At 39.5% G+C, this 53,145-nt stretch overlaps 4 protein-coding genes across 6 annotated transcripts; 2 read left to right on the forward strand and 2 right to left on the reverse strand.

Moving 5' to 3' along the window:
* The first annotated feature begins 11,024 nt into the window (after positions 1–11,024).
* LOC110734377 (transcription factor EMB1444-like) lies at positions 11,025–17,891 on the forward strand. The gene is made up of 11 exons (XM_021914512.1): positions 11,025–12,352; positions 13,273–13,443; positions 13,536–13,620; positions 13,717–13,758; positions 13,921–13,980; positions 15,305–15,421; positions 15,501–16,601; positions 16,691–16,792; positions 16,990–17,127; positions 17,216–17,341; positions 17,533–17,891. The coding sequence occupies exons 1-11, from the start codon at positions 12,258–12,260 to the stop codon at positions 17,611–17,613; spliced, it is 2,118 nt and encodes a 705-aa protein (XP_021770204.1). The 5' UTR covers positions 11,025–12,257; the 3' UTR covers positions 17,614–17,891.
* A 72-nt stretch (positions 17,892–17,963) lies between these two features.
* On the reverse strand, positions 17,964–19,916 carry LOC110734378 (1-aminocyclopropane-1-carboxylate oxidase homolog 1-like). 2 transcript variants are annotated; one of them, XM_021914514.1, is made up of 3 exons: positions 19,172–19,912; positions 18,595–18,916; positions 17,964–18,308 (listed from the first exon to the last, which is right to left on the reverse strand). In XM_021914514.1, the coding sequence occupies exons 1-3, from the start codon at positions 19,690–19,692 to the stop codon at positions 18,054–18,056; spliced, it is 1,098 nt and encodes a 365-aa protein (XP_021770206.1). In that variant the 5' UTR covers positions 19,693–19,912; the 3' UTR covers positions 17,964–18,053. The 2 variants fall into 2 exon arrangements, with proteins under 2 accessions (XP_021770206.1, XP_021770205.1); XM_021914513.1 differs by having other exon boundaries at positions 18,008–18,308; positions 18,583–18,916; positions 19,172–19,916.
* A 2,507-nt stretch (positions 19,917–22,423) lies between these two features.
* On the reverse strand, positions 22,424–24,371 carry LOC110734126 (1-aminocyclopropane-1-carboxylate oxidase homolog 9-like). Of its 2 annotated transcripts, XM_021914181.1 has the most exons (4): positions 23,569–24,371; positions 23,341–23,467; positions 23,146–23,211; positions 22,424–22,986 (listed from the first exon to the last, which is right to left on the reverse strand). In XM_021914181.1, exons 1-4 carry the CDS (start codon positions 24,105–24,107, stop codon positions 22,735–22,737), a joined length of 984 nt encoding a protein of 327 aa, XP_021769873.1. In that variant the 5' UTR covers positions 24,108–24,371; the 3' UTR covers positions 22,424–22,734. The 2 variants fall into 2 exon arrangements, with proteins under 2 accessions (XP_021769873.1, XP_021769872.1); XM_021914180.1 differs by having other exon boundaries at positions 23,146–23,467; positions 23,569–24,370.
* Positions 24,372–42,174: 17,803 nt separating this feature from the next.
* Positions 42,175–49,330, forward strand: LOC110734379. Its single transcript, XM_021914515.1, has 8 exons — positions 42,175–42,640; positions 44,116–44,388; positions 45,218–45,417; positions 45,567–45,917; positions 46,047–46,247; positions 46,379–46,449; positions 47,281–47,420; positions 48,899–49,330. Exons 1-8 carry the CDS (start codon positions 42,601–42,603, stop codon positions 49,246–49,248), a joined length of 1,626 nt encoding a protein of 541 aa, XP_021770207.1. The 5' UTR covers positions 42,175–42,600; the 3' UTR covers positions 49,249–49,330.
* Positions 49,331–53,145: the final 3,815 nt, after the last annotated feature.

A 53,145-nucleotide genomic window follows, 5' to 3' on the forward strand; every position in this document is an offset into this window, starting at 1 on the left:
GGGTTCCCGGAAGTTCCTCTACCCACTTGGACTTTTGATCCTCTACTCTTTTTCTGAGAGCGTTAAGGATCTGTTTATTTGCGGCTTCGGCTTGGCCATTACTCTGAGGGTGGCAAACCGCGGAGTAAGCCAATTTTATCCCGAATTGATCAGTGTATCGGCGCAAGGGCAGGTTGTCAAACTGTCTGCCGTGGTCGAACACAAAAACTTTTGGGATGCCGAACCGAGTTATTATGTTCTGCCAGATGAACTGTCTGACAGTTTGCTCAGATATGCTTGAAGCAGCTTCCGCTTCGATCCATTTGCTGAAATAGTCGATTCCGACTATCAGCCACTTTCTTTTGTATGGGGCCTCGGGAAAGGGTCCCAGAATATCCAACCCCCATTGTGCAAATGGAAGAGGATTAAGAATTGGCTGGAGATCTAGGCATGGCCGATGGATTACCGGTGCAAATTTTTGGCATTTCTCGCATTTTCTGACCATGTTCTTTGCATCCGAGATCATTGTAGGCCAAAAATACCCTGCCCTGAGAGCTTTGTGGGCTAAGGTTCTCCCTCCTATGTGGTTTCCGCAGATGCCGAGGTGAATCTCTCGGAGAATATAGTCGGCATCCGTTGGACCCACGCATTTCAACAATGGAGCGGAGAAGGATTTTCTGAGGAGTTGGCCGCCGAAGACGAGGAATCGTGAACTGATCCGCTTTATCTTGGAGGCCGAATTCCTATCCTCGGGGAGCTCGTCCCTGAGTTTATAAGCCAGGATGTCATCCATCCAGCTCGGCTCGAGTGCAGCGCAGCAGATTGATATTGCTTCGGCTACACTCTTTTCTCGGCGCACCTCCACATAGACAGAACGGCTTAACTCAGTCAGAGTTGAGCTTGCAAGTTTGGAGAGTGCGTCCGCTTGAGCATTTTGACCCCTTGGGATCAGCTCTACTTCGAAAGATCTCAGCTTCGCAATTGTCGATTTGATCCTTGTGAGGTAAGCTGCCATTGAAGGCTCTTTAGCCTCATACTCCCCCCGGATCTGATTGGCGACCAGCTGAGAATCTGTCTTGAGGTAGACATGCTCGGCTTCCAACGATACGCACAGGTCTAAGCCAGCAATGGCTGCTTCATATTCGGCCTCGCTGTTAGAGGCTTTGAATGAAAATTTTAGTGCATACTCGAAGGTTTTGCCTTCGGGAGAGGTGATGACGACCCCTGCCCCCGAACCGTTCACGGTGGAGGACCCATCCGTGAAGACGGTCCAGATTTTCCTCCTTGCATCCAGAGTCTCCTGATAGGAGCACTCGGCCAAGAAGTCTGCCAAGGCTTGCGCCTTGATGGCTGTTCTCGGCTGATAACCGATACTGAACTCGGTGAGCTCGAAAGCCCACTTTGCTAGTCTACCGGATTTTTCAACCTTGCCGAGGACTTTCTCTAACGGCTGATCAGTTAGAACCGCTATTTGATGAGAATCAAAATAGGGTCGCAACTTCCGAGCAGCCACCACCACTGCATAAGCCACTTTTTCTAACAATGGGTAGCGCGTCTCGGCATCCGTCAGGGTGTGGCTGACGAAATAGATCGGCTGTTGAACTTTTTCTTCTTCCCTTAGCAGCACCGCGCTTACCGTGGCTGGACTGACCGCCACGTATAAGTATAGGATGTCTCCTACGACTGGCCTTGCCAGTGTTGGGAGTTGAGCCAGGTGTTCACGGAGCTGCTGAAAGGCTGACTTTTGTTCGTCTCCCCATTCAATGCCTTTTGAATTTTGGAGCTTCAGCGCCTTGAAGAAAGGGAGCCCTTTGTCTGAGGCTCGTGAGATGAACCTGGACAAGGCAGCCATTCTCCCGGCTAGACGCTGAATATCCCTTTTGGTCTTCGGCTCGGGGAGGTCTAAAGCAGCTTGTACTTTGGCGGGGTTTGCATCAATCCCCCTCTTGCTGACCATGAAGCCGAGGAACTTGCCTGACTTCACGCCGAAGACACATTTCTTCGGATTCAGCTTCATTTTGTATTTTCTGAGGGTGGCGAAGGTTTCGGCTAGGTCCGTGACATGATCTTTTTCTTTTATGCTTTTGACGATTGAGTCGTCAACATAAACCTCCATGTTTCGGCCTTTTTGCTCGGCGAAAACCTGATCAACCAACCTCTGATATGTTGCCCCCGCATTTTTCAATCCGAAGGGCATCATTCTGTAATTGTACAACCCGGAACTTGTTATGAACGCTGTTTTAGCTCGGTCCTCGGGGTGCATGAAGATCTGATGGTATCCCGAGAATGCGTCCATGAAACTGAGCAGAGCATGCCCGCTTGTCGAGTCGACCAGTTGGTCGATCCTCGGCAGCGGATAGGAGTCCTTGGGACATGCCCTATTCAGGTCCGTGAAGTCAACGCACATCCTCCAGTTACCATTTGCCTTCTGAACCATTACAACATTGGCCAGCCACTCCGGATACTGACAGGGTTCAATGAACCCAGCATCTAGGAGCTTATCGACCTCAGCTGCGATGTTCTGGTTCTTTTCGGCGGAGTAGTTCCGCTTTTTCTGCTTAATGGGTCGACTGGAGGGGTCGACATTAAGCCTATGGGAGACGAAGTCCGGATCAATCCCGGGCATTTCTGCGGCTGAGAAGGCGAACACGTCTCCACTGGCCCGTAGGAGTTGGACGAGTGCCGCACGGGTGTTTGGCTCCAGTGACGACCCGATGCTAACACATCTGTTCGGATCTCCTACGGTCAGTTCTATTGACTCGGTCAGGTCATCCGTCTCCATGCTCTTAGAGTTGGATTCCTCGAATTCCGGCCTGCTATCAATATTAGCAGACTTTCCTGACCGCGGCTGGCCATCAGAGTCGTTCGGCTCTGAGGCGGAGTCAGCCTTTTGGCCCCCATCAGATTTCTCGTTGTCTGGGGCTTCATTAGCCGAAACGTCTGAGCCTCTCGGCTTTTTGGCGTTTCGGTCCCGGTGCTTTTCCTCCCCATCGCCACGGTCGCCTCGGCGAGACGTGGATGGCTTGAGGTGATTGCATCGGCGGGCTTCTTTTTGACTGCCCTTTATTTTCTCGGAGCGTCCCTCGTCTGAAACGTATATCATGATTTGATGATACGTGGAGACGACTCCTTGAATGCCGTGAATGAGGGGTCTCCCCATGATCACGTTGTATGCAGATGGAGCATCTACGACCAAAAATTCGGCCATGATATTCCTAGCTGCTCGGCCTTCGCCGATGGTGACAGGAAGTGTAATCTTCCCGTCAGGATACGATGAAGAGCCGTTGAATCCAGACACCGGGTAGGGTGCGGGGGCCAGATGCTCGGCTCCCATCCTCAGCTGGTCGAACGCTCCTCGGAAGAGGATGTTCGCCCCGCTACCGCCGTCGACGAGGGTCCGCCAGACGTTGCGGTTGGCGATGCCCAGAATGATTACTAGTGGGTCATCGTGGGGGTATACCACCCCCTCACAGTCTTCGGCTGTGAACAGGATGTTCGGCGCCGGTGACTGGGACTGCCGAAGCTCAGCCTGATGAATCTGATGGGTTAGACCCCTCAGTTGGCGTTTGGCTGTGCCTCGCGAGATTCCCCCGGAAATAACTAGGATGTCGAGGGACTCCTTGCCCTGAGGTCCCTTATCCTTCTTCCGAGCGAAGTTGAGGTCCTGCCGAGAATCTTTTTCAGCTTTTTTCTCCTCGCGCCTGTCCGCGAGGTATTGGCTCAGGTACCCCTTGCGGACCAGATCCTCAATCTGGTCCTTCAGCTGGACGCAGTCCTCGGTGCGATGTCCGGGTGAGTCATGGAACTCGCACCACTGGTCCTTTCCCCTCGTCTGATGCCAGGGAGGCAACGGACGAGGTTTTTTGAATCTCCCCTCGTCCTTCGTCGTGCTGAAAATCTTAGCACGGGGAAGGGAGAGTGGAGTGTATGAATCGTACCTTCCCGTGTAGGGAAAGTGTCTTTCCTTCTTCGGCTCGGCAGCAGAGGACGGTTCTGAGGCCTTAGCCTTCCCTTTCCTCTGCGCCGAGACTTCGGGCTGCTGCCCTTTCGGCTTCTCAATTCTCGGACGAGACTGAGACCTGGATCTGTTCCACTCCTCGGCTCGGATGAACCTATCCGATGCTTCCAAGGCTTCCTCCAGGGTCTGCGGGGGATGCATGACCATGAAGTCCAGGAACTTTCCAGCTTGGAGGCCGTTCCGTAGCGCGAACACGGCCAGGCCTTGATCCAGGCTTGTGATTCCGGATGACTCGTTGCTGAAGCGAGTCAGATAGTCGCGGAGGCTCTCGTCCTCCGCCTGCTGCAGACTCATTAGCTCTGCAGTGGTCTTCTCTCGGCGGTTGGCCGTAGAGAATTTGCTCTTGAACTTGTTGGAGAGGTCGTTCCAACCGGTTATGGAGCCTTCCTTGAGCCCTTTGGTGATCCAGGATTGGGCAACACCTTTGAGGGTCGTAGGAAAGTATTTACACCAGGTAGCCTCAGACCTCGGGTTCAGATACATGTGCCCCTCGTAAGAGGCAATGTGATCCTTAGGATCTGAGGTACCATCGTAAGTAATATGTGCCGGGATTTTGACCGTTGGCACATGCTCTTCCAGAATCCACTTCTGGAAGGGCGAGTTCGATGGAACCATGACCGCCTTCCCCTTGTACCCGGCCTCAGGGACCTCGCTCCCTCCTCTCTCAGAGGTGGAAGTGGTTTTCGTCCCCGGCTGAGACAAGGTTGGGTGGGGTCCGGTATCCTCTGGGAAGGTGAGGCGGCTATGCACACTCACCTCCCTCGAACCCAAGCGTTCGTGAACGCTTTGGCGGGCGAATTCCGGGTCCTTGGAGGGCCCCATGGAATTCTGAGCTTCAGAGTGGTCAGAGGGTTGAGGGTTCCTCCTCCTCTCCTTACTGGAGTTTCGGGTGTCCCCTCGCCACCTCTGGCCGAGCTGTCTATGTGGTGGAACTTGTCCACCATCATCCTGACCGATCCTCCTTTTCAGGTTTCTCGGCTGGTGATCATCAGGCATCTGGATTGGAGCCCCTTGAGCTTTAAGGAACTCCATGCAGATGGCCACTGCTCTGGCCACTTCCTCGGTGGAGGGTCCGGAGGGAGGAGTCTCCCGCGGATGTGACCTGGATTGCACGCTATGGCGCGGCGGGGAGTTCCTCGCACCTGAGCCACTCGGTCTCGGGGATGGCCCCGGCTGCCGAGTGTGGTGCGAGGTGTTCTCCTCCTGGAGGCTAGGACCTCTTGAGGCCTCCCTTTCCGGAGAAATGGGGGCCTCCGATTCGGAAGAGGCTTGCTCCGGGGAGGGATAAACCGGCTGGCGTTCCCTCACCGTAATCCGGCCTCCTCCCTTCTTAGCCTTCTTGGAACTCTTTCCACTCTTAGTCATGGCGACTGCCGGAGTGTTTGATGACTGACGCGAAATTTAGTAGCGTTCCCCACAGACGGCGCCAAATTGTTTCGGATGAAAACAATCGAATCTCGGAAGATCCTTTTATCTTGAGGGAACTTGGTCTCGGTCCGAACGACGCAGGAGCCGAGGGTTTCCTGCACAACAAATACACGTAAACTAGCCTCGGGGGGGACGCCGAGGAAGGCCCCTCCGATGCTTAAGTCAGTATATTAGAGAGAGAAAGCTGTGCAAGAGTTTAGTTGCTTGAGGCTTTATTGTCTTACCAAGAATTGACCAAATTGTTGGCTTTTATACCTTGGCTAATGAAGGAGGCGGATTGGGCCCGGAAGTCAGTTGGGCTGGGCCAAGCTGATTGGGCCGTTGACTGACCTTGACATGGCTTTGAGGATGTTGATTTTTGACTTTAGCACATTTGGAGAGTTGAACCTTAACCTTGGGCTTTTAATTGGATCATTCAGTGACCAGGCCCAATTGGACTAAATTGGACCCAAACAATGTATATTTTTACATTTGCTCGTCTCTCTTAAAATAAGAATACACCTAAAAACGAAAGTAGTATACATTGGGTCTTACTCGGCGGATCAAATTTGAGTGCCCTCCCAGAAACCCCAACCCTCCAACCAACTGGACCCAGTGCACCCACTTGTCCATCCCCTAACTTCACAAGCCACACACATTGATTTTGAAGTCATCTAGGAGCTACAGCATGACTTTCCAACAAATTTAATCAACTAACTTGGCTTATAAAACTAAATATCATGCTAAAAAGTGTGTTTTAGCACTTCATGAATCCTATAATCCAACTTTAAATTACCTTTTGACCTTAAGTAATAAGCTAGATAGGTATGAAGTTCATATAGTTGACTAATCATAATACACACATACATATATATTAAAAGAAAAGCATATATTATAATGTACATTATATTATACTCCTAACTTTAATTATCGCATTACCTAATTACTATTCAAAGTATACCTTCGAAAATGCGATCTTAAATAGTATATTTCTAATTTGGCAATCCATTTTCTCGCCTGATTATGTTGACTATTTTGGCAACAGAATAAAAATGGAAATTTAAGAGAGAAAAAGTATTTATATATATATTTTTTTATGTTTTATTTTTTTTGGGTGGGTTTGTGGAAGAAGTACTTATTGGTAGAAAGACTTAGAAGTCATCTCTATAGATTGCAATGTTAGTATAAAGCTAAGCTGCAAAATCTGTTAAACTTGATTTTGGTTCCCTATTCCTTTTATAAATAATAAGTAGGGAGGCCAAAAGAAATATAAAAGGAAACCTTAGTTTTTTCCAATTTCCATGAATGGTGGCCTTGGATTTTAATTTATATACAAGTATATAAGCTTGAAAATGTTATTAATTACATTTATGCATGTGTAACTTTGGGAGAAAGTGTTCCATTTTTAATTAGAAGTTTGCTTTCCTAGTTTGATAACTTACATTTCGACTCATTTTGAATACTTAGAGCTAGATTTTTAAGGTCCGTTTGGTATAGTATCACTGTCAGTTTAATTAGTTTTAAAATCATACGATATAAGTGAGATATATGTGTAATAAGTTTAGAATTCAACATGTGCGTCAGTGAGTACGTGATTGACAGTTTGACACCTATATATACATGGCCCGATGATTTTGCAAGCCAATGACATAAAACAGAAAACTATTTTTGTGGTTTCAATTCCTTATATGCATGAAGCATAGCTTTTGAATTATTTTCAGTAGTTAATTTAATTCATTAGGTTGCATGTATGACAATTAATTAATTTACTACGATGTATCTCTTAATTAACTTCTAAATTAGGCCTCAACAATCAACATGATTATCCGACCCTTAAATCGGATATAGTTAGGACGTCTAATTAATAAAAGCAAAAAAATATGCATGCTCCGTGCAAGTAGCATACAGTTTCATATCTACATGTATTATCAAATGTCCGAGCAAAGTCAAGTAATTTGCTTTATCAACTATATATGAAACAGAGATAGTATATCAAATGTCTGAGCAAGGTTAAGAAATTTGTGACCCTATAGTGCTTTACATAATACTTGCCTCATAATCTCGTATATAAGTATGAATAGGACTTGAAACAGTGGACCAAGCCAACTAGAATTTGAACACCTTATAGGATCAAAGTACTTCATTCGTATAGGGTTGACAAAATAAGAAAGGAATGGTGTATCATTATAATTTGTCACTTTGTACTCATGATCATCATATTTAATTACTTTTCTAATGTATTTATATATTTTTTTTCTCTGGTTGGAAAAAGATGTATCATGATTATTTTGATCACTCAACCAGCTGAATTTTCTTAGATAATTTACTAGCTACTCGAAATAGCCATTAGAAAGACTTGAGTAGGGATCTCTTTAATTATTGCCCCGGCGAGAGCGAATAATATATATATTTTATCTATTCGAAATTAATTGAATTATTATTAATATGACACACCTTTTTTAAAAAAAAAATTAAAAAAATACTCATCAATAATATATTACGTAATTAATGTATTGTTTCCATTCAAATTGCATGATTCAAGCAAAATATAATAATTAGATCAGAAAATTCTTTTTTATACTTACCTTTAATTACTACTCCCTTCATCCATGCATGAAATTCTTCTCATTTCAGTCTCTAAAACATTAAGTTTATTTTTATTCGTATAGTACTAAAGATATATATTAGTAGGAAAAAATGTGCATTATTTTCGGATTATGGTAAATCGGAATTTGAATTAGCTTGGTTACAAACTTACAACAATAAGTCTTATATATAAGGCGAGCTTAAATTACGTTAATTTTATTGTAAGATAGTTAATTTAAGGGTAACTTTAACAATTTTTATGATAATTCTAATCCATGTAAGGATAACTTTTAATTTGTAATGAGTTCGATTGTATTTGATGTGCAATTTTTAATGGATACATACTATGAAGGCTAATATATAATTAATCTAATACATTATAATTATTTTTTAAAGGTAAAGTTTATGTTATAAGAATGGTAACTTTTGTAGTATATAAGGGCAACCTTAAACACTATTAGGCTAGAGTAACTTAACCCGTCTTACAATAAGTTAATGAAAGTCCGCCTAAATCAAGAATTTGTGAACTTACAATAATATGCAAAATCTTGCTTTTGTCTTTTATATTATAAAGTTAAAAAGATCTTACTATATCATAATCAAAAACTCCCTACTTGATAAAGGTTAATTTAATTTCTTTGTGAAGTGTGCTTGAGAAAGTTATAGTTGACCTAGTTATGTAAGGGAAACAAGTTCACGATCCAAATATGATGCATGTTGTTTGAGAGCCATTATTATGGTCGTTAATTCCTTCATATAACTCATATCTCATGCTTAATAAAATTGAAACAGTTTTGAATAAATGGAATGATTTAAGTGATGATTTTTGCCTACATATAAAAAATATATAGTCAATATAGGTGTATGGCATTTCGATCTATCCGACAAAGTGAATCTTCTTGATTAAAGCAACATTTTTATGTGATAATTTACCATGATTGATTTTTCTTGTTATGATTTCACTTTTTTTTTTCATCACTATTTTTGTTTCTACTTCTACATGACTACCAATTGAAATTGGCCTGGTTAGCTCAATACAAATTAAATATGGAAAAAATAATAATAATTAGTTTTATTAACATAAGATTTTATAAAGGTGAGAGTATGAAAAATGATTAGATATGATCAATGGTAATAATCACTATATATAGACCATTGTTGTAGAAATCATTATACTTGAAGGATAATGTTGAGTTGGTGTGGTGCAAGAACATAAAACTCTCAATATACCGACCATGTCATGAATATGGATTAGAGGAAATAATTCAAATTAAAATTTTATTTTAAAGGCAAAGATAAAATAATAAATTTACAAAAGTAGTACTTTGTAAATTTTTTTACGATGTATTACCTCAATACCTGAAAGTTCGACTCACTTTCTATTCAAGTGGTCAAAATAAAATAACTTATTAAGTTCGACCACGTTTTATGATTTATACAATCAAAATAAATTAACAAGTTTGATTTTATTAGATTCCTCTTAAGATAAAATTTTCAATCATCAACTTTCTAAAATTTTTATTTATACATAGACGAAGTTATTAATGGTCAAAGATGTTCATTAGAGACCGTGCAAATGCAAAGTGAGTCGAATTTTCAGGAACGGAGGAAGTATATCGTACTGTGATGTAAGAATTGTTATATTATGGTATTACATTATTACAATCTGTATTATTTATTTTTATTTTTTTGATCAGAGGAAATAATCTTCATGTAAATTTCTTACAAAATTTTTAAAATGAGAAGAACTATCTAAATAAATGAAAATAAATATAACAAAAATTGGTCATTAAATAAATTTATTAGTCGGATCGAAACACTTAGTTTGTAGTAATACCATATGCTTTGTAAATCTTAAGTTATTGTTGCAATTAAACAGCAATGTTATAACAAAATTTCATTGCGATAGTTCATTTATTTTACATGCAATGCAATCGAAAAGCTGTACGTAGAATCTTAAAATACTAAGGATTAATTATGTTTTGCATGCATGCAAATTGCAATGGAGCTTGAGTGTTTGACGATTGACATGTAATAAACACTCCAAATAATAATAAGTAAGCACGATAGATATGAAATGACTAGATATTAACTTGAAATATAAGTAATTTTTTTTTTTTTAATTTTGACATAAGATTTTACTAATGTCACTACAGCTTACTCATGTATGTGAGCGTGTGGTAATGAGGCTAATGACCAAGGAAAATAGGTGTTTGTATCTTTGATGACTTTCTTTTCATGGCTACAAATCCAATATCATCGATCGATCACTTTATTTGCTTTACAAATTCCTAGGTTTTAAGAGATATATATTGGCAAAAATATATCTAGCTACTCCGTATTTGGTAATAATACTCCTTTTATTTCATATTGTCTTTTAAGAATATTATTATAGACAATATAGTACAATATATATAGTACATACGTACATGGAATGGAGTACGAAAAAATCGGTGAAGTGGACATATAATACATACAGAATGGGGATAGTAATAATAAGTTATAGGATAATTTGACTATACTTTGTATAATGCATGTTTACTAGCTTTGACATATTCACTAGAATAGATAGAGCATAGAAAGGAAATCAATTCAACTATTTGAGAATAGTAAGTTGATAGGGAATACAATACATATGGTGCAAACATTATTTTCCAAAAAGATAAGACTTCCTATAAATCATCATGTTAATGAGATTTTCTACATGGATTAAACCTCACAAATAATCCAAATTAATTTAAAGGAAAAATAATACATATAAAACCATAGATTATAAAGATAAGGACAAATGAATTTAAGGTGGGTGGGTGTCACAACTTTTAGCAGTAAAATCATGGTGCAAAAAAAGCCCTTTTTTGTGAGAAAATTTGTGGTTAAAAAGTTTGATTTTTTTGGGTGTGTAAGAAGAGTGATGGGAGGATAAGAAGCAATTCCTCACCATAACATCATGTTGTTGGCCATTGATTCACTTCTTTTATGACCTACTACTCAATTACAAATTGGATTTCATTTTTATAAAAAACCCAACAATTTTTCCACTAACCCTTCAAAAACAAAAATTTTAATTCCCCAAAAAAAAAATTCATGCTTTCTCTCTATGATTTGTGGGTTTGTTGCTAAAAGAAGAAGGGTACTTGTAAATTCACTATTTGAGCATAGTAAAGAAACTAGTGGTAATGTTATTGGCTAAGTTGTGCATGGTGCGTAGGATAAGGAGGGTAAAGGGTGCGTAGGATAAGGGCTGCGTAGGTTAGAGATTGGCACTTTACATTGCACACTCAAAAGCAAGAAATTTTTTTCAAAAAGCTACTCTAGTTTTTAATTATAAACACCCACATTAAAAAAAGGAGGCTAAAGATCAAAACTTGGCTCCAATTTGCTGATTTTTTAACTACAAATTTAAAGGAAAATTAAATTAAATTAAATTAAAAGGGTCACTTTCGTTTTCCACTTTTTGGGAATTCTTCTCTCTCATAAAGGGGTGGGGAGGTGATGGAATTGATTGATTTTCAGAGGATTGAGCTGCTTCTTCTTGTTGCTGAGGAACTTGCTGCAAGAGAAAGACTCAAACTTTGAGCAAAGTAAAAAAAAAGTTCATTACTTTCATTCACTTTTTACAGCTTCTTCAGATTCTTGGTTTGCAACTGAAATCACTCTCTTTTGTTGATTAATTATAGCTTCAAATTTCAGTTTTTATTGAGAGCTGCAGTTGTGTTTTCATCAATTCTGCATCAATTGATTCATACTTTTTTGACTAACAATGTCTTCTGATATTAGTTAAATTAAAAGAATTCTTGAGTTTTGAAGTAAAGTTTGGATCTTTTTGGTGAATTAGGTAATACCCATTTAGTGAATTTGTGTTGATGATGGAATATTGTTTGAGGAAAGGTGTTTATAGAGTAAATTATGTTGTGGGTATGGTTAATTTAGTGAAATTCTTGTGAAATTAAGTAGTTTTAAGGGTATTTTGATTGGAGACTGCTACTAGGGTCTGTGTTTAGGGTCTTTCGTTACTCCAATGGGGAGAGATTGCCTGCTGCTACCAAATGTTGGACCGCCAATAAAGCGGCGAGCAGGGTTGAGGAGGAAACAGGCTGGTAGAGGTTCATATAGGGGAAGTTAGATTAGATAATTGAGAAAATTTAGGTTGGTGATTTTGTGTGACAGATTGACATTTTTAACTAACAAGCCCGAGCTCGGCGGGGTGCAATTGTTCTTAGTTGGGGAGGGGGGGTTTTAGAGTTTAGATTTGCTGGTGAGTGCCAAGATGGCAACTCACTTGCAGCAGTTGCTTCGGAGCCTATGTTGGAATACTGAGTGGAATTACGCGGTATTTTGGAAGCTCAAACATCGTGCTCGAATGTAAGTATCTTCTCTCCAGCTTGAGTTGATATTGCCCTTTACACTTTCATTGATGTTTGTGTATTGTTTGATTACTTGGATGCTACAGATTTAAGATTATAGGATGCATTAATGGAAATCTATATAGTGGCATTTGAGATGATCACACACTATTACTAATTAGTAAATTACCTTCTAACTAAATGCGATTGGTTAAGTTAGGATATAAACTGTGTACTAGCATGGATTAATGTCACTTCAATTTTACTTTTCCAAATTTAATGGTAAAGGTTACCAAAATGCTGAAGTCTTGTGTATGTGTTGTCATTTTATTTGGATCTCTGTTGCCTGTTTGATTTATTTACATCTATAGAACATTTGACAAACTAATTGACATCTGCAATATCATGCCTAAGATGCTCATTTTGACATTTTCACACATCTTTATCTTGTGGTGTTATGAAGTTTTTGCTTTTTAAAAAAAAAAATTGTTGGTAAACCCTAATTCGACAAAAAAGTCATTTTCTTACTAGGTTCAACCCTTAGTCTTTTGATGTGTAAGTCATGTAAAAGTATTGTTTAAGATGTTACTTTGGCTACATGTCTGTTTCTAGTTTGATTCTTATAGCATGTGTTTTTGGACCATTTGACAAAAGTATATTATGACATAGAATTTTGAAAGTTATGTGCAAGACATTCATTTTCACACATCTTTGGTGTTTTGAAGTGTTACAATTTCAGTCTTGATTGGTACTCCGTATTACAGTGAAGTTTACGTTCTGACTATGTTGGAGCAGAAAGGCCTCGTTTCCATATCCTTCCCCTATACCTCTCCCCAAATGTGCTATATATACAACCATTACCAGACCACAATCACTCTAGATTTGTAGACATGTTAACACGTTTGTGAATTGAAATATATTCTGTTAAATTTATTCCAGGGTATTGACTTGGGAAGATGCTTTCTACAATAATCACTCTAAATTTGATTCTTCGGAGAATAAAAGCTTTGGTGAAGTATTTGAAAGCTTGCATGATGGGCATGTTGCTCATGATCCTGTTGGCCTGGCCGTGGCAAAGATGTCTTACCATGTTTATTCTCTTGGGGAAGGGTAAGTTTTGCCAGATATAAGGAGTCCTTATAATGATTTGTTCTTCGGAATTTTCTTGTGTGTAAATTCGTTTAACATAATTTCTTGAACAGAATTGTTGGCCAGGTGGCTGTTACAGGGAAGCATCGTTGGATTTTTGCTGGTGAACAGGCAACGAGTTCCTGCACACCACCAGAGGTGTGTTGCCACTCATGAATGGTAATTTGTCTTTATCAGATTGTTTTATATTAATCCCCACTTATTCCCTTTTGTATATGTTGTTTCTGTACCCAGCTCTGTGATGGATGGCAAGCTCAGTTTGCAGCTGGGATTAAGGTATGCCTGATCTGAGGTTATTTAAATAGTTTTTCCTGTTTCTGTATTATGTTGGGTACGGACTTTCTTTTTAGATCAATGACCAGTGATATTTTAAAGTGCAAATAACATATATTTACTGGATTGAACAGTTTGCTTAATTTAAACTTCATTCTTCTGCAGACCATTGTCGTCGCACCTGTTGGTCCACTGGGAGTTGTACAACTTGGCTCCCTGAACAAGGTGAGATATTTATTTTTGAATTTGTTAATTTTGTTTTATCAAAATAGTTGCAATCATTCAATTTTAAATGTCCTTAGACTCCTTACCTTTTTTTTTTTTGATAAATAGACTCCTTACCATAAATATAAACATGCACTGTAGTTCAGGAAATTAGAAAGTTTAACCCTCTAGAATTAATGAAATGACTAATCTTGCTTGCATAATAATCCAGTATGCTGAATAATTTTTTCTAAATGAGCTTGTTGCCCTAGACAGGTCCATATGAACCAAAAAGGGTTAAACTTGTTGCTTTGTTAGAAGTGGTATTTCCCTTTAAATCTCATAGACTCATGAAAGTAGTACTTCTAATCAATGTGGGAATGCGCTTGGGATATTATAAACAAACATGGTCAGGATGAGTTTGTTTCACTAATTTTTCTGTATACTCCAAGGACTCGTATGCTTGGCCGTAATAATAGTGAGTTTATATGTAATTTTGCAAGGAAGACCCCATCACAATGTACAATTTTTTTTTTCTTCCAAAATTTTCATTACCACCGATAATCAGTGGTAATGGAGGTTTTTAAAACAATAAGACTTGGAGATACTTGGGGATTAAGTTGGCATTCTATGGCCACTTGCATGGAACTTTCCTTGAGATAATGGGTGCAAAATCATTACCAATACTACTAATTATTACTGCCTAAAAATAAACGAAATTGTATCAATCACTGTTTACATGTTTCAGACCAACACTTTAGATGCTATCATGTTTATGTTAAAAGAGCTATAAATGTGAGGATGATGCTATTAGCAAATGACGACATCTCTGTTTTTATTTGCTAATAGCTTCGTAGCTCACAGTCTAGTATACCCGCAGCATCTTCCTTGATAGAACTTAGCCTATACTTCTACGTTACAAACTTCTTCATTTGTTGCAAGGTAGCTAATGTTTTAGGGTGCATCTAAGATGATATTGAAAACTTGGCTCTTCCTCCCATTAGAGTTTCAATGGAAGCTATAACTATTCCAACGTCCCACCTCTTCAGAAATCAGCAGTTAAAGACATAAATTACTAAGAAATGGAGTAGTATCATCATAACTTATCAAATACATTTTGGATATTTACAAGTCACTCATGGACAGAGATTAACGGAAGTTTAGATATATATCTTGGATATATGTGATTGCATATTCTTTAAGGGTTTTGGTCCGCCGGGTAGGGGAAAAGAGAGGGAAGGGGGATTGCTAGCTTGTGTAAATGTGAAGATTGTCAAGATGATAATTTCAGCTTCTTGAATGACAATTTATGTCTTCTAAACTTTGGTATCTTTTATGGGTGTAGGTCAATAAAAAGATGCAGTTGTTGACGCATATTAGATACGTATTTTCTTCTCTTCAAGAGTCAGCATGCCATATCCAGACTCCAATACAAAGCAGTCTGCAGAATGTGTTGCAGATGGTATGAGGCTCTCTTCCCCCTTCCGCATCTATAATATTTTACTTTTTACACATCTTGAACTTAGCTATCTTCTTTACAGTCGGATATACCTGTGAGAACTTTTGGTTCAGATGTCCTTCAAGAGTGTGTACTTGATCTTGATAAAACTGCACATAATGACAACACTTCTTCCCATTCTCTTGGTATTCAATCTCCCAAGAGACGCCTTGTTGATTCTTTTGGGGGATCTTTGTCTGTTGTGCATCTTAGCGAGGCAGTGGAATTGATGAGGAAAAATAGACTTATTCAATCAATATCTGAAAATCAGCAATCTACTGATCTGCTTAATGACATTAGCTGCGAAAGTAACGGTTATAAGATCCAAAATGGAGTTACTAGTACTGCACGACAAATTTGTGCATCCTCTCAAAGTTGCCTTACAGAAAATAGCTCTTTATACGATGCTAAAGTTTCAGCTGAAAAGTCCAGAGTTCGCTTAGACGGCAGAGACCATCCTTCTGAGGAAATAGTTCAAAAACAGGTAGCTTCTGACCCCTTGGAAAAACTTAAGGTGGAGGATATTTTGGAGAATCAACCAGAATTTAGTTGCCGGGATGCTCTAGGCAACTTCAAGTCACCCGTCACGTTCTCTGCTGGAACTGAGCTCCATGAAGCTTTAGGACCTGCTTTTCTAAAACAGTGCTACCCTTGGTCTTGGGAATCTGAAAATCCAGAAGGGCTAGCTTCTCAAATGCCAGAGACTATGGAAAGCAGCTTAATTACATCAGATTCTGGGACAGATCATCTTTTAGAAGCGGTTGTAGCTAATTTTTGCCGTAAGGATGCTGCTTTTAAGAGCGCAAAGTCACTTTCTACATCCGAATCTATGTTAACAACTGAAAAAATGCCAGAGCCATCTATTAATAATAGCCATACGATTGGTTCATCATCGTATTACTCAATTGGCTGCTCATCGCTTCTAGAGGAAAGTACACAGAACTGCTTGAACTCTTCAGAATCCTGTAGCATTAGGTCTTCAACTAGTTCATACAGAGAGCCAATGGCGAGGCCAGCTGACCAGGGTAAGGCTAACAAGAAGAGAGCAAGACCTGGTGAAAGTTCTAGGCCTCGGCCAAGAGATAGGCAGCTTATTCAAGATCGGATTAAAGAGCTTCGAGAGCTTGTGCCCAATGGAGCAAAGGTATGTCTCCTTTGGCGCAATTGTGCAAAGTGGTGCTTGTAGATGGAAAACTTCTACATATATTGATATGTTCGCTTTTAATTGTGCAGTGCAGCATTGATTCACTGCTGGAGCGGACGATCAAGCATATGGTGTTCATGCAGAGTGTCACAAAGCATTCTGACAAGCTCAGTAATTGTGTTAAATCTAGGGTAAGAACAAACTACCATAGCCTCTTGTGTGTATATTTTCCTCACATTTAATCATGTCACTGTTCAGTAAAATCTGAAGATGCTGTGTTCTATACATGATCAAACTAAATGCTCAAATAAAGCGGAAATTGTGTGGTGTCAACCTGACTATATATTCCAAGAGTTTTGAACATTATACCATCTATTTGAATGTGTAGGGTTGCAGTAATGAAATGGGAGCTCTAGGATCTAATCAAGAGCAAGGTTCAAGCTGGGTCGTGGAGGTCGGAGGCCATATGAAAATATGCCCAATTGTGGTTGAAAACCTCAACATGAATGGGCAAATGCTAATAGAGGTTTGTGTGTCATCGCTGTGCTGATTTCATTATTTCCAAATCTGTAATATCCTCTTGTGCCTTATAGTTTACTTTTTTGTACCTACAGATGTTGTGTGAGGATTGTGATCATTTTCTGGAGATAGCAGAAGCTATTAGAAGCTTGGGTCTGACTATTCTGAAAGGCATGACTGACAATCACGGAGACAAAACATGGATGCGTTTTGTGGTTGAGGTAAATTCTGAATGCAGATCCATTATCTGCCTTGAAACTTCTTCCCTGATTTTATAATCCTTGTATTCGGCTTGTCTTTTTCTGAGCTCTCTATATCAAACTTTACATATCCTTGAATTGTTTCCAAGTGAAGCAAATTTGTATATTTTTGTCGCATTTTCTAATTAATTTTTAAATGTATTACATTGCAGAGTCAGAGCAATAGGAACTTGCATAGGATGGATGTCTTGTGGTCACTTGTTCAGCTACTTCAATCAAAAAATACTGTCTAATGACTGTTGCCAGCAACTTCAATTTCAGCGCTTTCTTTGAGGTTCTGTGAGTTGTTTTGTGATGTTTTATGATGACCACCTTGTTTAAATTTAGTGTTTTATGGTTGAGTGATTTGGGTTTGCTTGCTCCCTTTAATTATATATAGTGTGCCAGAGAAAAGAAACCCTGAAATTCTACAGAAATGGGTCTTTTCCACTTTTATGTTGTGTTTTTCACCCCAAGTTGTAAGTTTTCTTGAGCTTGAAACACTTTTTAATGAATCATAAGTGTGCATTTATATTCTGCAATGCTCTACTCTTTCTATCCTTGCGTCTTTAAGCTTTACATAAGAAATCTTGAAATGTCTTTTATTTGGAATCTACCATTATTTGATGTGTAACCATAACAAGAGAAACAAAGGAACTAGGACATTACTGGGACTGCTGTAAGATTTGTGAGTTCATCTCAGTTCAAAATGAGGAAGAGCTGGCTGCCCATCAAGCCCGTTGGTCCTATAATAGGCTAGATATTCGGTGGAACTTGTTCCCCTGTACAAGGGTGGGTTGATGTCTGAGAGAAACTCCTCTATTGGTCGGTATATCTCATTTTTCTTCTTGGTGCTTGGATAGAAGAAACACGCAGCTGATGCCCTTGGACAGTTTTTCCTTAGACGTACTCTGTGTTCAACACTTCTGAACTTGGCATTTGTGATCAGCTGCATTAGTCAAAAAACATATGAACTTAGACTGTACTCCAGTTATGATAGTTTATATTGGGAGAGAATCAGAGAGGAGCTAAATACAAACTGGTATAACAGAACCTCAATGGCTCTCTATGTCAATGCCGGGTTGTCAACCTAAATTTGAAAGTATCAAGATGAAAATCACTTGATCTTTTGAAATTCTGTACTTCAGGCTTAAGAACGATTATATATCATTATTCACCATACCAGCCTAGCTACTTGGCCAACAATAGAGAGTACATAGTACCTGCATTAGTACCTGCATTAAGTCTCCAAGATGGACTATTAAAGCTCCTGGCCTAGGTTGAATGTCAATCCATTGCTCTCGATGGAGGACTTGGAGGCCACCAGTGTTGTCTTGCAGGAGAATTGTCATGAAAGATGGATCGCAATGCTTTGTTGCACCTAAGGTTAGGTGTGGTTCTGGGCATGCAGGATAGTAGTGGCATACCAAGTTTGCAGTTTCCATACATTCAATCTTGGCCAAGTAGTCCTTTTGAAGTCCTAAAGCCGCTGAAAGTATTTCAGAGAGCTTTTTCTTGAGTCTTAATATGTTTTCCATGTACTTGGTTATTGCTTCCCTGCAAAATACTCGAAGCAGTTTTAGTTACTGTTAGTTTAGCAGATATGGACATTGTTTATGGTTAAAAACAATTACTCCTCTCGTAAGGAGTTAATAGTTGCGTTGATCATATATTTCTGTAATTTAGAATGTTCTTCTGACAACTAGTTCTAGATCGAGGTGATAAAATAGTGAAACAGAGAATTTTAGTCTTGTGTTATGTTTTCCTATTAGTAGGATAAATGACAGAGAAAGAGGAGCTGAGCAGTATAACCTGCAAACAAGAGGCACTTCTTCAGGGTTCAGATCACCATTCTGGTAGTCACAGCTTATTGAATCCCTCCAATTAGCAACTCTTGATTCCAAAAGATTTCCATTGCTGTAGTACTTCACCTTGTGCTTGACATCGCGCCCGTAGAACCTTGTTTTCTCGCATGTGGGCTGTTCATGGAACCTCCGAATGCCTTTCAACAATTCCGCCATGACTTCTGATGAGATCCCATGGTTAATGAGCTGGAAAAAGCCCCATGTTTGAGCAGCCTCGCGTATTTCTTCCAATATCTCTGAATTCTCCCTGTATCCATCATCACCAAAGTCTATCACCGGAAACTCAACCAAATGGGATACATCAGAATTTGATGAAATGTTTTCTGGTGGGTGAATGAAGATTCGTGGTATGGTCAATAGACCAGAGTCTGTGAGCCCTTTAACTCCGGCCTTTGTTTCATCGAATTCTTCGACCTCTTTTGCTCGGTCGTAGAGGTGTTCATGGATGGGTTTGGCTGCTTTTGCCATGGAAATGAGTTTTGTAGAAGAAAACAAAGTTCTTGGGTGTTTCTATTAAGTTATGCAAGAGAAAAAGATGAAGACAAAGGCTACCTCTTTACCTTGGATTGTGAAATTTATCAACACATTTAAAGTAACAAGTTTTTGGACAAAAGACCAAAACATGAGCTGAGGTACTCAACTTGGCATTTTCTCACTAAGGACTCAACTATTAATCCCATTAAGAAATACTATATATTCTGCCACATTACTTATATGTTTGTTTATTCCAATAATTTAAGCACTAATGATATGGACACATAACCAAAAACATGATATGAGAAAATGTAACCTATAGTAAAAAACTATTCCATAAAAAAAAGGCCATGGTTATGTTTATCAACACAACACTAACTTTTAAATCATTTTTATTAGTGTTTAATAATATATAGATGGTCAAACTCATATTGACATTTGTGTCAAATTTAACCGTGTCAATTATTATGAAACTAATAGTGTATAAAGTTATTAGATAAGACTCGATGAAACCAATAAATTAAAAGGGTGATATTTTACATTATTGTTACTCTGTTAGAGCCAAGGTCAATCACTTATTATACATTGTGAGATTTGAGTTTTATTTTGTTACATAACAAAAGAAAGATTTGTTTTGTGTCTTATCTATAGTACGTACATGATAATGTTTCGCTCAAAATTAGTAGATTAAACAATAAATGTGTAAATGTTGAATAGGGTTTGAGTCGGGATTTGACGGGTTGTTGCAGTTTAATGTAGCTAGTTAAAAGAGAAAAAGAAAGAATAGTGATTAGAAGAATATTGTAACTGTTTGAGTATATTTTTTTTATATATATATACTAATTTGCATGTGACTTGCCTAAGATATTGAAGTCTTTCAATAAGATATAAACTTTGGTTACGTTCACTTTCATTCAAGTGGTTAGACACTTGTGTAGCAAATATCAAGAACTATATAATGCTTGGAAAATGATTTGTTGAATTATTTTAACTAAATTAGGTTGCAAAAAACAATATAGGTTGCATGTACATTAGAAGATAATACAACATATGGGAATGTAACAAAGCCAAAAGCCCAAAACAAATAAAATCAAAGACTTGTTCTTTTATTTGTCTTGTTCATCTAAATACTATTTTTAACATGAGATAGGTCTCATTTGGTGTGACATTGATATAATGATATTAATGCAAAGGAATGGGAGCCAAAACTAGTGCTTTTGCTTCTTTTGTTTTGTAGTAGTAAAAAAAAACATATTTCCAAGTAAGATTTAAAAAAATAAATAAAAAAAATAAAAAAAAATAAAAAAATAAAATAAAATTGAACTGTAAAGGTTCGTTCAATAATTTCTATAAAAAGGCAACTTGATAGGTTTATATTTCATCTAATTTAATCTTAGTTCAACAAAAAGCTATAATAGTTTTTAAAAGTGAGATAAAAAATTATGTGCTCTTATTAATTACACGTATCCAATTAGTTTGTTTCAAAAAAAAAAAAAAAAAAAATTATCCAATTAGTTAAACAGAAAGCAATATAAATTACAAAAGTACTCGTAAGAATTACTCTTTGAATATTTGACTCGATTTTTTTTTTTTTTTTTTCTTACCTTCTTGAATAATTTGTGTCAATAAAAAAAGTCATGATTTTGTTTTCTAACATTTTATATTCCAAAAGCTTGAAGGCAATGGCCCATTTTTTAAAGCAAAAAAAGTTTATCTTGCAACAATAGCTAGTTTTCAGTTGTATGGCCATTCCAATAAAAAAAAAGGGTGGATAATTAATTAGTGAATTTCTCGAATATATGCAAAGGTAAATTTATTTAATATATCCTCTTTGATACCAAAAATTCAAAATATTTAAATAATTTTGCTCTTTTTTTTTAATCAAATTTTATTTAAAAGCTTTATTTGGAATGAAATTCTGTATACAAGTGTCATTTGACTGCATAAAGAACCAAATCATATCGGTTCAAAATCTTTAAAGCACACATGTTAACTTGGCTTGCTAAGATTATGTATTTTTCGAGCAAGCTAACATAGTTTATTGTAAGATAGATCACAGATGATTTTCTTATAAAATGTAGCGTGACTTTTGAAGTTAACCAAAGAATATAGAATGACTTTCATTGAGAAAATTCTGAGTGACATTTTGTAAGATGCTATACGTGTGCGCACGTGTGTGTGTGTGTGCTCGTACATACAGGTAGGTTTATAGTGACACCAGGAATGTGTTCTTTTATGCAACAGTTGAAGCTTTGCCCACATGATTATTATCAAATGGCTAGTTTGTCTTTGATATATAGAGCTTGAGAATCGATTAGCTTGTCTGTACGACAGTACGAGTCATCTGCTGTAAGTAACAACTAACAGCAGCTGTAACCAAATTTTGATTGATTTCTCTTCAAGGCTTCCACAGATAGAGGAGATTTGTATATGGAGAACAAATTCCTGCATCATTTTCTGGTAAAAGAATTATCACAGTAGTTTTGAGTTTTATCTTATTTAATGACTTTTGGTTCAATGAAAGTCGCATGAACAATGGAGACTTTTGATGAAATGAAGAGTCCGGGTAACATAGGTTATAAATGACAGCCAAGTAAAGAAGCGTGTACTTAAAGCATACATAGATGTTGTGCTACTAGTGGCCTCCTGCATTCAGAAGAGCAGAAGTGCAGAACACAGTATACTGATTATAAGAACCAGGTTATATAATAGCTTGCAAAATGGGTGAAGAGAAACATATTACATTGATACAGAAAACAAACCGAGCCCACAGTGAAGTACAGAAGAGTCTATACCCAGAAATGCCTGAATTATAGAACAGGACTACGCTAACTGATTCGTCCCTGCAGGCTGGGACTGTACATTTAAGGGCAGAAACAATACAGTAATACTGTAATAGCACACTTGATTTTTAACTGAACTGGTGAGTCATAGAGTCAAATTATGGGGGCTTAATGAGCAATTTTACTCTCATAATGAGGGAAAAGATCTTTGTTAAAATTGCATGATTATACATATGTTTAGTACTGAATTAGATTAAAGCTTGATATGAGGAAGAGCTTTGGAGCCGCAACTTCCATGTACACCATGATGCTTGAGATATTCAGCATGAGTGATTTCTTTGTATAGAGCAGGATTCTTATCAGACAGAAGTTCCTCTATTGGTCCATAATTCCGGTCTTTATTTCTGCCATTCGGATAGAAAAAACATGCTGCTGACAATCTGGGACCTTTCCAATTTGCTAGTACTCTATGTTCAGCACTCCTTAACAAATCATTGCTTATCAGCTACACAAAAAACAAAAAGGCACAATTAAGTGTGTAAGATTGCAAACTACGGAGTATCTTTTATTATGTACGATCAATTTCAAGGCTTCGTACTTTAACTCTGAACATGCATATAGGCCATCTGAAATTAATTGTAAGGTGAAAAGAATAAAGGCTTACCTGCAGCATATCACCTATTATAACAATAAGTGCTCCCTCCATTGGTGGCACATGAATCCACTGATCCTGATGCAAGACTTGAAGTCCATCAATGTCGCCTTGTAATAAAATTGTAAGAAAAAAAGGATCTGTATGTTCCGCTGTGCCTAGAGTCAAATGTGGCTCAGGGCAAGCTGGGTAATAGTGACCCACTACCTTTCGAGGTTCCATGCATTCCATTAGTTCAAGGAGGTCACCCTCGAGCCCTACAGCCTCAGAGAGCAACTTGCATAACCTCCCTTTTAGTTCAACAATGTGTTTGACATAATCAAACATAGGTTCCCTGCAGGAAAAGGGAATTCAACACAGTGATTATATACCTAAAATTAAAGGACAATCTGAAGGATTAAACTATAACATTGGAGAGGAACTGAAAACTGAAACCTGCAAATGAGAGGTAAGGCTTCAAAATCTTCTGTCATGTTCTCAAACTGACAGGCAATTGTGTCTTTCCAAACTGCAGTTTTATGAGCTGGTTGGATAGTCGCGTAATACCACACCTTCCTTGTGGAATCATGAGAATAGTAATCCTTTTTTAACTCATTTGATTGCTCGTGAAATCCACACACACTTTCCAGCATGCTCTTCATGACAGCAGAGGGGACTCCATGGTTGAAAACCTGAAACATGCCCCATGTCCTTGACGCTTGTAAGACTTCATTCACAATAGTCCTACGCCTTTTACCTCCATAGCCCTCGAGGTTTATAACTGGAACTTGATTCACGATACCATTAGAGCTCGTTTGCTCCAAATAGTTTACGCCTGCAGGTGACAGAAAGAATCTAGGGACCTTAACAATACCGGAATCTACAAGTCCTTTAACTCCAGCTTTCGTAGAAATAAATTCACTAAATTCGATCTCCAAATCATAATTCAACACATCTAATCCTACAGACTCTTTGCCGTTAGCATTACACTCCATTTAAGCAGTGAGTGCTTCAAAATGTTCAGAGTTTGTGTTGAACTATACAAGAAAATTACAGAATGCTCAAGTATCCTTTTTACTCAAACTTGAGCATATTCTCTATCAATATATTATTAATATAGTCGATAAAATGTTAATTACAGATGCTTCAAAGCATAAAGCAAATATGTTTTCGCGATTTTTTAGGAAGACGAGACAAATACATTATGTATGAAGATTTAGATTTTCCTGCACCAGATACTGTGTTTGTCCTTAGTAGGAGAAAATGCTAATTTAATCTTCCCCATGGTAGCAGTTACAACTTACAACAGATATAATTGTTTACTAATTAACTTTTGTATTTTCTAACAAAGCGTGCTGTCAACAAGTTTAATAATTGGTAAGAGTTTTACACTTCAAAACAAAAGCAAGAAAATGACTTACGGATTAAAAATTGAGCTGTTAGGCCTCGCTTACAGAGTTACTGATACATAGAATTAGATTTATGACCTCGACTAGAACATAATGTCACATTGATCTTGGCTCATACGTATCAAGAATTGTAACCTCGTAACGTTGTAAGTACGAGAAAACTGTAAAAACAATATAAGAAAACATAGATCTTCATGTATATTCTCTGTAGTCTGTATTGCCAAAATTGACCAGAAATAGAATCCGATATGTGAAATGAACTTTTTTTATAGTGAAGATTGTGACTATAACAGGCAAGTGTCACACTGTGACTATTTTATCAGGTCATTCGTCGTAGCTCATGCTGTTTGAGCAGCACATATCATATTTACTATACGGAGTACAATATGTGAACATAAAGACAGACAAAATAAAAAATTGGTGTTCCATGTTTAAGCTGGTTTGAAACAATATATACTCCTAGCGGAACCAGCCATATGTGTACGTAGTGAACTACTGATACCTGCTTAGTGCTTAGGAAGTATGAGAAATAATAGGTCCTCTCCCAACTCCTGGATCAGTGATCATCCCTTCAGAATTCTGCTTTCTGTAATACTAACCTGGTTAGCTGAAAAATGAAATGGCAGAAATGCAAGAACATCTTATTAGATAAACAACTGTCAGATAAAAATTATGCCCCTGAATAAAAAAATCGTAAAATGATTTTAGTTTTGCCTCAGATTATGCCCTGAAGCATAACAGTAAGCAAGCAAACTAACTGAGAGCTGAGGAGTGAGGACTGCCACCAACTCACCAAGTACAGCAAAAACAGAATTCACAGAAAGTAAGCAAACTGAACATAAGAACGTCCCTGAAACAATAGTAATGCTTCTGAGCTCATCAAAGCTAAGATCATCGACTACATGAAACCAGACTACAGCTTGTCTGAAATCCTTTTAAGCATAATGTATATCAGTATGATACTAAGGGCAACTTTAGCCATATATTCATACTTCATGTTTATAGCACTGAAAGGCTTGTAGCAGTCAATACTGGATGAAAGCAAACCATGTGTCCGGGAAACAGAAAAGATCAGCGGGTTATTCTTTTCTAAAGCTCAGTATAGCTTGTGCAGTAGTGCCAAATTCCACCACATATATCTGGGGGCCAGGAGCATCGGAAATCATGCGCCATTGCTCCCACAGCCACGACTGCTTGTGCATAGAAATGATGAAAGAGCAACAACAGAATTCAGAACTGTCAGACGCATTGGAGATTCATAAAGTTCGTTTGAGATTAGAGAAGCGAAAGATATCAAAAAATTAACTGTCAAATTCTTCGTCTGTTAAAGAATGGTCATAACTCATAACTCAAAACTCAAACGCATCTCATTTAGGATATCTACTCACTTCTTTCTATCATAGATGTCAAATTTGTTGCATTGATCTTGAATGATATACTTGCACTGCATGACCGGACAGAATTTTAATGTTCTAATCCAAACCAAAATTATAACTTCAACCCTTTCAACCAAGATTAACTTGAATCCCAACCCTTAAATAAGCCTAAGTTCGTTCTTCATTCTCGATTATCGTTTGTCGATTGTCCAGTAGTTATCTAATGAATCTGTTAGATAACATTAATTTCCTGGTAGTTAAGTCAACATTGTTACACAGTTCATGAACGGAGTAGCACAAACAGAACAGATGAAACCGCGAAATCCGTTCCAAAATCAACAATTCGGCGAATCAAAAATCATAATTGTTTAAAATGATTGAAACATTGTAAATTAATGTATAATGAGCAATAAATTAACTCGTGTACCCGAAAACAAATATCCGTCATTGCTTTTACCAGCTAATAAAAATTTAGCTGGAAAAAAATTACAATGACAAATTACAAAAATTCAATGTCGCACAAATATTGAGCTCAAACAGGAATTGAATTTCTATGTCAAGCCTTCGATATGTGCTTAATTTATTACAATTACACATAAATTTAATTCACAATTTGAAAAAGAAAAATTAAAATTAAAAATTAAAGAACGATCAGACAGTACGAATACGTGAATACACCATCATTCCGGCGAATCAAACCAATAGGGAAATAATCGCTCATCACCTCATTCTTCATTTTCCATTAATTTTAATTTTCTATATTTTACAAAATTATAAAAAAAATTATATCAAGAAAAATTAGTATAGTCGCCATTAAAAAGGGATTATCAAGCTATGAAATAAATAAATAAATAAATAAATAAGCGAGAAAATCCCAAAAAATGGCGACCTTTAAAAATTTAGCATATCCTATGAGCTCTACAAGGTATTGTAAATCAACCAGTAAAGCACTCGAGTATGCATTAATCTACCAAACATTAAATCCAAACAAAGTGTAAATGAAAATTGTAAATAAAATTTTAAAATTTTATTTAATTTTTAAAAAATGAAATTTGAAGGAGAGAAGTTAGGATCAGATAGAGCTAATACAAAGTATCGCCATCATATAAGCGTATCATTCCAATAGGGAAAATTGCTCATCATTTCGTACTCTCAATCGTAATGAAATTAGAAAAAACTCAGATGAAATAAAGAAGAAATTTGATGAAAACATAGATTGTTGAGAAAGATGAACCAACGAATTGTTGATTTATAAGCTGAATTTTGATTTGGCGGCGTCGTTAGTTCGAGTAGAACAATTGGGTTGAGGAACCCTAATTTCCGATAAACCCTAAATCTGGAGAATGTATTTGAGGTTGTAGAATTTATAGGAGGAAGTTTAAGGAAAATTTGTGGGTTTTGGTGAATGGGATAGCCGATATGCAATCAGCAAGAAGTGGCCCGCGGAGCTGTAGTCCAAGCTAATATTGGGCTTAGATTGAATACATTCATATTTGTTGATAGTTTAGGTTAAATCTCCAATATTGATTGATGATGCAAATTTTAAGCTCAACATAATTGTTTTTATAAAAAGAAAATAAAAATCATTTTTGTTTCAGGGTTTTCTGATGTCCTGCGGGAGAGTTACAATTCCGAGACTGGAACCGGACGCCTGTACTTGCAAAACAACGGAGACTCCTGGTGGTAGGAGCTCCGCCTCCGACGGTCAAGTTAGTACTTGATTAAGGAGTAATTAATGCGGAAATTAAAGTGATTGGGTCTCTCTAGGTGAGAGTGTTTAATGTGTGTAATCTGCGTTTTTAGCATGCTTCCTCCTTTAATGAGGATTAAGGGAGGTATTTATAACCTTGGGAAACGTGTCAATCCTAGGTTTAGGTTAACCTAGAGCTGATTGGGCTTCCCTCGGAAGTTGGGCCTGGGTGGCCGGTTTCTCCATTAGGCATGGAGTATGCCACGTGTCATGACATAATAGGTCCAAGGTGGACGAATAAGCGTGTGCCACGTGGCAAGCCCTGACAGTTCCAACTGGGAGACACTTGGCAGGACCTGATTGGCCCACGTGGCGCATTCCAATTGGTGGGAGCAAAATCCCCTAATCATTTGCCCCTCACAGGTGGCACGTGACTGGTCACGTGTTACCTGTGACAGGTGTCGCACTGTAACAGGCGACGGCCTGCTACAGGTGTCACTCGGCGAAAGGCCGAGAGATTCTCCCGCCCAAATTATGAATTCTGGAAGTGACCCTTTGCCTTCCCACTTCGCCTATATAAGGGAGTGTTGACTTCAGTCATTTTCACACTTGAGAACTTTGTGAGAGAACATTCGGACCCCTGAACTTGCTCTGACATTTTGGACCCTTTCTGCCTACCGCCTGCTCTGACAAGCCGACTCCAAAGGATTTTCAGAACTTCATCAATCTTCACTCGTTCAGGTAACCGTCGGTTCTCTTACTCTTAATTTTCTCTTTATTCTTTTTTAAAATGGCACCACGGAAGCACACGACACGACCTAGGTTAGTGATCAGCCGGTCATCGGGGACGGCTGAATCTAGGACTAGGAGTGTCGCCTGCCCTTTTCTGGACCCATCTTTGCCCTTTATACAAAGTCCGACTGTATCTGTGTCTATGCAGAGCATGATGGCCAGAACAAAAAAGACTGCCAGGATCTCAAACTCAGACGGCTCCTCCCACAGGGTGCCGATTAGTGAAACATCTGACCAGGCGCCAGATGTGGAAGCGAAACAAAGCGGCTTGAAAGCCGGCAGTTCTGGGGGAGGAGTCAAAGTGACCCCCTCCCATTTTACAGTTGACGATTCTACATTCTCTCATGCTCCTTTTAAAGGAGAGGAGGCGGGCCCCTCCGGGAGAGGGGAGGAGTCGTCCTCTTCGGACTCGTCAGAGGACGATTCCGAGTCTAGCTCTTCTGGCCATGCTTCTTTGGACACAGAAGAGAAAAACAGTCGCCTGCAAGAGGCGAGGCTTTCTCACGCAGTTGAGAAGGGGGACGATTGGGCGGAGCCATCCGCCTCTCACCGAGAGCAAAATACCCCCTACTACTGCACGGTACCTCGGGGCCGGATCACAACCATGCAAGAGAAAGTGGAGAGCTTTATCGCAAACCACACAATGGGCCCCGGCTTTTTAGTGTTTGTGCCGGATCCAGAAGACACAGTCGTCTGGCCGGCTGGTACCAGTTATGATAGCGCCTGCTTTGGCTGCTACGAGGCGGCCATCAAGGCTGGGTTGCGCTTCCCACTACATCCGGTTGTTCAGCGGATCTTGGATGGGTATGAGTTGAGTTATGGCAGTTATCCCCGAACTCCTGGGTCAACGTACTCGGCTATGTGGCCGGGTGCGAACTGCACGGGGTGGAGCCGAGCTTCGAGGCTTTCGCCCACATGAACTACCTCAGCCGAACCCCTAAGGCAGGCGGTACCGGCTGGTATCAATTGACGAGCCACAGGGGCTACCTCATGACGAGAGGTAAAGCAAACAAATGGAAGGATTGGCGGAGCACCTTCCTTATCATTGAGAGTTCAGACACAGAGCCGAACAAGCGCTTCAACAGGTGGAACAGGAATCCGCCCCTTCTTGCAGGCGGCCGCAGCATGCCGCCTGTTCCCCCCAAGGCTAAGAAAGAGATCCTATATAAAGGACTCTTCAAAGTAAAGTCGAAGGTGAACTCTACTTCAGGGGTACGAGAGCAAGTACCCCTGCATTGCGTCCCGAGCTTCAAATGGCTCTACGACGAGTACTTTTTGGCCGCCTGTGGCCTCAGTAGTCGGTGCTCAAGAGGTAGCCGGCCTGTCGAATACTCTGTTGTTCCATGCATTTGTTATGACTTTTATTAACTTTGCTATTTGTTTTTGCAGCGGACGCCATGAGCAAAATTACCGCCTCCAAGACTACGGCGGCCATGTTGCGGGCCTCCATCATGCAACAGTCTTCAACCGACTCCCCCAACAAGGGGGCACCCTTGGTGGGCTTCGAACCTTTCACCCTCTTTTTGGAGTTGTGTATGCATATACTGACTTTTTTCTTCTTTTTTAGACGGGCGCTCCAAGAGCTTCTTCTTCCCAACAGCCGGACCCCAAGGCCCGGAGGACGACTGTTGCAAGCTCTCCTGGTTCTGCCAGGAAACATGCGGCGGCTGAGAAACAGCCGGCCACTTCTTCTAAAACTCCAGCTGGGCCACCTAGAAGTATGAAATTGTCCTTGTAAATTTTAGACTTGCTCCCTTCTTTACTAGGTCTAATCCGTTTGTTTATGCTTGATGCAGTCGGCCCTCAGGAGCCTGACTTGGTCGAGGTGGCCAAGTCTATGATCAAGGTCGTTCCTCCAGCTGAAAGGGAGGCGGTCAGGGGTGTCGGCACCCTTGACCTAGACGGGATTGCAGGGGTCCTTGCTGAGGTATACTTAGCATATTTTTGAGTATTTGAATTCCAGGACGCCTGTTTTCTTTTTTGTTTGGAAACTGACGCTTGTTCCCCTTTTTACTTAGGCCCTGCTCCGAGTGAACGGCCTTCGCAAGCCGCTTGACCGGAAGAACAAAGAGGTAAAGGCTGCAAAAGCTATGGCCGCCTCTGACTGTGATAAGGCAATGTTTCAAATTGCCCAAAATGAAGTTCTGACCATTGATATTCTTTATTATCAGGCGCAGGCTACCGCCGCTATCCGGGCTCAGTTAGAGGCGGCCCAGAAGAGGAATAGCGAGCTGGAGGCGACCATCAACAACCTCAAGGCCGAGCTGAAACCTCTTCGCCAAAAGATGTCCTCATACGAAACCTTGGAGAAATCCTTGGCGAGCGTAAAGGTACGCCTGGTGACCCAGGAGAAGAGTCTTACTCAGGAGCTCTCGGAAAAGGCCGAGCAAGAAAAGAAAGAGCTGGTCCGGGAGATGATGGAAGACTCTGCTCAAATCCAGCGCATGACTTGGGGCCGCCTCTTCCCCAATGCCGACTTTGCCTCATGGGAAAAAACGTACCGCCAGTGTTCTGATAGATATAATCAAGAGATCCTGGCGGCTACTGAGGAAGAGGCGTTGGAGGAGGCGTTGGAGGAGGAGCAGCCGGTAGTGGCGCTTGTGCCGCTTGGGGGTAATGCATCAAAGAAGGATGCAGCTGAAGCCGAGTTCAGCAAGAAGAGTGCTGACCAGGCGACAGCTGCTAATATTGAAGATCTGCCCCCTTCTTAAGCTTTATGTCTTCTTTCCACGGCCTGCGTGCCGTTTGTTTTGTATTTACCCGGACAGGGGGCCGGGGCTCTGAATATTTTGCCGGTCTTTAATGACCGGCTTCTTTTTAATGAATTTTTTTTGTTTTGCTTGCTTCAAATTTGTTTAAGTATTAAATATTCTGATATCCAATTGTACACTATACCGACTGTTTTACATGGCCGATAGACAGGTACGGATGGTTAGTCACGTCGCCTATGCCCCTAGACGACTGGTTGTCTGTTTCCAGGCTAGACGATCAGTCGGCCATTTATCCAATCGGTATTCGAACCATTTTAGACTGGATCCCCTTTAGGCAGGCGGTTCTGTCATATAAAATTAACCAAGTAGGAAAGTGGTTTCCTACTCGTCATGTTTTTAGGCTAGAGACTTTAGGCCGTCTAGGCCGACTGTTCCCCGCCATATTTATTCCAGTGTGAAAGTTGTATGAACAACATTTAGTTTCATACTAAATTTTTAAGGAGTGACCAAGTAAACAGGATTGTTACCTAGTCGCCAAGTAACTGAGTAGTAGAGGTATCAAGCGGTGGGTACCGGTTGTTCCCCTTTATTCGCCAATGTTTGTTGGCTTTTAACTCATAGGTTGTTAACCTAGCAGGAGTAGTGGTTGAGAGCCCCTGTTTGCTAAAAACAGGCGTATGACTCATACCTTTTAGGCTCCATACTAAGTTTGAGAGAGTGACTATGAGTTAACTTTGGTGTTACTCAGTCGCCGTCACTCCTGCTTGAGTAGTAAAGGTACCAGGCGGCGGAGGCCGGCTGAGCCTTTTGATTCGCCAATGTTTGTTGGCTATTAACTCAAGAGGTACCCCCTGCATTTATCCCAAGTAATACAGGCGATCATCTGACTCAGATGTCAACTGCTACCACTGGTTTGATTAGTGATAGAGTTATCCTTGTCTCAAAAACGGCTACGTGGTTGCCTTTGGGGACAGTCGTATAGGTGCCGTGTAATTAGTTTATAGAGCAATGTTCCACCCAAAAGGGAGCTGCTCTCTGCGACGAATTTCATCCGGAGGGATGCCGCCGGACGCCTGCTATGATGTTGGGACAGGTCGTATTAGTTTTGAAGATTGGATCAGTTGGCTTGGCGCCTGGTCTGATCATTCGGCCTGTGGCCTTGGTTAGTTCTTGGTGAACGTAGGTGCTAAGTAAAAGGAGGGTAGCCGCCTGTTTAGGCACAGGGTCGGCCAGGCCCTGATCATTTTTAGTTAAGTATAAGGGGGGTGGCTGTGTGTTTGGAACCAGTCGGCCCTCTTCTATGGAGAGTAGCCGACTATATGTCCAGACGGCATGCCCCTATGGTGATAGAGTAAAATACTCATTGGAGAGTAGCCGACTGTAAAGGTACAGGCGGCATGCCCCTCTGAAGAGAGTAAAATACTCAATGGAGAGTAGTCGACTGTAAAGGTACAGACGGCATGCCCCTCTGAAGATAGAGTAAGATACTCAATGGAGAGTAGCCGACTGTAAAGGTACAGACGACATGCCCCCTCTAAAGTAAGAATAAAAAATTAAACATGGAGAGTAGCCGACTGTTTGTTAATAGGCGTGCCCCTCTTAGTACAAAATTGAATATTAAGTATGCAAACTTTTATTAAGTAGCCCTTGACTATTTACATCATTCAAAAGAAATATTTCTTAAGATTATCTACATTCCAAGTTCGAGGCAACGGTTGTCCGTCTGGTGTTCCCAGACGGTAGGTACCGTCCCTGACCTCTTCACAGATTCGGTAGGGTCCTTCCCAGTTGGGAGTTAGTTTACCAGACTCATTAGCCCTACCAACTGCTTCCATTTTTCTAAGTACAAAGTCCCCCACTTTGAGTGGACGCCTGTGTACTTTTTTATTGTATGATCTAGCCATTCTCAGGCGGTAAATTTCATGGCGCAAGACAGCATTGCCCCTCCTTTCAGGAAGTGAGTCTAATGCCAGGCGCATGGCTTCCCAGTTTTCCTCTTCGTCATATAGCATTACTCGAAGAGTCGGCTCGTAGTGTTCTATTGGAAGAACAGCTTCCGCACCGTAAGTTAGGAGGAATGGAGTTTCTCCAGTCGTCCCTTTTTCAGTCGTCCTAATGGCCCAGAGAACATGTGGTAATTCATCTGCCCATAGGCCGCCTGCTCGTTCAATCTTTTTCTTGAGACCGTCTGAGATGATTTTATTAAAGGCTTCTACCTGGCCGTTTGCTTGTGGACAGCCGACAGATGCAAAGTAGTGTGCAATTCCTTGGTCACCCAACCAGCTTTTGAGAACAGGCGTCTCAAATTGGGGACCATTATCAAAAACCATAGACATGGGAACCCCGAACCGAGTGATGACATTTTTCCAAATGAATGAAATTACATCCTTCGTCTTGATTCCCTTTACAGCCTCCGCCTCTACCCATTTAGTGAAGTAGTCGACGGCAACAAGTATGTACCTCCTTCCGCCTGTAGCAGGCGTATATGGACCCAGAATATCCATGCCCCACTTAGCAAACGGTAGTGGGCTATGAATGGTAGTGAGTTCAGTAGCCGGACGGTGAATTAGCTTGCCAAACCTTTGGCACTTGTCACATTTTTTCACCATCTCCATTGCATCTGCTTCTAAAGTAGGCCAAAAGTAGCCCTGCCGCCTTGCCTGTTGAGCAAGCGTCCTGCCGCCTATATGGGAAGCACAGTAACCAGAGTGAAGATCGTCTAGAATCTCTCGTCCCTTTTCTGGAGTAACACACTTTAAGAAGGGTTGAAGGTACCCCCTTTTGTGAAGTTCTCCCTTTATTATTTCAAAACTGGTTGCTCGTTTTTTTAGTGCTGTCGCCTGTTGATGATCATCCGGCAGGGTACCGTTTGTCAGATATGCCCTGATTGGATCCATCCAGGTTGAGCTTCTGTCTAAGATTCCAATAGGTTCTTCCTCAATGCTTCTCCTCTCCATTACTTCCCAAAAAATTGCGGATGATGCTAATTTTGAAAGTTCATCCGCCTGGTTGTTTTCTGATCTCGGCACTTGGACCAAGTGGAAATCCTCAAGGGAGCCGACTGCTTGTCGGACCGCCTGTAAATACTTGATCATGGCCGGATGTGTTGCTTCGTATTCGCCATTGTACTGACTCACTATCAATTGTGAATCGGAACAGGCGTCTATTTTTCTTGCCCCTGCCGCCTTGCACATGCGGATTCCGGCTAGTAAAGCTTCATATTCTGCCTCATTGTTTGAGGCCTGAAAACTGAAGCGTAGAGCATACTCGTACCTGTCGCCCTCTGGCGACTGACATATGACGCCTGCTCCACAACCATTTGAAGTAGAGCTTCCGTCCACATATACCTTCCAGACTTGGTCTGTAACTTGAGAGTCCGGAGGACGAGTCATCTCAACAATAAAGTCAGCAAAGGCTTGCCCCTTCACTGCTTTTCTAGGCTCGAAAGTAACTTCGAGGCTCTGTATTTCTATGGCCCATTTGATCATTCGGCCTGACGACTCCATGATGGTCAGTGGCCGCTTGATAGGTTGGTCTGTATACACGACGACTGCATGTGCCAAAAAGTAGGGCTTCAATTTTTTAACAGCCATGAAGAGTGCAAGACCAAATTTCTCCACTAAGGGATACCTCAACTCGGCATTTTTCAGTACGTGACTGACAAAGTAGACCGGGAGCTGACATCCGTCTCTTTCAGCAAGGAGAACAGCGCTTAACGCATGATCAGAGACGGTCAGGCACATGTAGAGTACTTCTTTGGGCAAAGGGCTGACCAGCCTCGGCAAGGAATGCAAGTGAACTTTCAATTTCTGGAAGGTCGTCTCAGCATCCGGCCCCCATTCAAACCTTGCCTTTTTCTTAATTGCCTGGAAAAAGTATAGGCATTTGTTGCCTGATCGGCTTAGAAATCTTCCCAAGGCCGCCAGACAACCTGTTAACTTCTGAACCTCTCGGATGGTACGAGGTGACTGCATGTCAATGACCGCCTGCACCTTCTCAGGGTTCACCTCTATTCCTCTCTAATTGATAAGGAATCCGAGAAATTTCCCAGACTCAACTCCAAAGACACATTTCTTGGGATTGAGCATGACATGGTGCCGCCTGAGTGTGGCAAAGGTTTCTCGGAGGTCCGACAGATGATCTTTCTGAAGTTTAGACTTGACAATCATATCATCAATATATGCCTCGACATTTCTCCCAATTTGGTCAAAGAACACAGTGTTTATCATTCGCTGGAAAGTGGCCGGGGCATTCTTAAGACCAAACGGCATGACCGTGTAACAGTATAACCCCTGATCAGTGACGAAGGCCGTCTTCTCCTGATCTTTCTTCCATAAAGGAATTTGATGGAAACCAGAGTAGGCGTCCATAAAGCTCATCAAAGCATGGCCGGCTGTTGAGTCGACCTGATTATCAATTTTAGGCAGAGGGTAACTGTCTTTGGGGCACGCCTTGTTTAAGTCTGTGTAGTCTACACACATTCGCCAGGTGCCATTCGGCTTTTTAACAAGCACCACATTTGCAACCCAGTCTGGGAAGTAACATTGCCAAATGAACCCTGCATGAAGTAATTTTTTAACTTCGGCGGCTGCCGCCTGACTTCTTTCTTCGCCATGGTTCCGCTTCTTCTGCCGTATCGGCTTCTTTTTCGGATCTACGGCCAGTTTATGTACCGCCAGATCAGGACTAATGCCTGGCATTTCATGGACTTCGAATGCAAAGATGTCCTTGTATTCTTTCAATAGTTTGTGAAAGTCGTCACCTAGGACTCTCAGAGCAGTCGTCCCAACTTTGAATGTTCGGTCAGGACGCGAGTCGTCTAAGATCAGGTCCGTATGCTCACCAGCCGGCTGAGGGCGGAACTCATCCGACCGCTCCTCTGCCAATGATTGCTATTTTCTGTCTTTTCTTGCGGCCCCTGTCTGGGATGCCTTTCTTTTTTTGTCGCCTGCTTCTTGAACAGGCGCACTCTCCTTGACATTGTCAAGGTCTATTTTTCCACCACTCGACCCAGTGGCCAGAACAGTGGGCTTGACATCCGAGAGATAGCACTCTCGGGCCATCCTCTGATCTCCCCTTAGGGACCCGACTGTTCCATTATCCCTCTCAAACTTGAGCAACATAAGAGATGGGATTATAACAGCCTTGAAATTATTCAGGGTTGGTCGTCCCAGAATCATGTTGTAGGCCGAGAATTCTTCTACTACCAGGAACCGGACTACCATGTTTCGTCCTTCCCCTTTTTCGCCCAGGCGGATGGGTAAATCCACTCGTCCCACTGGGTGGACGACTCCTCCTCCAAACCCTACTAAAGGGTGGGATGCCGGATGTATGCAATCAGTCTGATATTTTAGTTTCGACAGACATTTGGTACTGATGAGATCTGAGGAGCTTCCGGTATCTATGAGGATTCGGCCAACTCTCTGGTTGACCACTTTACATTCAATAATGATAGGGTCGTCATGCGGCCCTCTTACCCCTCCTAGATCTTCTTCAGTGATGACAATCTCAGGAAATGAATATTTGGAGGGTCGTTCTTGGTGAACGGAATTTACATCTAACCGTCTGATATTGTCTTTGTTGCCCCTAATAGTGGGGTCGCCTCCTGAGAAGCCGCCTGCAATGGTGTAGACGACTGCATCATCTGTATCGGAGCTGTCGGCCTTTTGATTCTTTTTGGCCGACTGCTTTTTTGAGGAAGTGTTCCCCGTAGATTTCTTGACATAAGTGTCAAGATCACCTTGCTCAGCCAGGCGGTCCAGATACCGCATGAGACTGATGCATTCATTGGTGTGATGACCAACATCTTCATGATAAGCACATAATTTTTCTTGGTTCCGGTTGTTTGCAGAACCCTTCATGGGGACCGGCTTCTCAATTGAGATCCGTCCCTTGATTTCCTTTAGGATAAATTGGCTATCCTTGTTAAACGCATACTTTGGGGAGTATGGTTTGAATTCTTTTTTCTTTTTCTGGGCTGGCTGTTTAGAGGAATCAGCCGCCCAGACATCTTTTCTCTTTTCATCTTTGTTTGACGACTGTTTCTGTCGTCCTTCTCTTTTGTCGGACCTTCTCCCGTCTGACTGTTTTACCGTACTACAAAGATCAGTCGCCTGTATATAGGCTTCCGCTTCAATCAAGGCCTCTTGAAGAGTCGCCACCCTCTTTCGGACCAAATCAAATTTGAAGGTCGACCCGTCTTTGAGACCTCTAAAAAAGTCAGTATAGGCTACTTCATCCGGTAACCCTTGAATTTGTATTCTCATCAGGTTAAACCGCCTGATGTAAGAACGAAGACCCTCCTTCTCGCCCTGCTGAATTGTTCCTAAATCAAGGGTCGTCTTCTTCGCAGGGATGTTCATGGCGAAGTTGGAGGTGAATAAGTAAGCAAGCGTCCTAAAGCTATTTACACAACCAGTCGGCAGGTTGCCGAACCATTGTTGTGCGATTCCTGTGAGAGTCGCTGGGAAACACTTGCACCAAGTGGGATCATCCAACCCTTGAAGGTACATCAGGTTGGTGAATGCCATCAGATGGTCTTCTGGGTTAGTAGTGCCGTCATAGGCGCCTACTAATACATTTTTCACTTTGGCCGGCTGAGCGGCTTCAGTAATTTCCTTGGAGAAGGCCGACGGCTGTTCGCCAAGTCTAAGCAACCGTAGCTTCCAGTCCATAGGTTGGACGTGTTTTGCTGCATGTCCACCAAACGGAGGTGGCTGTAAAAAATACTGTTGTTGCGGTACAAACGGTAAGTTTGGTACCGCCTGGTCGCTATGATAGCCGGACTGACGGGAGGTGCCGCCTGACTGACTCTCATGATACGACTGAGTATGCCTCATCGAGGTATTTCGCAGACTGTCTTGGAAGTTTGAGGTAGAGGCCGACTCTGACAATCGGTCACTCTTCTTCTGCTCTAGCAGTAGCCGAGCGTCTGTGTATGATTTCCTCGACCCGTCCGCCTGAATATGACGAAGAGGTTTCCTATTTCCTGGAGTAGGAAAACGGTATTTTGTGAAATCAAGGGCAGTCGGCTCCCGTTTCCTAGATTTAGGATGAGGAGTTGCCTCTCGTCCTTGAACTGGCTTCCTCTTCTGTGAAGTGGAGGGTTTCTTAGCCGACTACTCCTTGTCCAGAGCAGGCGGCTTCTTGTGGATCAACTCTTGAATTTCTCCCTTGAAGTCCCTCATGAAGGTCATGAGTTCACTCCTTGTGATGGGAGCAGACCCATCAGTCGGCTGTTGCCGAACAGGAGGTGCGCCTGCTGGCTCGCTTCCTGTATGAAGATGTTCCCGTTCCCTCCTTTCGGTATGACGGGTACGTGGGGCCCTTAGGGTCCCGTCTGAAGCTGTGTGAGCTTCAACTTCAAATTCATTCTCAGTATCGTGGTCCGACTGAACTAGAGGGTCGTCTAGGGGACGTCTCTCTTCAGGAGGCGGTACAAACGTGGATGCCATCTCAGAAGTACTCTCCCCACAGACGGCGCCAGATGTTTCGGGGTTTTCTGATGTCCTGCGGGAGAGTTACAATTCCGAGACTGGAACCGGACGCCTGTACCTGCAAAACAGCGGAGACTCCTGGTGGTGGGAGCTCCGCCTCCGACGGTCAAGTTAGTACTTGATTAAGGAGTAATTAATGCGGAAATTAAAGTGATTGGGTCTCTCTAGGTGAGAGTGTTTAATGTGTGTAATCTGCGTTTTTAGCATGCTTCCTCCTTTAATGAGGATTAAGGGAGGTATTTATAACCTTGGGAAACGTGTCAATCCTAGGTTTAGGTTAACCTAGGGCTGATTGGGCTTCCCTCGGAAGTTGGGCCTGGGTGGCCGGTTTCTCCATTAGGCATGGAGTATGCCACGTGTCATGACATAATAGGTCCAAGGTGGACGAATAAGCGTGTGCCACGTGGCAAGCCCTGCCAGTTCCAACTGGGGGACACTTGGCAGGACCTGATTGGCCCACGTGGCGCATTCCGATTGGTGGGAGCAAAATCCCCTAATCAATTTTAATCCTAGAAGTACACTAATATATACTCTCGGACACTTTGTCCCTTAATTAACATAGTTTGCTAGCTGTGTTTCCTAAAAAAAAAAAGTACTCGTACCCCGTATATGGGTGCAAATATAAAGGTAGGTACAACTAAGTATGATATTTTACTCATTTGATATATTTTTTTTTTAATTTCAAGTCAGGTGGGTGCACCTTAAACCCGGGTGTATACAAAAAAATTCATATAGTGATTAGATGCTTAATTGTAAAGTGTATAGTTTGTTAAAGATAAAGAGTATTCGGTGGTATTGTTTAAGTCCAAAATTTGAAATCAAACTCGGTAAATGTTTAGCACTGGGTCACTAGCCTTCTCTTGTGCCTCCTTGTATCCACATACACACACATGCACTTTACACGTTGGAGTAATTTTGAAAATGTTCTCTTTTGTATTTTTTTTAGAAGAATTTTGAAAGGCCCGGGTTAGCGGGGTAAATAATTTGGAAGAGTGGAGGAAAGGTAAGGAAATCGCACCTCCCAAATTGTCACTAGTGGAAATTGAACTTCTTTCCACTAAATCAAGCAAAAATATTAAAGATTAACCCTATCATGCCTTAGTATATTTCACCAAGGGAAACTTTTTTTCGGCATGATTAGTGCAATTTCAAAAAAAAGAATTCTGGTGCAAATAAATACGATTGTGTCCTTGATCTGTTGTTTATGTTGTCAAAAACTCGTGCTTTAGGTTTTATTGAATGCCTTTAGAATGTCGAATTCAACATGATCGAACAATTTAATTGATTGAGCTTATTAGTAAATACAAGTACCAAACAAAGGAATACATTATCTCTATCCTACCCAATAATTCCTTATCTTACCTTCTAATTTGTATCCATCATCCCAAACACCATGTTATTGTTGTAATGTGATGGTTGTTTAATCGAGATAAATATATGCCATTCATGTTGGGTCACTACCAAATTGAAGTGTATTTTTTATTTCCAAACATTCAACAAAAGTTTTATAACTATAGCTTTGGGTTTGCTCAAGGGCCAAGGCATAACATGATTCGTCCATTACAATCAGATTGATAAAAAGGCAATGACTTGATCATTGTCTTAGGCTTAGCCTACCCAAACGCCAAAACACACAACTTTATAAAGACACAGTCCAAAGTCATCTTAAATTTCCCTCCAAAAAATGCTTGATTACCAATTAGTTCAAACTACAGTTTGTAATTTAAGTTTCTAAGTTGTCCATTGTTGTGCTAAAATCGATCATTGTCATTTTATCTTCAATGCTAGAAGGTTTCAGCCTTTCAGGTAGTTTAGGTTTCAGGAATTTTACAGTTACGATTATGTCCATCCCAAAGTGAACTTTCAAATAACAGGACAGGTGCGACCCACGCCCGTATTTAGAGGATAATCTACATATTTACAACATTTAGAAGTCAAAAGAATTTTGAGGGGGAAAAAATGATAAAATTTGCGTCACTTGATATTTTGTAGGAGATTATCTCAAGCTATGTAAACAAACAAGCTCAAGAAACTCAATCAAGGACTCAAATCTAGCACAAACGATGGGCTTAACAGGGGTATTACCGTCATTTCACCTGCTCAGCCTTCAACCTTGTGCCATCATCATTTCAATTAGAAAATCCAATATTCAACAACCAACAAATTAGTTTTCATCAAAATCAAAAAATTTGTAATCAAAATGGAGAACGATCAGAGTACGAATACGTGATTTGGCCATCATCCCGGCGATCAAACCTAGAAATTTCAAGGATTTTATAAAAATTCATCATATCGATCTCTTTATAATTTTTCAAATTCGATCTCTTTATAATTTTTCAAATTCGATCATAAATTTTATAAACAAAGAAAAGGAGAGAGAAAATAAGAAGATCAGATAGAGCTAATACATTGTTGCCATCATATCGGCGAATCAAACCAATAGGGAAACATAGTTCATTCATCATTTCCATTTACTCTCCAATTCATTTTCAAAACTTAAATCAAAACAAAATTACAAAAATCGCAAATTTGAAAAATCTGAGAAAATTACTACAATGGTGAAGAAGAGATGAGAGAGAAAGTATCGAAAATGGAGTGAGATAGGCTTAGCTTGTGGTGCTGCTTTTGCAGAAGTGAGATGAGGTTGGTGCAGATGGAACCCTAATTACTTGATTGGGGATTTTATAGAAGATGATGATTGATGCCTTGATGGAGGCTGGAATTTTAGAATCCAATTAGGGCATATTAGATGTGATGTGATGTGATCTATAGCCCAAATCATAGGCCCAAATCACATTTGAAGGAGGAACCCTACGAAGTTGTCAACATTTCTTAGGTGATGACTAGAGGGTGTCAAAAACTTACCTTATTCGACCAGATCTGACCAACAAATATATTTGACAAATTTTGACTCGTATGTAACGATAATTTAATAATTTAGCATGATTTAGCTTTTAAATAGGCCCAACCTAACCTTTCCAAACCTGACCCAAGTTTTGGAATTGACACCTCTAATATTAACCACAATAATATTTTGAATGTGAGAAATTACAATAATTGATGCAAATGTTGGTTCAATTGTAGACTTATATCCACCAAATAGACGTGGCCATTTAAAATTTAACATAATGGTCTAATGATAACACCAATATGACCTTTTTTTTTGTTTTTTTTTTGTTTTGTTTAATATCTTATATTTCAAATGGATATTAGGGACGATCTAATTGACACAGGGGTTTAGTAATACTGCTAGAAACGTGTTGTGTTGAAAACGAAACGGGACAATTAGTGGAGGACAATTGTATTGCTAACATTAAAATGCATTAATTTTACAATAGTGGAACATTATTATAAGAGGCTGTTTCATCGAGCTTTGATAACCATTAAGGTTATAAGGGTGTGTTTTATTAATTACACTTTTACTTATCTAAACTCATCACAAATGTTTCATTTAAGTGAGGTTGTGTTTTAATTTATTCAACTTATTTCAAGAGTTTATTACTAGATGTGTTTAGTTCCATTTTAAAGGAGGGAAATAGAAAGGGGGGTGTTAACATGACGTCATAATAGAAGGGGGGGGGTGTTAACATGACGTCATAATAGAGGAATTAGGCAAACAAGTGGTAATTTTTGATATGTTAAAGAATTATTGGTGATAAAGCAAAAAAAAAAATATCGAACCGTTATTACTAAAATGTCTTTAATAATAGGTGGTGTTTTTCCAAAGAACATACCCTTAAGCTTTAACTTTTCAATCCATTTTTAGAAAAATAAGAAAATTGCATCAAAACTCCAACTCAACCTTGGGTCCAAATCCGAGGCGTTGAGTGTTGACACAACCCAAAGCGGCACCGCCGCGCCTTTTCTCCTCTTCGCGTATCTTCTTCTTTTAGTCGAACACGCATCACCGCATCACAAACACTACACCCAAATTTCACAATTCTTAACCTTTTCGGCTTTTCCCCATTTTTTTTCTAACTAACTTCCTTTCTCTCTCCTCATCTGCGCCCAACAATGGCGACTTCTTCATTGCGTCGTTTCTTACATCAACTAGGTAATTTTTCTTCTTCATTTGATAAAATTAGTAACTATCATTTCTATTTGATTTTCGCCGTTTTTATAAATTGTACTTCGTTGCTAATTATGTATAATTGCATACTTGTTGTTGTTGAGGAATTTCCTAATTCAAATTTTGTTGTTGTTAGAAATTTAGAATCCTAATTTGAATGTAGGATTTGAGTAATTAGTTGAAATTTTGTGGTTCTATTGAGTAGTGTAGGTGTACAAGTTTATAACTAATTTTAACAATATTTATTAATGTGTTTGGTAAAGAGTTAATATTGAAGGATTATGTATTGTGTTAATCACTTATTTGGAAATTTGGATAAATTTGAGTAAGTTTGAAGATTTTGATCAAACGGTCGCAATTTCTTGTCGGTAAACTCTTTTTTCTGTCGTGTAGATTGCTCTTTGCAGTAGTAATTAATTAAGCAAAAGTAAAAATGTGGATACCGTGGGCTGTAGATTAAAGTAGACAAGCACATAAACGATTATGAACGAACTAATTGTGAGCCTAAATGAGTCGAATACTTAGTTGATCGCGCTGAGTTTGTATATTGAATAAGCTCGGAAATATGTCCGGTTTTTTTTTTTTTGCATAACGAAAAAACTTTAGCCAAGTGGCCCAAGTTTGTTGATGAGATGTTCTTGGCTCTCATTGACATGCTTAATAAACTCATAAACTTGGTTATGGTTTATTGTTGCAATGAGAGGTGAAACCTTGGGCCGATTGTGACATCTATAACTGAACTTAGAGAAGTTTCTTCTCTAGTTAATGTATTAGAGTGTACGATTGCAGCACATCTGAAGATTTAAGTGAATTCCTTGACTCTTAGGCGTAGGTCTAATTGTTTATGATTTGCTCCATTTTGATGTTGGCCTATAGTCTGTTTGGATCTATTCTAGTTTTTTTGGACTTTGGTTCCAACTATAGATGAGAAGTTGATTTGCCTACTTTTGAACCTAACTATTGAAAAAAAGTAGTTCATATCCTTTATTGACCATAGAATCACTCTATGAATAGGTTGTTTCCTTTTTGTTTCTTGCTCGATTTATCTATGAAGTGCTGTGCTAACATCAGTTGCCAATCATAGTAATGAGCATAAAGTTAGTTTCGTGGTCAAGTATATGTTTCTTTGGGTTGAATGGGTTGAGCTTTTAGAAGTATAGGGGTTTTTGTTACCTCGTACAATAAGCATCGGCTGGATGCTTAGTAATGCAGCTTCTTTTCTTGCTCCATGGTTCTATTTCATGATCGCCCTTACCCAGTTCTTTTTGCTACTCTGTTTTTGCTTCTTTTTTTAGCTTAAAATTTATTTGCTACTTCAGTGTGCAAACCTTTCTATCGTTAAGCCATTTTGCTTGTGACCTTTCTTTCTTTATGCTGAAGCACTTTTGCATGTATTTGCCCATCTTTTTGTTCTGCTTTCTTCTATTATATGTGTTAGTAATATTTAATCACATCTGTAGATAAGCACATGGTAAAGAAACATGAATCATATGGAATGCTCGTATATGGCGCTCTTACCAGGTTTCGATCGCTATCTTCAAAGTCTGACAGCAAAGGTTCATGTGAGACATCTAAGAGGTCTGAGCTCATTGATAAGACAGATTATGATCGCACACTTGGAAAGTATAGCTCTGATGATGATGAACTGAATGATAGTACACGAAAGTCGGAACTTGCATGGCTTACAAAGGCACTTGAACCTGCACTACAGCTTTGTAGGTGGGCTTTTCCAGGTCTGGTAATTGCTAATTTTGTAGTTCATATACGAGGCTTTATATCAAAACAGAATATAATAAATGTTTTGGTAAATGGTTTTCTAAGTGCACCATAAAGTTGTTAGTCATGTAAGGGACTTTTAGCTTTAGAATTTAGATCAAGGGTTTTATAGGAACAGTTTCCTTAAAATTGTATGGATAAGATTGCATATAATCCAGTTCTCTACCTCTTTGGGTTGAGACGCTCTTAAGGCATTGGGGGTGGTGGCATAAAAGATTTCCATATAAGGCCTTATTTATGCTTTCTTTGAGAGTAGTCAATTCTGTCATGGTGACCTTGCTTAATTTGCATGATTCGTGTATCAATTCTTTAACCATTCCAGCTAAACCAGTTTCATATCCCCAAGCTTTAAATGCTTGCTGATGTCTTTGTCTTCCCATTACTAACATAAGTAGATAAATTGTTTTCTTAATCACTCAAAACACACACACACACACACCACACACACACTGGCCAGGCCTTGATAATCCTTTTTGAAGATGAAGTATTTTGTTTTCTCTTTCTTTCTGTATAGTCTTCCGGTCAAAAAACAATTTTAGTGAAGACCTCCATGAATTATTCATTTATCACTCAATAATGTTACATTTTTTTTAAAATTTCTTATGTATAGTTGCCTTTGAAACACTGTACGTTACAAGTGTTGAATGACAAAATGGCTGCATAATTAATTTTTATTTGCTGTAATTCTTGAGAAAGTTAAAAAATATTTTGTTTGTATGGAGTCTCCTTTAAAATTTTTGTTTCTTTCTTTCAGTTGGTAACTGGGGAAGTTGTTTTACATAGCAGGAAATGGTTCTGAAAGTAAGCCTCCACCTAGTAGTCGTTCAATTGCTGAAATTGTTGCTAGTATCCAGAGAAGTAAGACTGGATTACAAGACTGGAGCCTCTCTGATCTCACAATTGGACTGTACCTTGTTTATCTTCGTCAAGCATCTGCAGCTCCACTTGTAGATGTCAAGGGTGTTCAAATCACCTCGGAATCCGTGGTAAATTTCAGAAATAATGTTGTTATGGAAACTTTAAATATGTTTACCTACCAATATCCTAGTTGCTGCAGGATTCACACTACGTTTTGTTTTTGTAGTTTGTATTTAGACTATTAATTCTCCCTTCTTTTGATGCTTATGTGAATCAGGTACAAGATCTGATATATCACTTGGAATTAGCCAGAGGATCATATAGAGACACCCCTGCAGGCCTCGCCAGGCAAAGCATGCTTCGAGAAAGCAACATCCTGAAATTCATCAGGAATTCTAGCGTGATGAGACCTGGCTATTACATCGGTATTGATCCTCGCAGAAAACTTGTAATTCTTGGCATCCGTGGAACTCATACTGTATATGACCTTGTAACTGATATTGTGTCAACAAGTGATGGAGATGTCACCTTTGAAGGCTACTCAACTCACTTTGGTACTGCTGAGGCTGCTCGCTGGTTTCTGAATCATGAGATGGGAACGATAAAAAAGTGCTTGCATAAACATGAGGTTGTGAAGCTTTTTATGTAGCTCAATTTGATATCTGCTTCCTTTTTCAACTTACTTTTACATACATGTATACATTTTACTTTGTCTTTTTCAAGGCTGCTTTATTAGTATGGCTTAATTTATTCACAGGGTTTTAGGTTACGGTTGGTGGGGCATTCTCTTGGAGCTTCTACAGCTTCTTTATTGGCAATGATGCTTCGTCAAAAATCAGCCACAGAGCTGGGATTTGATCCCAGTACTGTAACTGCTGTTGGAATTGCTACTCCTCCTTGTGTGTCCAAAGAACTTGCTGAAAGCTGTTGTGATTATGTCAGCACGGTTGTGATGCAGGTGGGCATATATGAGTATGTATGTTGAGTTCTGGGACAGTGGGACTATTAGGAGAGAACTTTATCTCACCTATGCAGGTTTGGTCAGTAGTCACTACTTTACTGAGTAATATTTGTTATATCGTCATGCAGGACGATGTTGTTCCTAGGTTAAGTGTCGCTTCTTTGGCAAGACTGAGGAATGAAATTATTCAAACTGACTGGTAAGCTACTGCCAACACATAATTCAGTTATTCCGACCTAAAATCTCTAAGATTGCAATTTAAGAAGCAGGAAGGGAGGTTTTGCTATGCATCATGTTATTTGGAGGAACCTTTGTCTCTCCTGTATGTGTAATTGCTACTCCATTCTAGGTTATGGTCTTATGTATGTCCAAGTTTTTGTTCTGTTCTGCTCAGTGCTTCTTTTCCTTGCAAAATTAAAAATGTCTATGTTAATTTGTTTGACTTTTATATCTATTTCAGTGTGCTTCTATACCTTTATATGTTTTTATTATAACTATAATAATTGTAATGTTGTTTCTGTTGTAGTTACTATGTTTCTCAAAAGAAGGAGAAAGACTTCTCTATAAAAAGTAGTTTCCTATAGTTTTCTTCACTATTTTATTTCAAGAACATTTTGGTTGATCTAAACAACCTTGCCTTTTAGTAAAGACTAAATAGGGGTAACTGGTAAAACTGCATTCATTTGGACCTCCTTTGACCTTGCCTATGGACCAATGATGAAATCCGTTCTGAAATGTTGTTGCTGTTGCTAGGAACCTCTGCTGTACATTAGCTAATATTTTCCTTCTTGGGTGTGGGGGCGGGGGTGGGGGTGGGGTTACTGCTTGTAGAATTTGTGAATAGGAAGTTGACTTCCATGCTTAGGTAGTGGACAATGTCACCATCCTAGCACAAATCTGACAAGTGATTATGTAAACATAGTATGCTGTAATATAAATGATTTTTTTTTCGTCTGCGACTTTGTCCTTGCCGACTTTCATTAAATCATAGCACGATATGATTTCTTTTATATCTCCTGATCTTCTGTAGGATGAGTGTCTTGAAGAAGGAAGATTATAAAAGTGTGATGGAATTTTTCACAAATGCAAAACAGGTCATGTCTTCTGTACAAGATGTAGCTCGGAAAGTGGCTGACTATGCAAATTTTAGAAGCAGGACCAACAACTCTGGTATGACCCTATGTCCTTGTAAATGTACCAATTGGAAACAGCTATTGTTTCAAATCAGTCTAAAAATTGACTTGTAGTTTTGTATTGACTATGCATATCTTGTGTCTAGCAGTAAATATTTTGGCAAATGCATTATGACTAGCTATTAAATTTACGATGATCTCATATTCCCATGGTTTGTATATTCTTAGAGGGTTTGCAATATTAAGATTAGTTGATACTGAGTAACGTCTATAAACTTTGTTGTAGATGCTGTGTAAATTGGTAATATAGCGGAAAGGGTTTTTGATGGAAGTCTTAACACCGCACTTGAAAGGGAAAGAGTGTTGCTGATTACTCTGTATCACTTTAAAGCTTGGTATTAGTTGATGGATAAAAGGATTAGTTATGCAATGTATGTGTATACAACTACTGAACATATGGTACATCACTACTGAACATTTGGTATTCATAATTTCCACTCCCACTCATTTCTGTTGTTGGTAAAAGTGGCAACAGAAAAATAAATTAGAACCAAAATTTTGTAGTTACTTACTTTGGACATTCATATTGGACAATTTGCGTAAAATAGCACATATCCTCAAATTATCTCAGTACCTTATACCATCTAGATTCTGGGCTGTCATTAATACAATTTTGATGCCTGCTCCAGAAATGAGAGGAGGAAGGGGGTGGTACGTCCTTGTATTACTTTCTGTATTGAAGGCAAACGGACATTAGTATTAAGGATATCTTCTTATTATAGGGTCATTCTTTAATATATAATTATATATTGTAATTGTTATTCTTTCTAGTCTCTTGGTGCTTTGGCCAAGTGGCCTAGAAACTGGTTTGCATTATTCAAATATAATAGATAGTTGATTCCACCTTCTGGGTTAGGGCTGGACTGCCCTTTTTTTTTTTTTTTTTTTAATGATAACTCTTTCGATATGTCGGCTCCGTTTGGTTTGACTTAAAACATTTTCAATGAAAAATAATTTTTTTGGAAAACATATTTTTAAGGAACACCACAATTGCAAATTAGTTTCTTTTTTTTTTTTTGTTTCCTTACAAAACAAGAAAATCTTAGAGAAAATGAAAATATAGGAATGGAATGGTGAGAATAGATGAGGAAAGTAAAAAGGAGGTAAGGAGGGAGGAAAATGTGGCTTCCTTTCTTTTGTAAAGGAAAATGTTTTCCACCATTGAGACTTGAGAGTGTAATTTTCCACCATTAGGAAAATTGTTTTCCGCCCCTTCACAAACCAAACAAAGGAAAATAAGGGAAAATATTTTTTCATGAAAACGTTTTACATGAAACCAAACACACCCTTCAATCCTTCATTGCATATAGATTACTTATTTTGGATAATTTTCATCTACAACTTGACTGCATACCCAGTACGCTATCTGAGTGATGAACGTATACGAAATTCAATCATCATACTAAGGCATTTATATTTTATATGACAATTGTAAGTTGTTGCCTTGACTAACAGGTATATTGACAAGTGAGGATTCGCTTGCTGGAGCCGATGGTCCCCCAATTTCCAAGCCAACTGCTGTTAACAGGGACAACGAGAATGCTGCTCTGATGCATGAAGAATTGTTTGTCCCAGGAACTATTTACTATCTAAAAAGAAATACTGATGCCCAAACCAGCAGCAGCAACAGAAGCAAAGCGAAAGAGTACTTCACACTCTGGAAGTGGCATCCTGGGCAGCATTTTCAGGAAATTTTACTCTCGAGCAATTTAATTTCAGATCACAAATGCGAAAGCCACTATTATGCTCTCAGAGATGTAATCAAAGGCTTGCCTGGATCATCCAGTGGTGAAGGTGTTTTTTGACAACTTAATCCTGGGTATAGTAATGGGTCATGCCTTGTGTAAATAGTTGTAGCAATTGTATAAGATTCCATAATTATCAATTTTGGGGAATGTTGTTGATAAATGGTGATCAATTTTTGATTTTTTGCTGCCTTGGCATGAATAGGATTGTTATTCAGATGTAAGAATAATGCCACTATTCCCTTGTGTAAAGGTTTGTTGTTTCATCCTTAATTAGGAAATAAAGACTCGATAAAGCCCATAGAGGTAACTAGGTAAGGTTGCGCACCTTTAGACGGTTAGACCTTGTTGGTTTTACTAGCTAGAAAAAGTCCGGCAGGTTTGCTGGAAATAGTTCAAGGACTGGTTTTCCAATTATAGATAGGTGGTTCCCTCCCAGTTTTCTCGTCTTTTCTACCAGTACTCCAGTTTTGCTGCTTGCCTTTATTGTGGTTTGAAGTAGTGCATTAACTGTTCTTACAGTACTTCTCCCTTTTTTAGCCTTTCACATTTACAAGTGACATTTCCTCAATGTTTTTGCTGCGTATCTGATTTATTGGTTTATAGAGCTACATCTGGGAGATTTTTTCTTAGTATGAAAACTAATTCAACTTCTCACAAGTTACAAGCAGTGGGAATTTCGAATTTAATCAGTACGGCAGAAATAATTTCCCTATTTAAAGCCTTAAATTGAAACTGTTTGTTGCAAGTCTGTTTGCTAGTCTAAGCTAATAGTGGTAGCTCGATTCGGTTAGGTCAATATTGAGCCGTTTTCAGCTAATTGATATGATTTGCTTGAATTAGACCGATATTTTACCCTATACAAGAAAACCTGAAACTGACCCGATATTGACATAAAGATGATACACCAACACAAAAGTTTATTGAAAATACTTGTAATTGAATCTGATCCGAATCAAATTTGCTCTAGTCTATTTTTAGGGGAGTTAAGTGTTGTATTATGGGAATATACTGAATGCAAGTAAATTCAAAAGCATCACTATGCATATGCTTGGAAGAATCCACGAGGTTATACTATGGTAGCATCTTTCTAAGCATATACTGTACTAAGCTTGTTATTTTTTCAATTGTTACGTAAAAACAGTGGATGCTAATAATAGGCATCATGCTAAATAATAAAGGCTAATATTGTTAGTATATTTGTTTAGTTTTAGTGGGTTTAGATTTTAGAACATTGATTTGACCAGTTTGTCCTTGCTTACATGCAACCTGTGAGTTATGATTGTGAACTTCTCCTCGAAATGGCATCTGGATAGCCCATAAAGCTGTCTTTTTCTTGCCTTTTTCTTCCTTTTTATCAGTTGATGAACTAGCAAGACCATTTACACAAGTCATACTATGTCGACTTGCTAAGTCACTGTTTTGTTTCGTTCACATATAAATACAACACAAGTCATACTATGTCGACTTGCTAAGTCACTGTTTTGTTTCGTTCACATATAAATACATACTTTGTGCGGAGTAGAGATGTGGGAATTCGAGTTGAATTTAGTTTGGATCAAGTTAGGTCTCGGGTCATCAAGTTTGTACATTTTATGTGGAACTCACTAGGAATTCAAGCGGTTTAATTTTGTGTGTTCAACCGATTGATCACTTTTACACCCATTAAGACGACAATTCCAGATCATGTTGAGTATCCATCGTTGGTTGTATAAAGTGGGCATGTTTGTGAAACATTTTTATTTATTCATTTAATTTTTACGACGTTTTCTTTTGAAAAATCACTCGATTCACACCCTTTCAAAATGGTGACATGACGTTATAAGTATAACTCGAGAGATTTGTTTTACTCAGTGGTGCTGTAGAGTGGTTGATCAATCTTGTAGTCATAGTTAGCTGACCAAATATCTTGATTATTTTGATGAGATTGTAGAGTAAGTGAGTAACAGCTTAAGAGTGATTTAAGGATAAACCAATTAAGAGAATTAAAAATGGTAACTTAGGTAATGATTAGAAATAATTAATTAAGGTATCTTTCTAAATTAGTGCGAACCTCTTTCCGACCATGGCCAAATGGCCCTAATCTTAGAAGGCTGGTGGCTAGTCTTAGCTTAGCTGTAATAGTTGTGACATTTACTTGTATAAATTAAGAGTATCTAGGATTTTGTAGCATGCAAGAAAAAGGCCTATTCTATTCTTCTTCTTTTCATGTGAAATTAATACAGTACGGAGTAGCATTTTTATTTGTTGGTGACAGTTTTTCACCTTGTTGAATCAGATCATGACGTGCGTCACGTGCTCTTCGTTTCTCGTTAAAGGAATTAAGGATATTATTCATGCACTAGCGTTAAAATATGGTTTTCTCACGTGGACTCGTAGTTAGGGTCTAATAAGTTCCGACTCGAGTGTCTATACTTCGCTCTTAAATTCGTTCAGTGGCTTGTGCATCTCATATGTTGGTACATGTATTGTGTATTTGCGTCTTATTAGTTAGTTAGGTATGATGTATGTATCACCATGCATTATTATACTAAAATTGATACAAATAGCCTACTTTGAAGAAGCAAATTCTCCAGGTAAGATGTTGAGGCTAGGGGTGCTTATCGAGTGAGTCGATCACGAGTTGAGGGTGCTTGACTCGACTCAAAAACTTTTTACATGTGCTCAACTCGTGCTCGCTAAAGTTTCGAGCTAATAAAACATGCTCGACTCGTGCTCGTTAAAGTTTCGAGTCAAGTCGAGTCCCTCACGATTTGCTCGTTAAAGTTTTTGCCTTCTATAATTATATGCCTTTATGTTATTTTTTTCACTTTATATTGTTTATTTTATTTTATTTTATTTTATTTTATTTAAATATATTTATTATTAAAGATTTACTCTTTCTTTTTGATAGTATAAATTAACACTTATTAAGTGTCAAATTTGTTTAAATATGGTAACTTTATTTGTAAATTCTATATTAATAAAATATATTATCGAGTTGCTCACGAGTTTATCAAGTCGAGTTAGAGCTTGCTCAACTCGTGTTCGTTAACACTCAAGTCGAGTTCGAGCCGAGCTAACTCGAGTCGAGTTTTGACCGGCGTCGATCGAGTCGAGTTCGAGTTGCTCAACTCAATTAACACCTTTGTTGAGGCCATGAGCAAACTCACATGTGAGTGAAAGTGTTGTCCCACATCAAAAGAGTATGAAAGTGTTGAGAAGTGTATCCCACATTGAAGAAACAAGAAAGTTGTGTCCACTTTATAAGGCTAAGGGGCTACTCCCCTCATTGTCATATGATTTTGAGGTGGAAACTCCTTGCACCTGTATAGTGGACACTTGTGACGGGTGTGGCCTAGGCCCGTTTATCATAAGACAATCTTACCATTATAAGACCACTTTTGTGAGTCATTACAAATATGTGACTCTATCACTTCTTTTTTTCCTTCTCGTCTCAACCCACCTACAATATAGTCTTACGATGATAAGCAAGACAATTTTATTTAAAATTTGTAAATTCTCTAGTAGAAGTGTTTGAGAAATGGGTTATTATTAGTTGATTTATAATTTCAATATTAATTATTACTAATACAAAATAAGATGATGTCGTATAAATCTATTTAATTTTCCGTAGTAGGTCATAAGCCGTTACAAATTTAATAATAGTGCTTAATTAATTCATCGAAAAATAATCTTTATTTTTCGACGATCGAAAACAAAAACTTGAAAGCACTTGCTTGAAGTTTAAAGAACAACAATGAGTCCATGACCAAAGTCATGGCAGAAGAAGACGAGGCAAATTCATACCTTCCACAAATCTTATTAGTAGTTAGTCAAACATAAATCCAAATTAGCTTAAATGCAAAGTTCAAATTATGCTCTTTGTTGTGCGACAGCGGAAGCAAAGGTCGTAAACAAACAAGAAAACAATAAAGAAATTCAATGCAAACAATAAGAACAACACCAAGAATTTAC

The sequence above is a fragment of the Chenopodium quinoa genome, unplaced genomic scaffold (genome assembly GCF_001683475.1).
Source record: "Chenopodium quinoa cultivar QQ74 unplaced genomic scaffold, ASM168347v1, whole genome shotgun sequence".
Lineage (NCBI taxonomy): Eukaryota > Viridiplantae > Streptophyta > Magnoliopsida > Caryophyllales > Amaranthaceae > Chenopodium > Chenopodium quinoa.

Coding starts and splice junctions, on each gene's coding strand:
- LOC110734379 (XM_021914515.1), top strand. CDS start 42,601: ATGGCGACTTCTTCATTGCGTCGTTTCTTACATCAACTAG. Junction 44,389..45,217: donor TTGTAGGTGGGCTTTTCCAG/GTCTGGTAATTG, acceptor TTTACATAGCAG/GAAATGGTTCTGAAAGTAAG. Junction 46,450..47,280: donor GAAATTATTCAAACTGACTG/GTAAGCTACTGC, acceptor GATCTTCTGTAG/GATGAGTGTCTTGAAGAAGG.
- LOC110734378 (XM_021914513.1), bottom strand. CDS start 19,692: ATGGCAAAAGCAGCCAAACCCATCCATGAACACCTCTACGACCGAGCA. Junction 18,917..19,171: donor GAAGTGCCTCTTGTTTGCAG/GTTATACTGCTC, acceptor AGTATTTTGCAG/GGAAGCAATAACCAAGTACA. Junction 18,309..18,582: donor TAATGCAGGTACTAATGCAG/GTACTATGTACT, acceptor TGACTAATGCAG/CTGATCACAAATGCCAAGTT.
- LOC110734377 (XM_021914512.1), top strand. CDS start 12,258: ATGGCAACTCACTTGCAGCAGTTGCTTCGGAGCCTATGTTGGAATACT. Junction 13,759..13,920: donor AGTTTGCAGCTGGGATTAAG/GTATGCCTGATC, acceptor ATTCTTCTGCAG/ACCATTGTCGTCGCACCTGT. Junction 17,342..17,532: donor GGATGCGTTTTGTGGTTGAG/GTAAATTCTGAA, acceptor ATTACATTGCAG/AGTCAGAGCAATAGGAACTT.
- LOC110734126 (XM_021914180.1), bottom strand. CDS start 24,107: ATGGAGTGTAATGCTAACGGCAAAGAGTCTGTAGGATTAGATGTGTTG. Junction 23,468..23,568: donor GCCTTACCTCTCATTTGCAG/GTTTCAGTTTTC, acceptor CTTTTCCTGCAG/GGAACCTATGTTTGATTATG. Junction 22,987..23,145: donor TAATAGGTGATATGCTGCAG/GTAAGCCTTTAT, acceptor TTTTTTGTGTAG/CTGATAAGCAATGATTTGTT.